The sequence below is a fragment of the Mustelus asterias genome, chromosome 25, assembly GCF_964213995.1.
Source record: "Mustelus asterias chromosome 25, sMusAst1.hap1.1, whole genome shotgun sequence".
NCBI classification, from domain to species: domain Eukaryota; kingdom Metazoa; phylum Chordata; class Chondrichthyes; order Carcharhiniformes; family Triakidae; genus Mustelus; species Mustelus asterias.
Window position 1 is genome coordinate 30,520,847 of NC_135825.1, and position 72,089 is coordinate 30,592,935.

Below are 72,089 nucleotides of genomic sequence, written 5' to 3' on the forward strand. Positions count from 1 at the left end.
CGAGTGGCTAAGAGGTAACGAGCGTGTATTTCGTTGGGCGGTTTGATATAACGCTTCTTCAGAAGCTCGAGGGCCTTTGTGTAATCGGTGGCCGCACGGATCGCGAGGTAGACAGTGTCGCTTACCCTCGCATGGAGGACCCGGAGTCTGTCATCATCTGTGGTGACCGCTGCGGAGGCTGCCAGGTAGTCCTCGAAACACTTCAGCTAGTGGTCGAAGGTGTTAGAGGTGCCCACCGCACGTGGATCTAGTGTAAGGCGTTCAGGCTTCAGTATCTGCTCCATACTCTCTTTTTTTTTTCTTCTTCGACGAGGGTTTATTTACAGCAAATAAAATTGATGCGCATTATCATACACGAGGCTTGATGCTCAGGAAATAAAGGCTTTTATTTGCTGTAACAAGGCAGCTACCAATTATATACACGATCCCAGACTGAGAGGTCCCAGCCAGAGCAGGGACCTTTATACCTCTCCCAGGAGGCGGAGCCCGACTGGGATGTACCACAACACTACAATACAAAGGTGTAACAACCCCACCCTAACCCCAACATCAACAAGTAGAACAACCCATCCCTAACCCAACAGCAACATATATACATACTTGTAGTACTGGCCAGACCCTGGCTCAGTACTATCTAGTGGGAACCAACGATGGTTCACCACACTTGTCCATGCCAGCCTTTTTTTTAAACCCTTAAGCTAATCCCAATTGCCCGCATTTGGCCCATATCCCTCTATACCCATCGTACCTATGTAACTATCTAAATGCTTTTTAAAAGACAAAATTGTACCCGCCTCTACTATTACCTCTGGCAGCTTGTTCCAGACACTCACCACCCTCTGTGCAAAAAAAATTGCCCCTCTGGACACTTTTGTATCTCTCCCCTCTCACCTTAAACCTATGCCCTCCAGTTTTAGACCCCCCTGCCTTTGGGAAAAGATATTAACTGTCTAGCTGATCTGTGCCCCTCATTATTTTATAGACCTCTATAAGATCACCCCTCAGCCTCCTACGCTCCAGAGAAAAAAGTCCCGGTCTATCCAGCCTCTCCTTATAACTCAATCCATCAAGTCCCGGTAGCATCCTAGTAACTGTTTTCTGCACTCTTTCTAGTTTAATAATATCCTTTCTATAATAGGGTGACCAGAATTGCACATAGTATTCCAAGTGTGGCCTTACCAATGTCTTGTACAACTTCAACAAGACATTCCAACTCCTGTATTCAATGTTCTGACCGATGAAACCAAGCATGCCGAATGCCTTCTTCACCACTCTGTCCACCTGTGACTCCACTTTCAAGGAGCTATGAACATGTACCCCTAGATCTCTTTGTTCTGTAACTCTCTCCAACGCCCTACCATTAACTGAGTAAGTCCTGCCCTGGTTCAATCTACCAAAATGCATCACCTCGCATTTGTCTAAATTAAACTCCATCTGCCATTCGTCAGCCCACTGGCCCAATTGATCAAGGTCCCATTGCAATTGGAGATAACTTTCTTCACTGTCCACTATGCCACCAATCTTAGTGTCATCTGCGAACTTACTAACCATGCCTCCTATATTCTCATCCAAATCATTAATATAAATGACAAATAACAGTGCACCCAGCACTGATCCCTGAGGCACACCGCTGGTCACAGGCCTCCAGTTTGAAAAAAGATTCTCTACAACCACCCTCTGAGAGAAGGACAGAACAGCACACAGCTTCAAAACAGCCTGTGTTCAGAATTGCATTGTCATTTGGTCTTGCTCTTCTGCTGGGGAAGGAGCCCTTAAAGTATCTTGCTGGCACTATATTCCAGAGAAATTCTTTTAGTTCATGTCTGCTGCTGTTAGTGTTTTGGAAAGGGTAATTGAATTTTGATGTTCCCTGGAAAGCCCAAGTTTGCATGAGATTTGATTTAATAAAACATGATTTTTGTACAAATATTTTTCACGGGTTAGTGGACACTCCTCTTATCCCTGCAACCAGCGCAATGTGATTTATTTGACCATGCTATCTCCGCCTCAGAGGGTCACTCACGTTCTTGGTCAACCAATGTGGGATTTTTGTTTTCATCTACTTGTTTATGGCACTCACAAGAACACAAAATGCCAAACAGTTGCGGTAATGTTCTTGACGCAGCAATTTGAAAGAAGTCCTGTTTTCTTGGTTGAGTAACCATGCTCTTGAATCACCTCTTAACATTCACCAATAGGTATTATCACATTGTGTCCTCTTAACCAGCATTTCTATCATTTGTGGCTGAAAGTCTTGCTGCCAACTGGAAAGTAGGAACCATCCAGTGGGACCAGAGCTGGCATTTTGCCAGTGGCAGCCAATTAACAAGTCACCACTGGGAACATCTTTCAATAGAAGATGGTGACCCACCTCCGAGAGTGGCATGTCCCATCAGAGGGCCTGCCACTCTGCAACATCATTGCTAGCAATGGCCTCAACCGCTGAGGTTGGAGCAGAATGAAAGAGTCTTTCAACGCTGAGGCATTCTTGACGAGTAGGTAATTTTTTTTGTGTACCTTTTAGTACGTTATTGCAACCAAAAACCCAATTCAAATTGAATCCAATTCATGGTCCCCGGATGGGGGCCAAACAATATCCAAGCTGACAAGATGAGGCATTGCACCCCTTCCCGGGCTTGTTCGAATGCTTCATCTTAGCCAAAAGGCCAAGATGGCTTTTAAAAATTGCATTGAAGAGTGGGTAAGTATTCTTTCCACAAGGGGCAGCCAACCAGGCAGTCCTGACAACCGGGGTTGGTGGGTGGGGGAGAGGGATGGTGGGGTCACATTTTGGTGATGGTAACTTAGCCATGGGGCAACATAATGGAGGTACCCCCCCCCCCCCCCACCTCCCGACACACACACATACACACACACCACCTCCCCATCCTGCCAGAACCCACTGGAAGGTCGCCAAAGTTCATCTGAGTTCACCTGGCTTTAGCCTATTGGCAGCAGCCCCTCTCGATGTGGCTAAAATGCCATGGGAATGTGAAGTGGCCCTTAATTGGGTCCTCAAGTGATTCAGTTGACTGCTTGGCGAATATCTATGCTGTTGAGCTTCCTGCTGCAGTTAATGTGCCACGGCAGTGAGAAGATGCAAGCTAAAGTCTTCCTCTGTCATATTACCAAACCTCCAGTCTTCCAACCAATCTTCAAAGGTCTTTAAATTTACATCAATACCTCTCTGACATGAACTCAAAAGCAATGAGAATTACTTATTTTACTTAGTCATAATCTGCACTGTGCATTGCATTGCCACATGAGAATGAACTGATCACTGGGGCAGGGGGGGCTGTGGGATGGTGAGCATGGTGGAACAGGTTGACACCGACAGCACAGGGTTTGATTTCTCATTCTGGTTGAGGTAGACGAGGCTGACTTCGCACCCTGTCCATTGTTAAAAAAACTCACAGCACTTTGCTATGGTTTAGCAAATAATCTCAAAACCTCAAATAATCTCAAATAAGACTCAAAACCTGATCACTAAGTGACAGTACCAGCCTGGTTAACCTTAAACTTTTTTTCTGCCTTTCCTAATTGCATGCCAACAACTCAAGTGCCCTTCAAAATCCATCTTAGCAATTCCTTAAAGTTAGGTTTTGCAGTATTATGGGTCAAATCATGTGGCGCCTCATTCATTATGCTTATAGTCATGAAGGCACTCCCAGCTAATTTGATAGTACAGTGGTTGTGTTTGTGCTTTTGCTGCTTGCATTCTGTGTTTTAGGCTTCTTTTAGTTCAGCATCAGAGATAGATAGCAGAGATAGATAACAGAGGTAGATAGGTTCTTGATTAATAAGGGGATCAGGGGTTATGGGGAAAAGGCAGTAGAATGGGGATGAAAGAATATCAGCCATGATTGAATGGCGGAGCAAACTCGATGGGCCGAGTGGCCTAATTCTGCTCCTATGTCTTATGGTCTTATCAGTTGTCCCTTTGGTTCAGCATCACCTCTCGACCTTTAGGCTAAGATCAAGGCCGGAACTCTCCCACTTCGCTCGCCTCGGAAATGGTGCGGGCGAGGGTCCAACAATGGAACTCTCCATTGACCTTGGGCGGGAATTTCCGGTCTTGCCTGAGCGAGGCCATAAAATCCTGCTGTTTGTGATAGATCAGGCCCAAGATGGGGTGCAATGCCTTATCTAATCAGCTTGGATCTTGTTTTAATCTCTTATGGGGACCACAACTTGGATTCAATTGGAATTTGAATTTGATTTTTGAAGAAAGCAAGGAATGGATTTGGGTCTGCCTAATCCACTCTGAGCATTGGCTTTGTAATTTTAAGGATGGAGTAAAAAGTTTTTTAAAATCATACCTGCGATGTGCAGATATATATGCATTTCAGTTTCATATCAGCATTGCTTTCCTCTGGTAGTGGATAAACCATTTCAAACTCCCTATTCACTTTCTTGTGTTGGTGACATTTGTTTCCAAGTAATTTGGGTTAAGTTAAGCATTAAACAGTCTGTTTGATCATTGGGTGATAATGATCCCTCTTTCATCGGCACAATCGGAGTCACTTCCACCCCTTCACCAAGCTTAGTGGTCACAGCCAGATGTTAATTTCCATAAATCCCTTTTGAGCTGAAACTTGCATCTTTATTCAATGCAGTGTTATTGTACCCAGGTTTAACAATTAATGGTATGTTATTCTCTGGGCAATGGCTACTCTGCTACAACCTCAGAACATGAAAAATAACATACCAATGTATACAGGATAAATTTATTTACTGGGCAGGTAATACACAGAACAGAGAAGACACTTGAATTCTAATGCAGAACAAAACAAACATGCATAATATATTTCCAAGATGGCGCCCGAGCGAGGCGGCTTCTTGCAAGCTGTGCCCAGCATACCTTCTAATTCTATCTTTTACTCTCGTTCTATCCTTCAAATCAAATATTTAAAAGTAAGTGGAAAAAACAAGCTGAGTCATTGAAGTTCTTTTCAGGAAGTAGTCTCTGATGGTTATTGTAAGAAACCTTTTTGGAGCTCCCATCTACATTCCAAATAGAAATACAAATGGTGTCAATACTAAAGGATGCAGAACTATTCCTGGTTATTTCTTACTAAGATGCAAAAGCAGTCTCTTTGAATATCTGAACGACACCACAACAAACAGTGTATTGATGCCTCAGGGAATGGGTTCACTCAGGGATATTCACACCTCCCCAGTTATAATGGTTCTTAACACTTGACAGGAAATGACATTTTACATTTGCTCCATCACTCTGGGAGGGATAGGTCAAGATGTGGAGATGCCGACGTTGGACTGGGGTAAACACAGTAAGAAGTTTAACAACACCAGGTTAAAGTCCAACAGGTTTATTTGGTAGCAAATGCCAAAGCAGTAAGTGAACTCTCTAGCTGTCAGCCACATGCAATAAACATTTGAAACAAGAGCTACAGAACAAGAGGTTCACTCACAAGATCGTTTCAATCCAAATTTGCCCCATCAGTGTGGAGAATACAATGTGGGAAAATGTGAGGTTATACACTTTGGTAGGAAGAATAGAGGCATAGATTATTTTCTAAATGGGGAAAGGCTTCGGAAATCTGAAGCACAAAAGGACTTGAGTGTCCTGGTTCAGGACTCTCTTAAGGTTAACATGCAGTTCAGTTGGCAGTTTGGAAGACAAATTCAGTGTTAGCATTCATTTATTGAGGGCTAGAATACAAGAGCAGGGATGTACTGCTGAGGCTATGTAAGGCTGTGGTCAGACCCCATTTGGAATATTGTGAGCAGTATTGCCCCCACACCTAAGGAAGGATGCGCTGGCTTTAAGGGAGTCCAGAGGAGGTTCACAAGAATGATCCTTGGAATGAAAAGTTTGTCATATGCGGGGCGGTTGAGGAGTCTGGTTCTGTACTCGATGGAGTTTAGAAGGATGAGGGGGGATCTAATTGAAACTTACAGAATACTGAGAGGCCTAGATAGAGTGGACATGGAGAGGATGTTTCCACTAGTGGGAGAGACTAGAACTCGAGGGCACAACCTTGGAGTGAAGAGATGCTCCCATAAAACTGAGATGAGGAGGAATTTCTTCAGCCAGAGGGTGGTGAATCGATGGAACTCATTGCCACAGGAGGCTGTGGAGGCCAAGTTTTTGAGTGTCTTTAAGACAGAGATCGATAGGTTCTTGATCAATAAGGGGATCAAGGGTTACGAGGAGAAGGCAGGAGAATGGGGATGAGAATCATATCAGCCATGATTGAATGGCGCAGCAGCCTCGATGGGCCGAATGGCCTAATTCTGCGCCTATATCTTATGGTCTTAAAATCAAAAATCACAAGTAAAATCAAAAGTCTCTGTTTCCGGAGCGTGGGCCATTGATCATCTTCGGAGTTTCATATACTGAGGTCCAGCCTAAGAACATTGTCAGATTTCTTTTAAACTGAAAAGTTTCTCTTCCAGGTCAATTAGCATTTACCCTTTTACTAACATAGATATTTTATTCTAATTTCTGCAACTCTATTCGTTCAGAATACTTTATATGCAAATCTGTAGGGACAAATGAGTTACGATGATTTGGAGTTTTGCTGTTTTTTTGTCTGGGAAGTTGATGCTTCTTTGAACCTCATGGACAGACTATTCTGAGAAATGGTACACTGCAGGTGGACAAATAACTCGTTCACTTCAATACGTGATTCCCAACATCTGACTGATGAAAAATAACAATCTGACAGACAATATTTCTCAGACAATAGTTATAAGTCAAGTTACGAAGAATTAAAATCAGCAGAATCAAAAATCCAGTCAGAGTGTATCAATAAATCACAGTGATTCACTTCACGTGCAATTTGTTGCAGTCAGGAAGATTTGGCAGTTCTCTGCAGTAAAATTTGCATTCTTGAGCAGCTTTTAATGCGAGAGAAACAAGTTTACAGAATCCTCCATTTGTCTTTGGCCCTGTGGCAGCGACAACTGGTGGACTAACAAAATACCCTTATACCCAGTCTAACACCTTCCTGTTCTGGAATTGTCAATCAAAATGGACTTCAAAAGGGCTTTGAACAGGGCTGCCCTTATTTAGCCATCAGCCATCGCTGGTGGTCAGCCTTCCAAGACCTGGCACAACAGCTATTGGCACAGTGGCACAGTGGTTAGCACTGCTGCCTCACAGGTTCCCAGCAGGTTCCCAGCTTGGGTCACTGTCTGTGTGGAGTTTGATGTGGAGGTGCTGGCGTTGGACTGCGGTAAGCACAGTATGAAGCCTCACAACACCAGTTTAAAGTCCAACAGGTTTATTTGGTAGCACAAGCCACAAGCTTTCGGAGCGCTGCCCTTTCATCAGAACTTCCACTCACCTGACGAAGGGGCCGCGCTCCGAACGTTTGTGGCTAGTGCTGCCAAATAAACCTGTTGGACTTTAACCTGGTGTTGTGAGACTTCGTACTGTGTGGAGTTTGCTCATTCTCCCCGTGTCTGCGTGGGTTTCCTTCGGGTGCTCCGGTTTCCTCCCGCACTCCAAAGACATGCTGGATAGGTGCATTGGCCATGTTAAATTCTTCCTCAGTGTACCCGAACAGGTGCCAGAGTGTGGCGACTACGGGATTTTCACAGTAACTTCATTGCAGTATTAATGTTAGCATATTTGTGACAATAATAAAAAATAAAATATTGACTGCAAATCTGGGGAGATCCCATCCCAATGACCCATATTTAAATGCTTCTGTCAACTAAGTGGGCTGTTGGTCTCATCTGTTTAATAGGAAAAATGAATGTCTGTTCCTCATAGTTGCTCCTAATCCTTTAAAAATCATCACATTGAATGTAATTAAAGACATCATGAAGAGAAAAACACAAATAGAAATATAGAGACAAATATATACATAGATTTATATATTTATAGCTTTATAGAACCTTAGTTAGGTCGCACTTGGAATATAGTGTTCAATTCTGGTCGCCACACTACCAGAAGGATGTGGAGGCTTTAGAGAGGGTACAGAAAAGATTTACCAGGATGTTGCCTGGTATGGAGGGCATTAGCTATGAGGAGAGGTTGGAGAAACTTGGTTTGTTCTCACTGGAACGACGGAGGTTGAGGGGCGACCTGATAGAAATCTACAAGATTATGAGAGGCATGGACAGAGTGGATAGTCAGAAGCTTTTCCCAGGGTGGAAGAGTCAATTACTAGGGGGCATAGGTTTAAGGTGCAAGGGGTAAGGTTTAAAGGAGATGTACGAAGCAGATTTTTTACATTGAGGGTGGTGGCTGCCTGAAACTCGTTGTCGGGGGAGGTAGTGGAAGCGGATACAGTCGTGACTTTTAAGGGGTGTCTTGACAATAACATGAATAAGATGGGAATAGAAGGATATGATCCGCGGAAGGGTAGGTGGTTTTAGTTAAGTTGGGTAGCATAGTCGGTGCAGACTTGGAGGGCTGAAGGGCCTGTTCCTGTGCTGTAATTTTTCTTTGTTCTTCGTTCTTTGTTCTGGATGCGAATCATAAATGGAATCTTTAGTTTTGATAATGTGTGTACTCCATTTAGTTTAACTGTTCCCAGAAAGCAGTTATTAATTTGAAATGGTTACGAAGCTGATCAGCCACACATTTACAGTGCAGTTGTTTCAGTGTGTCATACAGTACAGAAGACGCCATTCGGCCCATCGAGTCCACACCAACAAAGCAGCACTAAATCTACATTAATCCCACTTTCCAGCATTTGGCCCATGTGCATAGACCCTGGTACGCAAGCACCAAGGGTGGGATTTTCTGGTCCCATTGAATTCGACCCCCACCATGGATTCCCTGGCAGCAGGATGGGCGAGCCATACAAATTGCAATTGACTTCAGCGGTACTGGAAGATCTCACTGGCAGCCAAGGGTGAACTGCCAGTGTGTAAAATTCTGGCCCAAGTGTTGCTATGTGCTGAGTTTGTATCTGTTCCTGTTGTTGCAAAGGATGGGTCTGACAACATTTCTATATTCTTTCATGGGATGTGGGTATTGCTGGAAAAGCCAGCATTTGCTGCTGACCCCTAATTGCCCTTGAACTGAACACTTCAACACTTAAGAGTCAGCCACATTGCTATGCATCTGGAGTCACATGTAGGCCAGGCTGGGTAAGGATGACAGATTTCCTTCCCTAGAGGACATTAGTGAACCAGATGGATCTTTACAACAACCGATGATAGTTTCATGATCATTATTATTGAGACTGGCTTTATATTCCAAATTTATCAACTGAATTTACATTCTACCAGCTGCCATAGTCGGATTTGAACCCATGTCTTGAGAGCATTAGCCTGGGTCTCTGGACTACTACCCCAGAGACATCACCACTATGCCACCATCTCCAAATTGCTTTGGAATGTTACCTTCACTTGGGCAGTGCCACACCACTTCTCCCTTGTGGAGGATTGAAATGTGGATTTCCAGCAATGATGGGCACAGACTCAGGAGGTAAGAGCACATTTAAAAATTTGGAAGAGAAAAGGAAGTGTAGAGATGGGCAGGGAGGTTGTAAGTTCGGAGGAGTCAAGGCTGGGACTTATAAGGTGGCAGGTGATCATGGCAGATTTGAACAAGGCAAGGGACAGTACCCGAGGAGTGAGAATGGTTAACAATATCAGCTAACATGCGGGCCAGGAAGGGAAGTTGGCTGGTTAGCAGTTTGTTGGAAATAGGGGTAAAGGAGTGGGTCACATGGACAAGATGCGTCAGAGAGGGCATGAAATAGAACTTCAAACATATTTAGAGACCTGCAGAAAATAGCAATGGTAAGGCCACACAGATTATCTCTAGGGTGCAGTAACACTAACGTTTCAAAGATAACTAACTTTTGAGATCCCTTAATGAAAAACCTAGGTTAAAAATACAGAAAGTTGAAAGATGTAACATGGGATTGGATTTTATTATCGTGGGAGGCGGTGATGGGAAGGGGTGGGGGTGGGTGGGGTTTTGGTAATGGCAGCGTGAAAGTGATCTCATCAAATGGCTCCCCAGCTGGAAGTCAAGCCGACTGACTAACTGGTGGACATGTGGGAGGCGAGCGGTTTGATGGAGGCTACAGGACAAAATCATTTCAGGGTTGGGGGAAGTTGGGCTGGAGATCAATTCCTGAGGATGGGGGTGGGGTAGCAACTGATGGAATGAAATGGGTTGATGGCAGGGGTAGGGGCTGATCATGTGGCAACCCATTCCTGTTGTCTGGTGTGGAGAAAGGATGGACCCTGTGCCTTGAGGCCTGAGGATCATCAGAGAACTAGTGAATAAGATTGGTCAGCTCAGGAAGGGTCAGAATCAGTAAGGGGTCCTGGGTAGGGTTTCAAAGAACGAATCAAAGGTTTAAGGGCACTTGGAGGCCTGGGTGGAGGGATTTACACTAGGAAATCCATTTTTTAAGTTGACTGTCTAAGTATTTAGATTTACACTGGATACCAAAGACCTAATTTTTAAACAAGTGTAATTCACTCCAACCAACTCACATTCCATTGACACTTTCACATTAGCTGAGGTTTTCAATTGTCTGGCACAACATAATGTGTAAATCCACCCTACAGTGTGCACTGTCCAACCTGGACTTGACAATAAGTGGGAACATTCAGCACTTTATCTTCCTGGAGTCCAATGATGTCCATTGTAGTGTCAATAAAGACAAACAAGATTGCAGTAGCAAGTCATGTTAGAGATTAAAGCAGTGAGAATGCAAAGATTACTCTTATATAATCATGTCATATGCATAAAAATGTTTTGAAAGTCAACTACTATTATTTCAACTGGAAAGGCGGAGGCTGAAGGGAGACCTGATAGAGGTCTACAAAATTGAGAGGCATAGACAGGATGGATAGTCAGTTGCTTTTTCCCAGGGTAGAAGTGTCAATTACAAGGGGGTGATGCACTATCAATACCCAGAGACGGAATCTGGAACAACAGGCTTTTATTAACTACAAATGTGAACTAACTCTGACAGTAACTCTAACCGGATCAGAATGAGGCGAAGGGGAGGAGCAGCCACCTTTATACCCCAGTGAACAGGGGAGGAGCCTCAGGCAGCACCGATAGGGGCGTGTCCAGTCATCAGGACATAACAACATAACAGTGGTTTACCACACTCACCCCCTGTTTAAAAAAAAGAGTAGTAAGAAGTCTCACAACACCAGGTTAAAGTCCAACAGGTTTATTTGGTAGCAAATACCATAAGCTTTCGGAGCTTGCTGCTCCTTCGTCAGATGGAGTGGTCTCTGTTCTCCAACAGTGCACAGACACAGAAATCAAGTTACAGAATACTAATTAGAATGCAAATCTCTACAGCCAGCCAGGTCTTAAAAGGTACAGATAATGTGGTTGGAGGGAACATTAAACACAGGTTAAAGAGATGTGTATTGTCTCCAGACAGAACAGCTGCCCCCACAGCTTGCCCCTGGTCTTGCATAATCTCACCAGCTGTTCTGTCTGGAGACAGGCCTCTGCCGTCAGGGGAAAAGAGGCGGATTTGATCAGCGGACGGGCTTTGTCCGCATAATTGGGGACCCACTGGGCATAGTACGAGAAGAAGCCCAGGCATCTTCTCAGTGCTTTGATGCTAGTGGGGAGGGGAAGTTCCAGGAGGGGACGCATACGTTCGGGATCGGGGCCGATGACCCTGTTTTCCACCACGTACCCGAGGATGGCAAGGTGGTGTGTGCGGAATACACACTTCTCCTTATTATAGGTCAGGTTAAGGAGCTTTGCTGTGTGCAAGAATTTTTGGAGGTTGGCGTCGTGGTCCTGCTGATCGTGGCCGCCGATGGTGACGTTATCCAGGTACGGGAAGGTAGCCCATAGCCCGTTCTGGTCCACCATTCGGTCCATCTCACGCTGGAAGACCGAGACCCCATCAGTGACGCCGAAAGGGACCCTAAGGAAATGGTATAGGCGACCATCCGCCTCAAAGGCCGTATATGGCCTGTCCTCTCGGCGGATGGGGAGCTGGTGGTATGCCGACTTCAAGTCAATGGTGGAGAACACCCGATAATGCGCAATCTGATTGACCATGTCAGATATGCGAGGAAGAGGGTACGCATCCAGCTGCGTGTATCGATTAATGGTCTGACTGTAGTCAATGATCATTCTGTGTTTCTCACCAGACTTTACGACTACCACTTAAGCTCTCTAGGGGCTGGTACTGGCCTGAATGATCCTCTCCTTGAGGAGCCGTTGGACCTCGGACCTGATAAAGGCCCTGTCTCCAGCACTATATCGCCTGCTCTTGGTGGCGATAGGCTTGCAACCAGGGGCAAGATTAGCGAACAGAGAGGGAGGGGCGATTTTAAGAGTCGAGAGGCTGCAGGTTGTGCGCGGTGGGCAATTTTGAAACTGCTGGTTGCAGACGGAGAGCAGGGGAAGAGGCCCATTATAAATCATAGTCACACTCCTCAGGTGGGTCAGGAAATCCAGCCCCAAGGGTACAGCCGCGTAGAGATGAGGCAGCACGAGGAGCCTGAAATTCTCATATACCGTGCCCCTCACCGTCAGGGTCACTACGCAGTATCCGAGGACATTTATGGAGCGGGATTGCGATGCCATGGAGATCGTTTGTTTGACGGGCCGCACAGAAAGGGCATATTGACTCACCGTATCAGGGTGAATAAAGCTCTCTGTGCTCCCACTGTCAAACAAACAATGCTCCACGTGGCCATTTACCTGGATGTCCATTATGGACCTGGCGAGTTGGTGAGGCTGGGACTGGTCCAGGGTAATCGACGCCGCTGTCGAGGCCTGTGAGAAGTCACAGGCTGCTGACGACGTCGGAGATGGCTGCCCCCGCGTGTCGCACGCGGCCGATGTCGTCCAAAATGGCGGCTCTTGCGGGTCGCACGCGGCGCTACTGGACCTTGAGGTGGACTTTGCCCGGCAGACCTTTGCATAGTGGCCCTTCTTCCCACACGCGGAGCAGAACGAATCCTTCGCCGGGCAGCTTCACCGGGGGTGCTTTCCTAGGCCGCAGAAGTAGCATTTCGGACCACTGGGGACTGCCGCGGCGGTAGAGTCGTGGACTGCACGTGGCGTGGTGTGGGTCAGGGACCCGCTCGAGTACTGGGGAGGTAGTGGCAGCGGTGCCCACGATGCGCTCGCGTGGTCGGGGGTGTAAGCTTCAGGATTACGGAAGGCCAGCTCCAGCGATTCGGCTAGCGCCACGGTTTTCTGCAGGTCCAGCCCACCCTGCTCCAGCAGCTGCTGTCGGATATAACTCGACCCGATGCCCGTGATGTAGGCGTCCCGGATTAAGTCCTCCGCGTTTTGGGCGGCTGATACTGCCGTACAGTTGCAGGCCCGGGCGAGTACCCGCAATGCGCGCAGAAATTGGTCGCACGACTCACCCGGCTGTTGTCGGCGTGTAGCCAGTAGATGTCGAGCGTAGACCTCATTAGGCCGTTTGTGGCATTGGCCTTTTAGCAGTTCGATTGCGGCCGTATACGTGTCGGCGTCCTGGATGGTAGCATACATGATGGCGCTTACTCGTGCGTGGAGCCTCAGACTGGACGACAGCGGAGGAGCTGAGGAAAGGCTGGAAGCATTTTAGCCAGTGATCAAAGCTATCAGACGCTCCCACAGCTTGAGGGTCCAATTCGAGTTTGTCTGGCTTCAAGAGTTGTTCCATCACAAGAAAATTTTAATGTAGTTAATAAAATTGATGCACTATCAATACCCAGAGACGGAATCTGGAACAACAGGCTTTTATTAACTACAAATGTGAACTAACTCTTACAGTAACTCTAACCAAGGGACCGGATCAGAATGAGGCGAAGGGGAGGGGCAGCCACCTTTATACCCCAGTGAACAGGGGAGGAGCCTCAGGCAGCACCGGTAGGGGCGTGTCCAGTCATCAGGACATAACAACATAACAGTGGTTTACCACAGGGGGTACAGGTTGAAGGTGAGAGGGGGAAAGTTTAAGGGAGATGTGTGGAGGAAATCTTTCACGCAGAGAGTGGTGGGTGTCTGGGATGCGTTGCCAGAGGAGGTGGTGAAAGCAGGCAACATTTAAGAAGCATCTGGATGGTTACATGAATAGCAAGGGAATAGAGGGATACAGACTGAGTAAGGGCAGTTTTTTTTAGTTTAGTTAGAGCATCATGATTGGCACAGGCTTGGAGGTCCGAAGGGCCTGTTCCTGTGCTGTACTTTTCTTTGTTCTTTGAAATGGATTTCAATGATATTGGATTATAGTGACAGTCGTGGGCCAGACTTTAGGGGCAAGTAGTTTTCCTGATGATAGTATTCATAATAAAAGTTTGCCCTCAATTATTTACCATTCATTTGTTGTATATTATTAGAAAAGTTTTTAAACAAACAGGAACTTGCATATAAACCAAACTTAAGAAAATTGTAAGGTAATAGTTTAGAACTTTGCTGTGGATCTAAGGCATGGCAATGCCAACTTCTGTGAAACTTAGGATCAACATCTCATGAAGAGTCCTTGATGATTTAGAGCTTGGTTCTGGTTGAAAACAGTGCTGAATAGAATTTGTTAATCAAATGAGAAAGCTGTTTTGCAGGCTGAAATTTATTTATAGATCAACAGAAAGTGAATGGTTTCAATAAGGTGCAAATCTGTTGACTATAATTTAAGGTGGAATGTAGTTACACACTCGCTCGAAGCTGATATTGGCAATGTAGGTTTAGTTTTCTGGCAGGAACCTTGCAAAGGGATAATATTATCATCATAAACATTCCACTCGGGCGGAACTTTCCCATCCCGCGCGCCATGAGAATCGTAACAAGCAGCACATGGACCATGCAAAGATCCGTTGATCTCAGGCAGAATTTTTCGACCTTGGGGCGAGTGTGACTGGAAAATCCTGCCCTTCTCAGAAAAACAATTGGCAAGTTGTGCACTTTTCAGGATTTAATAGTTATGATGATAGTAGATGCCTAGGAGTAGGTCCCTAATAAATTGTAGTTATGCCAAACACAAGTATTTGTGTAAATTTGGGGTCTTCTTTCCATACTATATATTTATATTTCTGTGAAGAGAAAATATTTAGAATGATTTGATTCAGATCCGTGTACGAACCTAGGTAGCGTGGAACAGATGAATAATTCTGTGAGCTTGAAATCATGCTCTGGAAGATGTTGAACCTTTTTTTTGGTGATCTTGTACTTTTTAAATGACAGTTTCCGCTCCCCTTTCCCAAATATAGGAACCTCCAATGGTTCCTGATGCTTAGATACCTTCCAGCACCTCCTGCATCTGGTTATCTGTGAATGCTGACAGTGACTGCCAGTATACTACTTACCTATTGGGGTCTAACTGAGGGAACAGCCTTTCGCTATCTACTCTATCAAGACCCCTCATCGTCTTGAAAGCCTCCATTATGTCACTTCTTATTTTCATTTATTCCAAGGCGCTATACCTATGGACATATTGAACTTTTAAAGGAAGACCTGTGTTTTTTTAAGGAAATAAGTAGAGACACCGGCCAAAAGATGGCTGACACTGCAAAGTGAACACTTTCTGGAATATTCCTATGTGGGTTATACTGACTGACCTTCCCGCGAGGACATAGGATTTTGCACCTAAAGAGTTGCCAAGGACCACTTCAAACTGACATTTGAAAGAAAGTTATGGAAAATGCAAAAGGCAGGACTAATCTCTTGGGTTTGTGAGGACAATGGAGGCTGTTTCATACATCTCACCAGACATCGAAAAACACCGATCTCAATACATGACTATTTCCCCTCCCAGGAATACAAAGGGCAAATGGGTTCAAAACTGACTAACGACCTGTGAGAAGCAGAAGAACAAAGAAACAAGAACAACAAAAACAGGCCATCTCTCTCTCTCTCTCTCTCGCAGGAGACATAGTAGGCACAAGCAGAAAGGAACAGAACAAACTCTTCAGATAACTCTGCATAGCCTAAGCCATCTCTCCATCTGGGACAAGCCCAACAAATGTTTTCAATAGACTGCAAATCTGCCAAAGTCAACTCCAATGAAATCAACCAGCTTAATGGCTGCAACGTATCACCATTTACACCTCATGGACAAGCCAAAAACTAATTTCTATAGAATTTTAAAGCTTTTATTTGGAATCGAAGGTTCTCATTTCTGATTTTTATGTGTGTGTACATGTATTCATGCGTGTGTGTGTTGTGTCTTTATTACATTTCCTTAGGTTTCAGTAACTAATAAACGTACTCTTCCTTTGACTCAAGAAAGCTTGGTCAAATTGGCACCTGATAAAAAAAAATAGACTTGGATTGGGAAAAGGTGTCCACAGGGAAATAGTTTTAAACAAATGTTTGTTGCAACCAACTGAGGAGGTAGGAAAAAAGGGGAGTCAGTTTATTCCTTCTCATCTGGTCATAACAAAACTGGGGGGTCATCTGGGATTTTTCCCAAAGGAGAAAGGATTTAGAATGGGGAAAGCAAATTGTTCCTTCGAATTGTTCCTAAGAAGGCATGTCACTCATTAGAATTTAGAAGTTCTCTCATTCTAAGATTTAAAGGAGCACTTAGAATTAAACCTAGATCTTAGAATTAGACAGTGCTAACTTTTACAGTCTCTCTCCACAACTGAAGTTTCAGCCATCACCAAGGTAAACCTCCTCTGCACTCTTTCCAAGGTATTTAGAAGTATCCTTAAGTGTTATATCAGAATTATTCCCATACTCCTCTTAATACTGATTTATAAAGTTCTAGAAATACCTCTTTGAGTGAACAGAGCGAGAATACTATTTTTATTTACCTCTCCCCTTCTTCCAAACCAGGGACTTTCATTCTTATTAAAGATATTCTAATATTGACCTCTGAACCCTGTTCACTCAACAAAGTATCATGGTTAAATTTAGAGGATCGATTGGTCAGGCAAGCTGGTAAGACCGCAAGAGAGGTGAAAAATTGAGTTAATCTGCATGGTGCATTGCCTGTGACAGTACACCATCTACAGATTGAAGGAATAGAATGTCTTTAGGTTGATGATATTAGCTGAGTTCATACAAAGTACACACGAGGCAATGCACATGCTGTGAATGCCACCCATGGGAAACTTGAATCCTGTGTAAATCCCTGTGTTTGCTCTACTGCTTGGTTCTGTCAAAACGGAATGAGAATAAATAGTTTTTCTGTATAAAGAGTGTCTCTGTGATGTCAGTAAACTGTAGACTGCTAACATTGCTTATATCTCCAGCAGCAGCCAGGAAGGAGCATGCATAAAAGTTAAAATCCAGTCACCTTGACAGTCACAGGCAATGCCGTCCATCTCCTATTTTGAGATTGCAATGTGCCTGTGACAGAAGAATTTAGGCACAACCTATTTTCTGAACTGGAGATATCTCTTGCATTGGTCCTTGCCAAAATTGATTTTTAAAAATTGTTTCCTAAAGACCCTTGGCAGATATTGCCTCCTACTGAGAGCTTTCCTTCCCCCTCCTCCTCCCTCTTCTAGCAGCTTGTGCAACCACTTTCTCCTAGTAATGCTCAACTCCCAGAGGAAACACTACCAGGTCACCATGTCTGAAAACCATTTGTTTCAGCATGGGTGGGGTGGAGAGGGATGCTGATGTCACTTTGACTGCCTGCTATTGGCCTTTGCTGATATTCGGGAAAATTTGTGTGTTTGCTGTGTGCATGTATGTTAGCACATGTGTGTGCACGTGTGTTAGCACATGTGTGTGCATGTGTGTTGTTTTCCCTTTCTCACTCCTTTGTTCTGGCTCTTCTTAAATGCCAGTCATCAGTAATATATTTCAATTTAGACAAAAAGTCCACATCTAAAATGTTAACTTTCTTCTCCAGATATTGCTGCCCCGTTAAGTGTATCTACGATATTCATTCATTGTTTCAGATTTCCAGCATCTGCAGTTTCTTTGCTTTCTATAGGTCAATTCTTCTTTGTGTGAGTTGAAAGTTCTGTCTTTCATCATGACAGAGCTTGTGACTACAATTATAGAGAGTTGAGTACATATCCTAGGGTGACTCCTCAATGCTGTCAGCATGGTGAGGTGATGCCTTTTGGAATAAGGTCCCTTATTCCTGTTCAGGTGAAAAGAGATTCTCCCAAAAATGTTCTAAGTGCTGAATTTGTGGGAAAACTGGTGTAAATCACAATTGTTAATTTGGTGTGACTTCCCACACTCTCTGCAATGCAGAGGTCACAATCGTGAATATAATTAAAAGCTCGGGGGACAGGGCCTATTTATGCTGGAGAGTGACAGTTCCGGAACTCTGTGCATGCACAGTGGCCCCAAACTGTCAGCCTGCAGTTTGCTGGCCAGCCCGGGACCCCTACAGTGCTGCCCCCTCCACCCTCCCCATGATCCAATCGTGGCTTCCACGAACATTCTCGGGCCAGCCCCGACTCCCCTACCATCCTGGAGCACCCCGATCTCCAGCACCACCCCACCCCACCCCAGCAATGACAATCCCCGCCCCCCGGCAAATTCCCCCTCTCGGGAGTCAGACCACCCCCCCCGCACACACCCCCACCCCCTGGTAGACCGTCTCACCCCCCCCCCCCCCCCCCCCCCCGCCCCCCCCCCCCCCCCCCCCCCACCCCCCCCCCCCCCCCCCCCCCACGGGAGGAAGACACTCCCAGCAGACCACCCCCCAGCTTGCCCTGATCACTGGCCTCCCTCCAGTCCCGACTGGATCCCAATGCAGAGTGGCAGCACGACCCCCACCCCCACCGATCGCCCCCTAAGCCTCGCCCCTAGGCCCCACCCCCAGGCCCCTGCCCGGTGGGCAGTGCCAACTTACCCCCTGGGCATGGGCAATTTGCCCCTTGGGCAGTGCCAGGGGGCACAGGCTGGCACTGCCATGATGCCCATGCCCAGGGGGTACCGCCCCCCCCCACCCCCGAGCCCCTGGGGGAGCCCCGATTACCCCCCCTTCACTCCAGTGGGGTCTCCCGCTAATTTCCCGAAAGTGTGGAGCTAGTCTGAACCTCGCCAGGGTGAAATTGTACTGGCGGAGTGGGAGATGCTAGCGGGCCCAGAGACTTCCGTTCCGAGCCCCCTAATGACATGGAAATAAGATTAAAAATAGATTAAAATCACTTACCTGCTCTTCCCGCAGTTTCCAGCGTGGTCCCAGCCACGTGGATATCCGGTGCTTGCAGATGTGCTCATGTCAGGAACGCATGTGCGAATACCACGAATTGGCCCACACGCGATTCTCCCGGCCTGCCGCACTAAAAAATTAACATGTCGCGATGAGAGAATCACCCCCTCTATGTCGCTGTTTGAAGAAGAGCAGGATGGTTCTCCTGGTGCCCTGACCACTATTTATCCTTCAACTATCACCATCAAAAAGATCATTTACTTTATTTCATTTAGGGGTCTTTCATGAGTTAGTGGGCTGTGGTCGACTATCTAACAGTGGCTGCCCTTCAAGTGTAATTCATTATCTGAGGATGTAAAAAACACTACAAGCAAATTCTTCTTTCCTGATGCATTTTTATTTTTGTGTTTGTAAATTTTCTCAAAATCTTCTCATGAGAGCTCCCCTTCTGAAGCTCTTTGGTTAGATAATGTTTATTAATTCCTTCTGTGACACTAAATAAATAATTTTCATTTTTAATTTTGTCACAAAGATGTGCTTTATGTCAAATAATGATTTTTAATCTACTGGCTGGAAACATAAATTGAACTTTTAAAAGCAGACTCTTTAAAAAGCACAGACTAAGGGTGACTTGTGATTACGGTCAATGATGGCTGCCCCATTTTGAATACATTCCATATTCCAATTCATGGGAATGGGGACCGTCTGTCTGCAAAACTGATCAAAGGGGTGTTTTTTTTTATTCATTCATTGGAAATGGGCGTTGCTGGCTGGCCAGCATTTATTGCCCATCTCTATTTGCCTGAGGTAGTTGAGAGTCAACCACATTGCTGTGGTTCTGAAGTCACATGTAGGCCAGACCAGGTAAGGACAGTAGATTTCCTTCCTTAAAGGACATTGGTGAACCAGATGGGTTTTTCCAACAATCATTTCATGGTCATCAGTAGATTCTTAATTCCAGATTTTAAAAAAAAATTCAAATTCCATCATTTGCCATGGTGGGTTTCGAACCTGAGTCCCCAGAACATTAGCAGAGTTTCTGGATTAATAGTCTAGCGATAATACCACTTGGTCATAGCCTTCCCTATAGGATGGATTCTCATTAACAAGGCATCTTTGGTAATCACCTAAGGTATTCAACTATTGGAGATGGACTATTAACACTAATCACTTGGACAACAGGATCCTGACTAAAATAGCTTTCCAGATTTGAGCTAATCAAGTAATCTATTAATCCAGAAACTCAGCTAAGGTTCCGGGAACCCAGGTTCAAATCCTGCCATGGCAGATGGTGGAATTTGAATTCAATAAAAAAAATTATGAATTATGAATCTAGTGGTGACCATAAAACCATTGGCAGAAAAACCCATCTGGTTCACTAATGTCTTTTAGGGAAGGAAATTTGCCGTCCTTTCCTGGTCTGGCGTATATGTGACTCCAGAGCCACAGCAATGTGGTTGACTCTCAATTGCCTTTGGGCAACCAGGGATGGGCAATAAAATGCGGGCCAGCCAGCAATGCCCATGGATGAATTAAAGAAAGCTTGTTGCAGTCAAATAAAGAGAGGGTTATGATGGGAGCCACTTGATCCCTCCTCATCTGATTGTAACAATATTTACCAATGCACTCAAATCAAGTGTGATAAAATAATTTTCATACACGCACTGTAACAGTTTCACGATGATTCCTATTGAGACATCCATCATATTTAATGATTTTAGCAAAATACATAACATCCAATGTTCAATAGTAAATGCTTTTAATGTTTACATTAAAGTGGCTTTCTATTGCAGGATATGCCCGGGCTGGTAACAAGGAGGTGTTAAAGAAATGTGATGTGACTCAGCAAGATGGCAATAATGAGCTCATTACACCCAAAAAGTTAATTAATCCTGTGAAAGATTCTAAGAGTTATCGCGATCTCCACCATGAATTAGTATTAAACCACAAAAGGTGAGTTACAGCGTACAGAATGATTTTCAAAACATACCTCCTTGTGGAAGATGTAAACTTTACTTTTGTTCTAAGGTTTTTTTTCCTCAATTAATCAGAGCCAACAGCGTCAATTACTACAAATTCTACACCATTACCAGTGATTTCTACTTCATCTCATTCTCCGGTTATTGTTACAAATTGAACCAGACTTATCACACCCTGAGCCCAGATCTATTGGTCGTCCAAGGGTCTTATACTTAAGGATGTGCTGGGGGACCACCCCTGAAATCTCAACAGGGAGGGCTCCATGGGAATTTACTGGGAAGGTTCAACTTCTGTTGGACAATTACACTGCATCTGGAACTCCACAAATCTCTGAGATGGGAAGTTTGGATGATTCTGACTCACTTATCGGAATAGTTACCAAAGAAAGGTTAAAATCAGTATTAGTAGAGAAATAGTTTTGAGGAAATTGATGGGATTGAAGGCATGCACAAGGACACCCAGATTGTTCTCCGCTGATGCACTTTGAATCTGTCCCATGTAAATAATAGTTTGCACTTTTATTTTTCCAGCCAAAATGAATAACCGCGCACTTATCCACATTAAACTCCATCTGCCAGATTCTGGACAATTCTCCTAGCCTATCAATATCCATCTGTAAACTCTTTATCTTCTCATCATAGCCTGCTTTCCCACTTATTTTGGTATCATCCACGACTTTTGCTGTTACACTCTGTCCTTTCTTGCAGATCATTTATATAGATTGTAAATAGTTGAGGCCTGAGAACTGAACTTTGTGGCACCCCACTAGTTACAGTTCGCCACCCACAGAAGGACCCATTAATCCCGACCCTCTGCTTTCTGTCAGTCAGCCAATCCTCTATCCAAGCCAATACTCTACCCCCAACCCCCTGTGATCTAACCTCCTGGATCAGTCTTTTATGTGGCACCATGTTAGATGTCTTCTGGAAGTTGAGAAATACCACATCCATAGGTTTTCCATTATCCATCTTGCTGGTTACATCCTCAAAGAACTCAAGCAAGTTTGTCAAGCATGATAGGCCCTTCATGAAACCATTCTGACACTGATGAATTGAGTTTTGTTTTTCCAAGTATTCAGTTATCTCCTCCTTAATAATTGACTCTACCAACTTCCCTACTAGAGGTCAAACTAACTGGTCTATAGTTTCCCATTTTTTGCCTCTCTCCTTTTTTGAATAAGGATGTTACATTAGCGTATAACAATCAACTGGTACCTTTCCAAATTCCAAGGAATTTTTCCACTATCTCTGCAGCCACCTCCTTCAATATCCTAGGGTGTAGGCCATCAGGCCTTTACTTAATAACTTCTCCCTGGTTATACTAATTTCGATGTGGAGATGCCGGCGTTGGACTGGGGTAAACACAGTAAGAAGTTTAACAACATCAGGTTAAAGTCCAACAGGTTTATTTGGTAGCAAAAGCCACACAAGCTTTCGGAGCTCTAAGCCCCTTCTTCAGGTGAGTGGGAATTCTGTTCACAAACAGAGCTTATAAAGACACAGACTCAATTTACATGAATAATGGTTGGAAATAATGGTTCCAACCATTATTCATGTAAATTGAGTCTGTGTCTTTATATGCTCTGTTTGTGAACAGAATTCCCACTCACCTGAAGAAGGGGCTTAGAGCTCCGAAAGCTTGTGTGGCTTTTGCTACCAAATAAACCTGTTGGACTTTAACCTGGTGTTGTTAAACTTCTTACAATACTAATTTCGCCAACTTCCTCTGCAGTAACTGCAGTTTTAGGGAAAAAATTATTACCTTCCACTGTGAAAACAAAGACCCTGGACGGATTCTCTGGCCACGCTCGCCCCAGAATTGGAGAATCCCGTCCAAGGTCAATGGACCTTTGCATGGTCTGCACCCCACCCACTACAATTCCCGTGGCGGGGCGCGACGGGAGAATTCCAGCCAAAATATTGGTTTAGTGCCTCTACCATTCCTTAGTTTCCCATTATTACCTCGTCATTATCCTCCTCTAAAGGGCCAATATTTACTTTCATTATTCTCTTCCTTTTTAGATACTTATAGAAGCTTTTGGTATCTGTGCTATGTTTTCTGCTAGTTTGCTTTCATAGTTCATCTTAGCTGTTATGATTTTGCTTTTAGTAACCCTTTGCTGACATTTAAAGTTCTCCCAATCCTCCAGAGTGCATGGTATGTCCTAGTTTTTGCCTTTATGTTATGCTTAACTTCCTTGTTAAGTCATGGATGATTTTTCACCATAATAAAGTCAGGCATTATTCATTTATAGATGGATGGAATTGGACAGCAGGGAAGTCAGGTTAGAATCTTGTAAAGTTTTCCATAAAACCTTTAGTTAGATCATAATTCGAATGCAGCATGATGCTGGCCTCCATATTATAACAAGGAAATAGAGGCAATGAAGAAAGTCCAAAATCACCCGAACTGAGAGGTTATAAGCAGTAGAGAAGGTAGAATAAGATGGAGCTCTTTCTTCTCATAAAGAAAAGGCTGAAGGGGTGACATGATAAGAGATCTTTATTATGAATGGATTTGATATGGTAGACGAGGAACAATGTTTCATTTGTGGGGTGAATTCAAGAGAACTTTCTTTACCCATCGAACAGTAAAAATATGAACTCGCCATCACAGGGAATAATTGAAGCAAATAATATAGCTGCATATAAGGGTGACAAGTGAGATGAAGGAAAAAATAATATCATATTCTAATCAGATTGATGAATAGGGGTGGGAAGAGGCTCATACAGAACATAGACACCGCATAAACTGGGAGGTCAAATTGCTTGTGTCTGTCCAATTTAATATATCATCTTCCTTTAAAAATATTGCTCATTTGTAACATTGCCCACCTGTAACACTGTCCAACTTTGCTTTGCGTCAGCCCATTTGCTGCTCAAACCTTCATCCATTATCTTTGTCACCTCCAGACTCAGCTATCCCAATGGTCTCCTGGTCAGCTTCCATTCTCCACACTGTAAACGTCTGCTCATCCAAAGCAACTTGCTCAGCATCCTGTCCTCAAGAATGCTCATTTGCTCTCTGTCCCCCCAACAGACTTCCAATTTAAAATTTTCATCCTTGTGTTTAATTTTCTTCTTGAGAGAATTAATCCTGTCTTGTCTACCTCCAACATCTTCCAATCCTACAAAGCCACCAGATACCTTACGCAACAATTCCCCCCCTTGATCTCTTCACTGATGCCCATTCCTTCAGCCACCCAGATCCCATAGTCTGACCATGTTTCAGTCAACTCTAATATCTCCCTTTGTTTAATGTGCAGCACTTAGATCATTTCACGTTTGTTAAAGGGTTTAGATAAAGGCAAACTACTGTCAAGAAGTGCTTATTTAAAAGTTTTCACTGAATTCCATGAAAGATGCTCATTGAGTTGAGAAGGTTGGAGAACATTTTGGAGAAGAAATGGGTTTTAGAGATTGGGAGGTTCTCATAGTTTGCCCTTTCTTCATTCACTCAAGTCCCAGGGATCAGATTCTGGCACACAACTGGTTCAGCCATCCATCATGAGACTTGTAGGGTTGGATAACAACAAGAATGGTTAGGCCTGATTCTCTTCTGCCTAAACTAGAATCATATATGAACATATAAGTAGAGAATTAATTGCAGTTGGCAGCAGCTTAGTGGCTCCCAGACCAATAACAGATCCTGTGACCTTCAAGCAATGGCAAATTTCTTCATTTGTAACTAATCCCCAACTTCCCCATTACTCTCTACTGATCTGGCTACAGTTGAAATCTCTCAGGAAATTGGCTACCAGGGATCGGCGAATTAAATTGAGTGCATGGGTCGAAGTTGTAACTGTGTCTCAAATGGAATCGAAGAAACAGCAGAGCTGCTATTATGTATTAGACAGAGATTTGCATCCAAATCATCTAATTTGAATATTAGCTCAATATCAGGATATAGGACAATAACCAAGCAATGATTTTAATATAATGCACAATATCCAGGATGGAGCCTCGAATGTAAATATTAGTTATTGCAATATTATACTCCAAACAACTTCAAAAATGGCCACTAATCTGTAATTGTCACTGTAGTTCAGACAGCTGCAGTAACATATAGCAAAACAGTTAAGATGAACCATCGGTTTGGGTTTTTTTCCATACAAAATTTAACGTGCTTTTTAAAAGTCCGATTGTTCATGTGAAGGTTCAAAAGCAAACAACTGCTGAAGTAGGCAGTTAGATAAAGATCAAATGTTGGCGCAATTCAACAGGAAGAACCCATCGCCATGGTAACATGATGGTTTGCTTGGGCATTTATTGCTGTTTCTTGCCTGTCAAAAGTGTTAACAACCACCATTGATCTATATAAATAATATAATTCTTGCAAAATGAAGTTGGTAATCAAGAATAAAAATTGAATTACTGTAAAAGTTGCCCTTGGGGAAAGATGATGACACTGGTGTAATAGAATGATTAACTGAATGACAACAATCATCCGGTACAACTGGGTGCGGCTCTCCCTTTGCATTGGTGAATCATCCATGAGGGGTAAAATAAATTTATAAATGTGCAAGAGCTTTATTAATGCACTGTGCTGCTAGGTGAGCATGAAACATGTATTCATTCCATATTATTGCTTGACAAATGGGGACGGCACGGTGTTACAGTGGTTAGCACTGCAGCCTCACAGCACCAGGGATCTGGGTTAGATTCCCAGCTTGGGTCACTGTCTGTGCGGAGTCTGCACGTTCTCCCCGTGTCTGCATGGGTTTCCTCCGGGTGCTCCAGTTTCCTCCCACAGTCTGAAAGACGTAGCCGTGCTAAATTCTCCCTCAGTGTACCCGAACAGGTGCCAGAATGTGACGACTAGGGGATTTTTACAGTAACTTCATTGCAGTGTGAATGTAAGCCTTCTTGTGACACTAATAAATAAGCTTTAAAATGTTAAATGTCCTTCTTAACGAAATAAAGAGAACTTAGCAGCTGTAGCATCTTTAACTTCAGCTCGAATTAACAAATTCAACTTTGACTTTTAAGGAGCCATTGGCTTAGTAAACTGCAAAAGACAGTCCTGAATTAGACAATCTCTTCCTTTACCTTCTCTTAGAGGTTTTGTGTTGCAGAATAAGCCTGAACTTCAACGGGTGATGGAACAAAGAAAATTCGACTTACTAAGACAACAGGACAAAGCTGAACAACCGATATCAGATTTTGAAGAGGAGCTTCAGAAAAGATACCAGAAACTGCAAAAGGTTTGCTTTGGCCCTATTGTACCATTTCACAAAATCTGATCTCATTAATCCAACATCAACCAGCACAGTATCTACAACAGTGTTGCCCAATAGAAATCACTGACTACCACTGTGGCTAGGGTGACACAGTTTAAGGTACATACTTTGGTGGAAAACCGACTTCGCATGTAGTTCAGTTACTTAACTAACAACAACCATCATTCACTAACCAAGCGAGTAAACAATTGGAGAAATAAAATGCTCATTCTCTGCTTTATGTCTCGCCATTTTACCAACAAATACACAATGAAGTTTAGGTACACAGGGTCAAGACTCTTCTTGCCTCTATTCATTATTTCACTGCAGAATCAGTTGGATCAGCATCATGGAAATCATAGAAACCCTACAGTGCAGGAGGAGGCCATTCGGCCCATCGGGTCTGCACCGACAACAATTCCACCTAGGCCCTATCCCCATAGATTTACCCCGCTGATCCCTCTAACCTACACATCCCAGGACACTAAGGGGCAATTTATCATGGCCAATGCACCTAACCTGCACATCTTTGGACTATGGGAGGAAACCGGAGAAAGCCATGCAGACACGAGAATTCTGTGCAAACTCCACACAGACAGTGACCCAAGCTGGGAATCGAACCCAGGTCCCTGTAGCTGTGAGGCAGCAGTGCTAACCATTGTGCCACGGTGCCGCACAATAGATTGGGGAATTTCAAATGCGAGTTATATCCAAAATCACTTCTCATATTTTCTACAGGTTGGTTCAAAAATCAATCGCCTGAATCAGGCTCCATCCATATTACTAACTGGCCCTGCCGCAGTCACAATGACAAGATTCCACCAATTATGCTGTTTAGGAAGACTCATCAAATTATGCTTGTTCTTATGGGAGCAAAGGCACGAGCAGGCACACTATAAAAGTCTTTTTTTCACAACAAACAATATTTAATTTACTATAGATGTGTTGTAAAATTTTGTATTTGCTGTTATGAAAATGATTTTTAATGGAAATTTGAGCATAAGCACAACTTAAAGCCTCCATTCCTGATGGTGCTCAAAGCCAAAACTCTACCCTCACATTCCTATATTAGGCAAATATAGGGGCCAATGGTCTGGATTTTTACCAATTCGGCTTGACTTGGGAGTCTGTGAAAAAGGGCAAGGGGGATCTGATGCTGCAATTCCTGCCCCCATTCCTGTTTCCAGTTCACTGGGGTAGAATAAAGGTGTGGGTATCCAGCCTGCACAGACCCCCTGTGCTGTTTGGCAGCTCCATTGTGAGGTTGGCATTGCAATACCCCCTGAATCTTTTATGGAGCTGGGTTCTTTTGGTAAATATTCTTGGCCTCTCTGAGGAGGCATGAATCATAGGGGAACTCCAGTCCCAAATGGGGAACCAAAACAAAACGGCCACCTGCTCCTGGAATTCCTTCATTGGTGGGCTTTGAAATACAAAAGAAAATTCAGTTTCATTAGTTAGATGCTGTGTTGTAAGGTGAATGTGTTTTCACTGCACTGATGTATAGAACGTTGGTTCGGCCGCATCTGGAATACTGCGTCCAGTTCTGGTCGCCACACTACCAGAAGGACGTGGAGGCTTTGGAGAGAGTACAGAGGAGGTTTACCAGGATGCTACCTGGTATGGAGGGGCTTAGTTATGAGGAGAGATTGGGTAAACTGGGGTTGTTCTCCCTGGAAAGACGGAGGATGAGGGGAGACTTAATAGAGGTGTATAAAATTATGAAAGGCATAGATAGGGTGAACGGTGGGAAGCTTTTCCCCAGGTCGGTGGTGATGTTCACGAGGGGTCATAGGTTCAAGGTGAAGGGGGGGGAGGTTTAACACAGATATCAGACGGACATATTTTACACAGAGGGTGGTGGGGTCTGGAATGCGCTGTCGGGCAAGGTGGTGGAGGCGGACACACTGGGAACGTTTAAGACTTATCTAGACAGCCATATGAACGGAGTGGGAATGGAGGGATACAAAAGAATGGTCTAGTTTGGACCAGGGAGCGGTACGGGCTTGGAGGGCCGAAGGGCCTGTTCCTGTGCTGTATTGTTCTTTGTTCTTTGTTCTGATTGATTTTAAGGCTGTAAGGTAAGGTAAGTTAACCATTACACAGATCAACTTTGTGTTAGTGTTAGTGTTGAGATGCAGTAGACTCCTTTCCCCAATTGGAAATGGATTCAATTCTGTAGAAAACACTGCTTGGTGTCTCCATTATAATAATCTGAAGTGATTTAAATGCCCAGATCCATATCAAAAGTGGAAAAGAAATATTAGTAGCTGTCAGTTAGACAGCCCATCTGATGTAGCTTAGGAAAAACTTAGACAACTATTTTTGCAATTTCAATAGGCTCTGTTAGCTGGAATGGCTTGTTATTACAGCTGAGCCCACTGTGAATGCTTGGCTGAAAGTGGCAAGGGGAGGGTGAGGGCAGTGAGGGTTTGAGGGGGAGGGGGGAAGGGGGATCAGGATATTGAATTCGATGATCAGCCATGATCAAAGTGAATGGTGGAGCGGGCTCAAAGGGCTGAATGGCCTTCTCCTCCTTCTAGTTTCTATGTTTCATCATTAAAATGGGACCAATCTCCCAGTAAATGGCTGGGGGGGGGGGGGGGGTGGGGGGTTGGTTGTAGCCTGCCAGCCTGGTCATCTGTCTGCCTCCATTGCCATATTGAGACTGCCTCTAGAGGCAATGGGCCCGATTCCATCTCATAAGTTCATAATGTATAGGAGCAGAATTAGGCCATTCGGCCCATCAAGTCTGCCCTATCATTCGATCATGGCTGATATGCTCCTCATCCCCATTTTCCTGCCTTCTCCCCATAACCCTTCAACCCATTACCAATTAAAAATCTGTCTAACTCCTCCTTAAATTTATTCACTGTCTCAGCATCTACCGCACTTTGGGATAAAGAATTCCACAGATTCACAACCCTTTGGGAGAAGTAGTTTAACTTTGCTACCCCCTACCCTATCTCATCCTTGATTTTCCCAGAATGACAATATGGCCCATGTCTCCTTTTAAAGGAGAAAGGTCAGTTGGGTCAGGAAGTTTTCCAATTCGATCATCAGCTCTTCCACGAAAATCCAGTCCAACATGTTCAAGGAGGGTGTGTCCATTACTCATTTTCTTTTATTAATGCAATAAGTACACCTGGGTTCCCAACCAGTCATGCGTGCATTTGACATGAGTGATCTATAAGATCTCTTATAAAAAGTTCTCTGTCTGTATCATCATTTCTCATTGCCTGCAACGTTGCTCACTGAATCCATGCCATGTGACCATGTAGACACCGTAAGACCACGAGCCCCACTTCCCCAAACAAATAATGTATTTTCTTAAGCATTCCTTTGTTTTAAATTGGTTTTAGCATTCCTTTGATCATTTTCTCCCACCTGGTCAGGCCCAAGCATGTTCCCTGTCTGCCTGACTCAAATCTCATCTTTCCTCCTGCCCCAAGTGCAGCTGCACAGCTTTGTTTCCTGGCCAAATCCGCACACCCCGTTCCACCCTTTCAAGAGTGATTTAGTGTTGATTGGGAAACATGAACATTACTGCCGTTTAATTCGGCTCTTTCAATATTAGCTGATTTGCTTATGTGAATTTTTTGCTGTTATTTTAATGGAGGCATGAAATTAAGGACAAGGAAAATTCATGCACATCTATGAGTCTCGTCATATAGTAGCCAGAGCTTAATTTCAAGTCAAAAGTTTGCACTAATTGTGAAAGGGAAGTGGATTTACAGGATAATGGAGAGCATGGAGAAAGAGGGCCAAAACTTAGGGGATAAATAGAAGAATGATGAACTTGTGAACTGGTGCACAAAAAGGATTTAAACAGTGATGGATAAAATACATGGTATTGCAGCTGTGAGACATATGGGTGAGGAGGAAAGACCTATAGTTGGAGACATTCAAATATAGGAATGATAAGAAATTGACTTTGTACCATGGCAACAGAAACATGGGGACCAAAAATGAAAAGCAAAATAATAAAAGCAGGTGGAAGATGCAAAGAATTGGAAAGCACAAGACAGTCAAAATAGGAAAGAGGGAGTTGGGCAGTGGAAAATCAATTTTAATATTGAAAGGCAAGCAAAGAGGAAGGTGCAGAACACATACACTGTGTTTACACAGACGCACACTTTTCTTTCTCCATGTTGATGGGGCTTCCTCTCGAGCCTATGTATAGTTACTGAAGCTAATACAAAGACTCAAAATACAGTGTACTGATGTTGAAGATGTGACTTTATTTAATCAAACGATCGAATGGGAGAATGATATGAGGAAGCCCTGCATTCAAGGTATACAATGCAGGCAGCCGGATATCAGTCTGAAGAACAATGCCCCTTTGAAGGCAATTATACATTCCCAAAATCATATTGCCCACCTTTCCGGTGGGCATTATCCAGTAAACATTAATATAAATCAGTCAATAGCTATCCTATCATTAACTCCAGCCAATAACAATACACATCATGACCTAACGGGATTTCATTTGTTATTAATTTACGGATGTTACCTCCCTTCTGTTGCCCAGCAATACGGGACGCTGGACAGTGAAATGATTCCCGTCCGACCCTGAAAAATTCTTAGAAACATAGAAAAACTACAGCACAAAACAGGCCCTTCAGCCCCACAAGTTGTGCCGAACATATCCCTACCTTTTAGGCCTACCTAATAGAAACTTCATCTCTGCTCACCACCTGCGTTATCTCTCAGAGTTGTATGACCCTATTCATAAGGCTAGTATTGGTAGCCATCTTGTTCCTGACCACTGCAGGTAGCATTATTGCTTTCAGTGAGTCTATTGTTCCTTCCTTCTCCCTGTATTTTGTCACTGACTGAAGTTTCAGAAAATGTAACCAAAAGCAAACACATCCATCTTGTAATTCAAAATACATGTTTTAAATGAGAAATATTTGTTAATTATGCAGAGCTGTCTTCTATGGCAACAGCCCTGGCTGGCTTACGTTCCCATAATCCAAGATCATTCATTCTAAAGTTAGTGTCGTGTTAGTGCTCCTAAACCTATGGTTATGTGTTTATTAGCCTAATTAGCCCCCCTACATCAGTCCCCCCTTTTGGCCGTTGGCCAAGGACCAACTAAGGCCACTAAATGGATGTATCTAAGTAACTAATCTTTGCCCTTACTAAGTATTTTGATTTTCATATTCTCTTCTTCTTTACCCGACCTGCCGTCACTGATGCTGTTCCTCCTGTGAACTTAGAAAGTTGTGCACTTCCACATTTGATCAGGTATACAATTACCACTAACACTAGGATCACAATGAAAGTAATATAATCCCTTCCAGGGTTGATGTTCCCAGAGAGCCTATCCAGCCTGAGAGCCAACCACCCAAGGTAAATGGCTCAGGGTCTTTGAGTTTCTCCACCTCCTTCTTGCTGTGTACATCTAGATTAGTTATGTTTACTGAACTGTCTGGTATGTAAGTGCAACACGCTGATCCAATTACTGCACATGTCCCTCCACTTGCTGCCAAGACGCTATCCAATGCCATTATAATCCCTCTGTATGCATGGCAACCATCTCACCATTGATCATCACGAGGGCAGTTTCTGTATTGGCAACTTGTTCCCAATGGAGCACACAATTATTTCTCACATTGTTCTAACCACTCCATATTGGGTAAATATTATGCCGAAAACTGTTCTCCTTCTGTCATAGCTCGCCGGTGTCTTGGCAGACGAGGGAGTTTATATATGTGCGGAAATTTCTTTAGGGTAACAAGATCCCTTCCATCTAACAGGGAGCCAAGCCTAGGCTCTATCTCCACGAATCCAATGTACCACTTTTTAAAGTTGGATATTATGGTTCACTGAAGCAATACGATGTATTACATGACTGGTCATACTGGGTGGGTTCAGGCATAGCATACTGCTTGGGTTTACTGTACAATCACTTTCGCTTACCCCTAAGTTTTCCCAGAACCTCACAACTTCTCTGTACAATAGATTTTGCTCGGTGTAGGTGCTGCTTTAAATCTAGACTAGGAGCTGATCCTATTAAATTATAAACAAGTGTGTACCTCTACGTACAGTTAGCCTTCCTGCATAGGCCTCAATGGTGTGAAACTACTCCCTTACCTCCTAACTTAAAAATCCTAATATGTAGTGTCTTCATGTGTGCCAAGGATAAGTATTAACCCGTGTTTCCTGATGAAGATGCTGAATGATCTTAGATACTGGTCCTGTTTGAGCCAATATCTGCATACTCAGTTCTAGAAAAAATGGAAACACATACATTCATTATAAAAATTGCCATGATTCTCTCTTTACACAAGTTTCAACCGTTAGTCACTGTTAAATGAGCAAACTTCAATTATATCTCGCGTTACATCACGGTATACTTGATGTGGTCTTCTTGTCATCAATGTTGGGTGTAGTCCCGTTGTCCTGCCGCTGGGATGTGGACTTGGGCTTGGTTTGTCCTCTTTTTTCAAGAGCTCTCACAACTCTATAAAACATTTATCTGTTGGCTCGCAGCATTAAGTTAGCTCCTTATCAATTCAATCATTCCTATCTCTTACCCTCTAATACCTCCTAGATTATTTTGTGCTATTATCCGACTTAACCTAATTGCTAATCTACAAATTCAAATTACTCCAGCGAAGTTCTCAAGCTACTACAAGAACCATTATTACCCCCTGTTCAGTAGGGCTATAAATCCACTGGGGCAATCTACTGATACTCACCACTTCAGGATTACTCATTGAGATAAGATTGGGTGGCACGGTAGCACAGTGGTTAGCACTGCTGCTTCACAGCTCCAGGGACCTGGGTTCGATTCCCGGCTTGGGTCACTGTCTGTGTGGAGTTTGCACATTCTCCTCGTGTCTGCGTGGGTTTCCCCCAGGTGCTCCGGTTTCCTCCCACAGTCCAAAGATGTGCGGGTTAGGTTGATTGGCCATGCTAATATTGTCCCTTAGCATCCTGAGATGCATAGGTTAGAGGGTAAAATATGTAGGGATATGTGGGTACAGACTGGGTGGGAGTGTGGTTGGTGCAGACTCGATGGGCCGAATGGCCTCTTTCTGTACTGTCGGGTTTCTATGATTTCTATGATTTAACTGTCACCACCGCAGCCTGGGTTTCTCATCAATGAGGGCACATGTTTGTCCTGCAATGATTACATTGAGGACCTCCCCACTTGATCCCTCGCCCTTTCCTGTCTGTCATAAGTTTCACCATTACCTTATCCCCTGGTGTAAGTAACTTAGGAGTGTTCTCCTCTGCTAGTTTCGTCCAATCTCTGCGCTGCTGTAGGGTAACCACCTGTATTTTAAGAGAATGTAAACAATCAATTAATTCTCTCACTTGCTGAAACACTGCACTTCGGCTAATTTCAAGTTCTCCTCCATTCGATATTGCATCCTCTGGGAGGCGCATTGCCCTTCCTATCATCAGTTCAAAGGGGATTAAGCCTGTTCCTTGAGAAGGAGTAGCTCTTTGTCGTAACAATATTGCAGGCAAAGCCTGCACCCAATTGTTTCCTTCCTGTAGAATAGCCTTAGCTAGACTGTTCTTTAACGTCCTGTTCATCCACTCTACCATTCCTGAACTCTGGGGGTGGTATGGTATGTGAAATATTTCCTTTATTCCCAATATAATTCTGATCTGAATCTAACTGAAGAGGCATACCTCACTGGGTATTACCTAATTTACTAATATCAAAGCCACTGTTTTGACTGTAACATCTCTGCATGGGAATGCTTCTACCCACCGAGTAATCTGATCAGTAATTACCAGGTAACAGGTCTTTTCTTGCACTCTGGGTAAGGGCGCTGTAAAATCCATCTGTAGCTTTTCCCATTGTCCTTTAGGCTGTAGTTAATTACCCATCTTGACTTTGCAGGGACAACCTGATTCCACTAGGGTGCACTGCAGGCACCTTTAACAAGATTGTACATGCGGTCCCTGCCTGTGTGTGCTAATCTATGATATGCCTCCAATAAGGTCTGTTGAATTACTTCTAGGGCTATTCTGTCTTCCCTTCTCCATATGTCATCCCGACTTCTCTGTCCTCAATGTTATTCCCATTCCTGTTTGTCTTCCTCTGACGCCTGTTCCTGTATCTGTTTCACATCAATGTCTATGACTTCTCTAGCTTGTGCTGCTGCCGCACTTGCTGTTTGGATTCCTTTCAAATTCTGTTGTAACAGGTTTTTAGCTGCCTTATTTGCTCGGCCTATTGTTTTCTTCTTGGGCCTGGGTGGAAATCATCTGATGGGCCTGTACTTTTATTACTGCAGCTTCTAAGGAACTGTGAGCTGCCTGAAGTACATTCCTGATTAGATGTTCATGCTGGGTATGTCCTCGCTAAATGGTACAAATCCCCTTCTTCCCCAAGCTGTCATGTAGTCATGGACTATGCCAAAGGCGTATTAGCTGTCTGTGAACACATTTACTCCTTTTCCTTTACCCCATTCTAAAGCATTGGTCAAAGTTAACAACTCTGCTACTTGTGCTGAATTGCTCCCTAGGATTTGTTCTTCTGCAATCACTGTTCCTTCATCATTCACTACCGCGCATGCCATGTGGGGTTGGCCATTGACAAACTCCTTGGTTCCACCTACTTACAGATTAATCACTCCCTCCCCGGTGAATGGTTCTTTTGCTAACCCCCTTCGCTCGCTCCTTCTGTCACTTCTGCTATACATTCATGCTCTGTTCCTTGCACTGTTAACTCTCCTTACATCTCTGCTGATCTCTACATGTTTGTCTCCTGGCAAAAGATATTCTTCCCACTTTAAACGTCTTCCATCAGAAACTCTTTTTAACCTCCCTGCTTCTAAAAGCTGAATGATTGTGTGTGGGCTGTAGAAAATTATTTTTCCCCTCAAGCTAAGTGGCTTGGACACTCTCACAGCCCAGGAGACACATGCTAAAGCCATTATTAATCGATGCATTCCCCTGGCTACTGAATCTATCTATCCCCATGCCATTGGGTTACTACTCCAGCTTGCGCTCCATCACTCTCCTGACAAAAAATGTGAAATAGCTTGGTGAGATCCAGTAGACCCAGGGCTGGGGCTCTTGCCATGGCTTGTTTTAAATCTGAAAAGGCTTGTGCTTCCGTGTCTCCCCATATTACTTCCTCACTACTAGCCTTTTCTCCCTTAACCAAGTTCTGTAAAGGTTTGGCAAGTACAGCATAATCCTCCACAAAATTCCTGCAAGTTAAAAGACTCCAATATTTGTCTCATCCCTTCCTGATGAGAAGTCTTTGCACATAAAATATAACCTTCTTGCGATCCTCTGGAATTCCTCTTTTCCTTACCGACTTCTACAACATAATAACATCTTTGAAACAGAAATCAACCTTTCAATTTGATTCTGGGCAGTAACTTATTTTGGTTGCTCATTCATTTTCTTAAACAACAACATCATTTGTGAAAAATTATCCCAAAGTCAGAAAACAGTGCTGTGAGCTTTCAACTGTCCATTAGTGTCTATTTTATCTCTTTTTTAAAAAGCTTGTTCCTTCCCCCATAGCTTTCACCGAGCTGTGTTTTACTTCCTAGAATCCCTCTAAATATCTCTTTTTATTACCATTATTGTTCTCTGTATTCACCAAATGAATCCCACCTTTAATCCTGTCGTACTCTGTCTACTATCATCTCTTCCATAATGTCTCTTTTATTACCCTGTTCACTTCCCACATCTCATCTGTACCTCGCTTACCTGATCCTTTTCTTTAAGTGTTCATTTATTCCACTGGATCATTTCTCTCACCTCTTTCTTATTACTAATCTACCAATCATTAAACTCACACTCCTATTCTACCTTATGTAACTCTTCACTAAATGCCTGAATGCTCTCTCTCCCCTCTGCTATGTTTTGATTTAAGCTAATCATTTTACTATTTGAAATCTACCATAAAATCTTAAAACACAAAGATCCATTCTGTGTGGGACAGAATGGGTTAATTCTCTACTTGTTTCAAAATAGGGCATAGTACATTTTCTCAAATGAATGTCATCACATCAAAACCCCGTACTTCTCAATAGAAGATTAATCCCTATCTTTCCATTGTTAAGATTAAACCAAAACAAGGTTTATCATCACTTTTAAATATTCCGATTCTCAACCATACCTGCTAAAGACTATCGCACTCTCTTCACCTACTTACAACTTTTCAGTTGCAACATTTTGCCATTTTTAGACCAATGCAGACACAAAGAGCCCAAATCTCTGTCAAATTCTTACCCTCTTTTTAAAAGAATGACCTTGGCCATTGATCACCCCCACAACCCCTCACAGGGATTCAGGTGAGCCAACCTATGGTCCTTACAGCCTGACAGGGGCTCCTCTAATTAATTAGGGTGGTCAATATAAAAACATACTCACCCCCACTTAGGAGTCCTGTCCTGCCGTCTGAAGCCAGTGACATCACCCTGCTCTGCAGCACCAAATTGTTTCCAAATTGGCTTCCTCTTGAGGCTATGTACAGCTACTAAAGCTAATACAAAGACTCAAAATACAATATACTGATGTTGAAGATGTGACTTTATGTAACCAAATGATTGAATGGGAGAATGATATGAGGGAGCCCTGCACTCAAGGTATAGAATGCGGGTAGCCGGATATCAGTCTGAAGAACAATGCCCCTTTGAAGGCAATTATACATTCCCAAAATCATATTGCCTACCTTTCCGGTGGGCATTATCCAGTAAACAATACAAATCAGTCAATAGTCATCCTGACATTAACTTCAGCCAATAACAATACACATCATGACCTAATGGGATTTCATTTGTTATTAATTTATGGACATTACCTCCCTTCTGTTGCCCAGCAATATGGGACGCTGGACAGTGAAATTATTCCCACCGAATTGAACCCATGTGGCTTTCATCCGACCCTGAGAAATTCTTCATGTCTGCTCGCCACCTGCGTTATCCCTCAGAGTTGTATGACCCTATTCATAAGGCTAGCATTGGTAGCCATCTTGTTCCTGACCACTGCAGGTAGCATTATTGCTTTCAGTGAGTCTATTGTTCCTTCCCTCTCCCTGTATTTTGTCACTGACTGAAGTTTCAGAAAATGTAACCAAAAGCAAACACATCCATCTTGTAGATTCAAAATACATGTTTTAAATGAGAAATATTTGATAATTATGCAGAGCTGTCTTTTATGGCAACAGCCCTGGCTGGATTACGTTCCCATAATCCAAGATCATTCATTCTAAAGTTAGTGTTGTGTTAGTGCTCTTAAATCTATGGTTATGTGTTATTAGCCTAATTAGCCCCCTACATCACCACGTGAGCATTACCACAAGAGAAAAATGTCAGAGCCTACATGGACATACTGAATTAATGGGATTTTCACTCTGTTATTCTGCTTTTGTAATTGAAAGTGTGAAAACCAATGAAGTAGAATACATCTCTGAATAAACGTTTCACGTAGACCATTAAAGGAAAGGACGGGATGGGCTAAATGAACTTTTCTTCTTCTGTACTTTGTTCATTAACTTACATGGGATTTGCAAAAAACAGTTGAAAGAATATTTTTGGACGCCCTCAGATGAAAGTAATTAAGAAATTGCTCTAATACTTATACATCTTTAAATAAAACCAGAAAGTGCTGGAAATACTTTGACCTTGAGCTGAAAGTTTCTAGAAGGATAAATGTCATACTAATGCAATGTCACATTTTCCCAACCAACCAGTCAGATACACAAATTTTATGGTTTATCACATTTCAAGACCTTGGACTTTTGGCACTGGAGGGATTGTAGGTTGCCTTCTGTATGATTCTGCTTTAAATTAAATCCCACACACAAGAGGTGAACGCATACAAAGCACCAGTTATCTGGAATTCAACCCAACACTCAGGACTAGAAAGTGGTGAATCTATGGAACTCTGCCGCAGAAGGATGTGGAGGCCAGGTCATTGAGTGTCTTTAAGACAGAGATAGATAGGTTCTTGTTTAATAAGGGGATCAGGGGTTATGGGGAAAAGGCAGGAAAATAGGGATGAAAAAAATATCAGCCATGATTGAATGGCAGAGCAGAGTCGATGGGCTGAGTGGCCTAATTCTGCTCCTATGTCGTATGATCTTATGGACTAGACAAAGTGATTGGTAGAGTTGTGATTCTTGCAGACCACATTAATTCACATGTTGTTGTAATGACCTCAATCATCTGAGTCCCATGAGAGGTGGTATCACTGAGCAGATGGTGAATGTTCCAGGAGAACAATGGTAGTTTAGATTGGCAATTCAGATCTCCAATTTCTGAGCAGACTGGAGAAGGGACAGACATTAAAGTTTTGGCTTCCTGGTGAGTGGGGCTGGGGCGGGGCGGGGCGGGGCTGGGGCGGGGATGGGGGGGCGGGGAAGAAAGGGAGTCTGCAAGAATTTGGAGTTTCCACCAATCAGGGAAGCAGAGAACTCCCCTTTTAAAATTGGAGCCAGTAAATTTGTTGAAGATTGACTTGTAAAGTGAGGTTTGGCATTCAGGGTCTAGGTTTGAATCCTTTGTTTTTGGTGTTTCTGGAAGCAATAGGGAACAGATTGAATTTCCCTGAAAGCTGTATTCTCTTCATTGCATGTAAAATTATTCAGCCGCTTAGTTTACAATGGGTCTCATTAAAAAGTTAGCAGATTACTATTTGGGAGACAGAAGCAATGCACTTGGGGGATATTGAATAAAATTTTATGAATAGGAATTAAAATAGCTTCTCATAAAAGTATGGAAAGCGGTAGAGTACCCTCAGCATGTTTAATCTGGAATAAAAAATATATATACATAATACATATACAAATATAATTGTTTTTCGCTATAAGGTTTGTTTCAATCAACATAAAAGACTCATATGAAAGCAACCAATTATCCTCTGTAGAATCTTACAGAAGGAAGTCATTCACCTCACCCTAACACCTCTGACTGAGCCACGGTCACGCTCTCCTGCTCTTTTTCCATAGCCCTTTTTTTTCCTTTATCTGATCTTTGAAAATTTGCAAAAACACCTGCAATTCGTGCAGATTGTTTGTTTTACACTTGAGGTTCAATTCCTTTTTTGAAAATTACACCTTCCTGTTATTTGCACATAGTTCCTCTTCAATAGGTAGTGTTTTATTTGGCAGCCTTCAAGACTTCTAACCTGCACCTCATTCTAATCCATTTACAAAAGGGCAGAGTTTAATGCCCTCCCCCATGGTAAGTTTGGTGCCAGGGGAGGACATCATCAGGCAGGAATGTTGCAGGTCTTTCCACAACTGACCCAATTAAGTCCGTGGTGGCAAAACCCATGAACAGCGTTTCTGCGCAACCCCAATTAAGGTCTTTAAGAGAGCAATAACTGTCTACTTAAATGGTTCAGGCTGCACGACTGGTATTCACCCAGCAGCGGAGAGGGGACCCGCAATAGAGGAAGCCTGAAAAGGCTCCGTGTGCACCATCCAGTCTTCGATGAGCTGCAACTCCTTCCAGCAAAACATAAGGAAGACTAGAAGATTGAAGCCGGGACCTTTAGTCCCTGTTACAAGTTCTGTACCCTTTCCACGAACTCCATTCTCTCTGGCTTGATCCAGACTGTTTGCATTCTTAGCATCCCACTTAACATTGAAGTGAACTTCTGATTCCATATTCCTTTATCACTAATGTAGTTTACTTCCATTACCATAACATCACCTGCCTGCACCCTCACCGTAGCCTGAAATATTCATACTTCTTTGTTACATCTAGATACAATAACTTGAACGCTCTCCTAGTCCAACCAACCCTCTTCCATAAATGTCACCTTACTCAAAACTCTACTGTTTGTATCCTCTCCTAAATCATTCCTTACTTGCAAAAACCCCAACCCTTGAGAACCTACGTTGGCTTCAATTCCACCCAAAAGCCTCAAATTTTTAAAATTTGCATTGTTTTTAAATCCCTCCGCAGCATCACTTCTCTCTTTAACTGTAACCGCCTACAGTCCACCTCTCACTCCAGGAGGGACATTTTACCGTCCCGCGTGCCACGGGAATTGTAGCGGGCAAGGGGCGGACCATGGAAAAGTCCACTGACCTCGGGTGGGATTTTCCAGTTTCAGGGTGAGCGAGATCGGAAAACCCGACCCCCATGTCTGGATTTCCTTGGGATATTTTCTCAGTTAAAAGCACTTTTTAACTCAACACAAATACATTTTGTTGGAGATACTGTTAAACTAACCTAATTGTTAGGTTAACCTAACATATTTTCAGTCATCATGGTTTGATGATTGAAACACCAAACCACGCACTAAGTTGTTTTGTTCTGTGGTAAATGAGTATTAACATTGTGCCTTATTTTAGCTACAGAAAGTAATGTAAAAGATGAAGTGAAATTTTAAACGCTTTGTTTTTAAGCTCCGCACCAAAGACTATTCCCCATTAATTACATTCTACAAAATTAAATGTTATTTGTTTATGCACTACCTCAATTTGTTACTCGCCCAAGCGTTGAACATAAACTGGTGTACTTGCTGATTTATTTGTAAGCCATGTACCGATATTTCTGAGTCCTATGGTGATGTAGACTTTGGTACAGGGAACTTAGACAGTAACTATAGGATAACCACGCCTGAGATAAACAAGCAGTATTAAAGACAAATATCGGATTCATGATAATATTCATAACATAACTATTATCCTTGAATGTGGAAAATGTTCCACATTGTCCTAAAACTCGTTAAAACTTAGGTATATTTGCTTGACAACTTCAAGATTTGAAGCCTACAGATCAATCTGCATCTTTCTTTCCTTACTCTTTCTCTTTCTCACTCTCTCTCATATCCCCAGAAGGGATAAACAATTTGACCAGGAACAATGGAAGTCAAAAAAAAGTATTTTTCAGATTTCAATAAAACGGACCGAGTACAAACAACAGGAAACTTTGGGAACACAGAGCAGGACAATCAGCCTCTGTGAAGATAATACAAATATTGCGTTGGTCCAAAATTGTCTATTTTTCTGTCAGCTTTCTCCATCTGCATTTTTGCTTTTATCATTGACCTGAAATATTAACGCTGTTTCTTTCCACAGATGCTGCCTGACCTGCTGAGTATTTCCAGTACTGCCTGTTTTACTTTCAAATTTCCAGCATCTGCCGCCGCATTTTATTTTTGTTTTGAATACTCAAATATATAAACAGTCAAATGGTAATAAAAGGAAGGGTGGGGCCAACAGAGAACCAAGGAGGAAATATTTCTGGAACAGAGGACCAAGGAGGAAATATTTCTGAACTTCTAAATGAATATTATGCACCAATCTCCATTAGAGAAGAGGATGTTGCCATTGAGCTGACAAGGAGGGGTTAGTAGGATTATTGGATAGGCTAAAATTAAAGAGGAGGTACTTAAAAGTAAGGCAGTCCAGATAGGATGAATCTTAGATGACTGAAGGAAGTCAAGGTTGAGACTGGGAGGCTCTGACCATCATCTTCTAATTCTTATTGGTGTCGAAGGGTTAGAGGATTAAACCTGGTTAAAAAATGGGGGAGGGATAAAGTAGTCAACTTAATGTCAGTGGTGGATAAACATTTAGAGATAATAATGAATTGGCACTTGGAAAAGCATTGGTTAATAAATTAAAGTCAGCGTGCTTTTAATAAAGGCCAATTGTATTTGAATAACTTAACTGAGCTCTTTGAAGAAGCAACAGTGAGGGTTGATGAGGATAATGTGATTGATAGAGTAAATGAATTAAACATGCATATCAAAATTGTTGCAGTATTTAGGAAAGTATTAAATGCAATGGGTGATTTGTGACTGCATAATTCTAAAGTAGAAAAATCTGCAAAGTCAAGAGATCACTGAAATTGAGAAAATTTGTCCAAATTAAATGGAACAATAGCAGGAACTGAATGGTGTCCTTTTACATTTGCTCATGGACACTTTTCCCCCACCACCTGCCTGCCCCCTCCCCATTTCTGTAAAATAACTAAGTCAAATGTATCAAAAAAATGTTTTGATCATTGCACTACATTTGCCTAACTGCTTTACGTCTCCCACCTGGAGACTATAACCTCACACTAAAAAAATGGAAGTACACAGTGTTGGAAATTGGCGAGTGACATGAACCTGTAATTGGGTAGGAGATAGGAGGAGCCCCCCATCCATTGACTCTGTCTACACGTCCTTTGGAAAATCAGCCAGCATAATCAAGGACCACATGCACTCCGGACATACTCTCTTCCACTTTCTGCCGTCAGGAAAAAGATACAAAAGTCTGAGGTCATGTATCAAATGATTCAAGTACAGCTTCTTCCCTGCTGCCATCAGACTTTTGAATGGACCTATCTCATATGAAGTTGATCTTTCTCTACACCCTAGATATGACTGTAACACTACATTCTGCACCCTCTCCTTTCCTTCTCTATGTACCGTATGCTTTCTCTGTACAACGCGCAAGAAACAATACTTTTCACTGTATTCTAGTACATGTGACAATAATGAATCAAATCAAATCAGGGGAGCACAGGTAGAGATTAAGGAAACATTCCCTGATTGGCAGGATGTGACAAGTGGTGTTTCTCAGGTTTTATACTGGGATCTCAACCCTTTGCCTTATATATTAATGATTTAGGCAAGGAATAGAAAACTTTATTTTTAAGTTTGATGATAACACCATGTTAAAATGCATAGTAAGCTGTTTCGGGTGACTTCTCATTTTTAGTCATTTCAATCTCCATCCCAATTTATCATGCTCTCTCTCCTCTGAGTTCTATCCTCCCTTAATCTTTCCTACATATGAACTCTCCAACTCATATTCATTACTCATGGCCCTTTGACCATGCTATTTCCCATGGCCTCACTCCTCCCATTGTTTTAATCACAGGATGGATGACATCTGATCACTTTCTTATATTGGTCTCCAGCCGTATCAACATTTCTTTGATAATGATCCTTGGAAGCATCTTGAGACATTTTAAATGCCTTTCATAAAAGCAAATGGGTGTTGTAGCTGGGAGTCAGAAGGTTATAAAGGAACATAGATTAAATGAGTGGACAAAACAATGGAAGATGGAATCTAATGTGTAGAAGTGTGCTGAGAAAAACAAATCAAAATATATTATTAATGGGGAGAGACTAGGGGCGGGACTTTCCGGCTGTGCTCGCCCCTAGACCGGAAAATCCTCCCCAAGGTCAATGGACCTTTGCGTGGTAGGTGGGACGGGAAAATTCCACCCTAGGAGCTGTAGAGGAGCAAAGGGATTTGAGTGTCCAAAACACAACTCGTGCACAGGTAGAAAAAGTAACCACAGAGGCTCATGGAATGTTGATCTTTATCTTAAGGAGATTGGAATGCAAAAGTGAAGAAGTGATGCTTCAGTTGTATAACACACTGGACTAGGCCCACTTGAACTTGTGTTCAAGTTTGTGTACATATGAGCCATGATCTAATAGCATGGCAAAACATGCTCAGACAGCTGAAATGCCTACACCTGTTCCTATCTTTGGCCAAGATTGCATACTAGTTTCATTTCACTGCAACAAGTAGAGCTTTATGACAAGTTCCACCTTGCCCCTGGGGTAAGGGAAGAAGGAGGCCAAGGTTTGACCAGCTGACCATGTATATCCTAATTGTTTCCCAATAATTCCAAGGTTCAGAAAAATTATAACTTGTGTTCTGGCTTTAGGTTAGATATGTGATGGTTTTTTTTCACATGCACAGCAAGTCTATAACATAAGTTAGGTAAATAATCTAAGCTGAAAGCAACGGTTCAGGTGAGACAACAGCCATCTGGTTCTGGTATTCATTTATCTGGCATCTTTAATGTGTGAATAAGACAAATCTGGCCAATGATGCAAGTAGTACTTGTTACATCCCAACAACATTCATTTATGTAGGACTTTTACCATAGTGAAGTATCCCAAGGCTCTTCACAGGAGCCCTTAATAAAACAAAATTTGCCACCAAGTCACATGGAGTGATATTCAGACAGGTTATGAACATTCGATCAAAGGTTGTAAAGGGTGACTTAAAGGAGAAAAGAGAGGTAGCAAAATTAAGGGAAATTCTACAGGAAAGTGGGGAGTGAAATAAATCAGGGACATGTAATTAGCTAGAATTCGATGAGCGCAGGGATCTTGGCCAGATCTCTGTAATCTGTTCTGGCTATGTATATAGCCAGAACAGATTACAGAGATAGGGAAAAGCAGGGCCACGGAAGAGTTTATAAATGTGGATGAGAATTTTAAAATCAATGCATTGCTGGACCAGGAGCCAATATAGGGCAACAAGCACAGGAGTAATAACGATTTAGTTAGAATGCGGGCAGCAGAGATTTGGACGAGCTCAAGTTTACGCACACCTTTAATGCATATTAATGTTTTTTAATATGTTTTATAATTTAGTTTTATGGATGTATGAGATAACATTTCTCATAAAAATGGTTTCACTTTTCTTCAAAAGTATGAACAGGAACAGCAAAAATTGGAAGAATGGGAGAGTGTGCCAGAGTTCATCAAAGTCAAGGAATCTTTGAGAAGAACAAAGGTAGCAGTTGCTGCAGAAGACGGTCTGATGTCTTAGCCAAGAATTATTGTGATTATCAATTTGAACTGTGCCTCTTCAGAAATTGTACCAGCCAATATAACAATTAAAAAGGGGGAATTTGTAGATTTCAATAATGAATTGATTGATTTATATCAAAGATCAGCCCTTTTTTTAATTGAAAACACTATATTGCTCCCTCAATTGTACAGTAATCATTTTGCCACATCTTCATTTCTGCCAATACTTTCATCATTTTGGCTATTTGTGACTTTCTAATAGATATGTTCAATCACAAAGAAAATACAATCCTGCAATTCCTTTAGTCAATTTAATTGGGTATTAACCAGGTCATAATCTAATATGGTCAGATGTGACAGCCGCTAAACCAACTGGTTAAGATTAAATCTACATTTATTTCCAGTCCTAATATCCCAGTGATTTCCTGGCTAATTTTAATGATTGTTTGCCAAACTTGGGTTTACCTGAACAACACAGTGGATGGGACTTTCCAGTCCCGCTTCTGGGCTGTCAACGGGTTTCCCATTGTTCACAGTCTTCACGGCCGGGGAACCGATGGTGGTGGGGGAAGGGGGGAGGGTGGGGGAAGGGGGGTGGTCAGGGGTTGCTGTCCACAAGAACGGAAGATTTCAGCCAGTGTCTTTGGATTTAGATTAAACGCTACTTGAGTTTTTCAAAATTGTAAAATGCCTTTCACAAGTTAGAATAAAGTGTTTATTAGCTTGTTTCCAGTATTATTTCCAATGTCTCATAATTGTAATCATGTACAATATTACATTATGGGAGTCTGTGGGTAAGAGCTGGATGAGCAACAGTGTAATAGAATTGGGATTTTAAAAATCTTCTCTGAAATGTGTTTGATTAGTTTTAACTCCATTTGCAGTGGCACAAAATTAATTGGTTCTAAATTGCCAATCTTGTTCATAAAGGCGCGGTGGCACAGTGGTTAGCACTGCTGCCTCACTGCGCAAGGGATCCCTGTTTGATTCCCAGCTTGGGTCACTGTCTGTGCAGAGTCTGCATGTTCTCCCCGTGTCTGTGTGGGTTTCCTCCGGGTGCTCCGGTTTCCTCCCACATTCTGAAAGACGTGCTGGTTAGGCGCATTGGCCATGCTAAATTCTCCCTCAGTGTACCCAAACAGGTGCCGGCATGTGGCGACTAGGGGATTTTCACAGTGACTTCATTGCAGTGTTAATGTAAGCCTACTTGTGACACTAATAAATAAATAGGCCAGAGAAGATTTTTAAAATCCCAATTCTATTACACTGTTGTTCATCCAGCTCTTACCCACAGACTCCCATAATTTAATATTGTACATGATTACAATTATGAGACATTGGAAATAATTCCTGCATGCAGAAATTTTCTATATGCAAAATAACCTGATATGGAACGTTTTTAGATGTGTTTTACTTATTTTGTATTGTAATTTAACTACTTCTTATGTTAAAGAAATTAAACGTTCATATGTTCATTACACCGTGGGATTTATTTGATTCTGGATTCCATGAGGGAGTCTGCGTTTTGAATTCAGGGCTCTGGGGGGGCATGCTCAATGTCCAGGATTTCTGTAGTTTTAGGGCTCAGCTATCCTGACAGCAGTGGGCCTGCATGGTGGTGTGGCATGAAAATGACAACCAGGGGACAGTACGAAACGTGAGCCCACACGTCAGGGTATCAGGACAGTCAGCTCCTTGAAGCTGAAGCGCTGCTATAAACTCCATGCTGCTAAGAGGACATGGGCTCAGAAAAGCTCCAGGAGCTGTTGGTAGCTCTGTTCTGTTAAGGCTTAAGGGCTGAGGGAAGCGCAAGAGCAGCATTGGCTCCACGCAGCTGTGGCTGAGGGAAGCAAATGAGCTGGGATTACTCCATACTGTTGAGAAGTTTGGGAATTCCTGGAGCAGTCGTTGGTAGCAGCTCAGCTGCATTGTTGGGGGGCAACAAAAAAAAACCTGAGGACAAGGTCAACCTTGTAAAGTTAAAGCACAGTTGGCTTATCCGTGAAGGACAGTTGTTGGCAGCACCATGGCTGTGGAGCTTGAACTGTGTCTTGTTTGGACACTTGAAGGTAAAAGTAAAAAGTTTATTTATTAGTCACAAGTAAGCTTACATTAACTCTGCAATGAAGTTATAGTGAAAATCCCCTAGCTGCCGTACTCCAATGCCTGTTTGGGTATACTGAGAGAGAATTTAGCATGGCCAATGCACCTAACCAGCATGACTTTCGGAATGTGGGAGGAAACCGGAGCACCTGAAGGAAATCCACACAGACACGGGGAGAACATCCAAACTCCACACAGGCAGTGACCTAAGCCAGGAATTGAGCCAGGGTCCCTGGTGCTGTGAGCAGCAGTGCTAACCACTGTGCCACCCTGGCAACACATGAGGACACGATCTTGTAGTAGATCTGCTCAGCTGGGAAGTTACCTGGGAGCAAATCTGAGAGAGATCTGGAGTAGTGTCCCTTTGGTCGAGGATTGTACCATGGATCTACCGTGGAGTAAAGCTGCTGTCAGCAAGTGAGACTAGCTCTCTCGAGCACAAGAGCTGAAATTCTTCAAGAGGAAGATGGTGTTTTAAAGAATTTTTGTGACTCAGCAGAGAGATGTAAGAATGTCAATGGTTGCATGCGAAACAAGGGTCGACTCAGAAGAAAAATGTTCAATTTATAGAACCAACTTTCATGCTCAAAAGGTAGGTTAGATAATGAAAAACAGGAACTGGTGAAAACACTTGAGTGGTTACAGGAAGTAGAATGTTTGAATGAAGACTTGAAACATCGAAATGATAAACTTAAAGAAGTAAATTTAACAAAAATAGGTCTTCAATTAAAATTTGATGAACTTTAAATATCAAAAGTCTTTACGGCAAATGCCTTGAACAGGGAAATAAATTACTTATGAGCAGAACATTTGGTTGAATATCAAGTAAAAAATCAAGGCACATGAACTATTGGAACTTCATCGTGCAAAGAGCAATGACATTTTTGAATTTCAATGCAATCTGGAAAACAGGAAGTATGAGACATGTGGCATGGAAAAGCAGATTCAGAGTTTAAAAGTGGTTAAGAAAAATTCTGAGAAACATATGAAAATCTAACAAGTAAATTGAAAGAGTCTAAGGAGCAATCAGCAATCATGAAAGAAAGAGTCTGAAGTTAGCTGAAGTTATCAAACTTGTGTAAGGATTCCACAGATCACTGTGAAAGTAAGGCAACTGAACTCACACAAAGAGTTGTAGAGCTAAATGTAAAGATTAATAAACTTGGAAAAGAATTGGAATGTAAGGGAGTAAACAAATATTTGAATGAAATTGTGAAAGAAGCGGAGAGGAAGGCTCTTTTTTTTTGAAGGAGCAATGAGAAGTTAATTGCTGATGCTCTGTCCTGAGTTTAAAGAAAGGGCGTGGGATTTTCTGACTGGGTCATCCCAAAAACGGAAAATCCCGCCTGAGGTCAATGGACCTTTGCATGGCCCACAACCGCCCCCTCCGCCCCTCTCCCCGGCCCCCCGCTACGATTCCTGCGGCAGGTAGGATAAGAAAGGTGCAGGAGACAAAGCAAGACCTGAGTTCTGAAAGTTCTATGATGTTTAAATACTGATAATTCTGCTTGCTACATGTACTTAATTTTGTTTTGGTTAAGCTCTTATAACTCTGTAAATACAATATGTCTTATTGTGAAAAAATGATGATCTGTATAGTATGTAACAATAGTGTACACATGAAACCTAAGTGCAGTAGAGCTGCTGTCAGCTGTGGATCAGACTAGTTCTTTGAAGGAGAGGAGGTAAAATTCCTCGTGAGGAAAACTGAGTTTTAAAGATTTTTTCTTTCTCATTTTGATCACTGACATCTGGGTAGGTTGCTGAGAAATTTGAGGTATCTCTCTTGGTTGTGTCTGCTGTTTAAGATGCAATTTATTGTCCATTCAACAATAGCTTGCCTGTTAATTCATGTTTATCTCATGTTAATTTTATATGTTAAAGTGAAAGATGGATAATATTGCCTGTCTGCTTTGTTGATTCTTATATAGGAACAATTCTTCTACTTGTTTGAATCTGTGGAATCTTCTGATTTGATTCTCTTAGTAATTAACTGGGATTGCAAATTTTGTCGACTTGAAGCAAAATGTTATTGGTCCCCAACCGGATAGTGACAAAATTTAGTGGTCAACCCTAGGATTTTAACAGAATTTACAAAGTGACAATCCTTCAGAGGGAAAATTTCTGGATTTTTTTTAGTAGGAAATGAGGATTTTTTCTGGGGTCATGGAGAAATGCAAAGATGAGTCAAAGCTATATAACTGAGCAAAGGCAATAACAGAACTTGCATCTATACCGTCTGTCATGATCTCAGAACATCTCAAAACTCTTCATAAACAATTAATTGTCTTGAAATATGGTCACTACAGTAATGTAGAAAATTTTGGCATTCAATGTATGCAAAAAGGCAATTAAATAAGGGATGTTTCGATTCACTTGAGAAGTCAAATGGGGCCTTTGTGTAGCATCTTCATTGAAAAGTGCAATTCTGACAGTTCAGCGGTTCTTCAGAATTGTGCTTAAGGTGTCTGAATAGATTACATGCTGAAGTCTATGGTTAGTGCTTGAATTCATGACAGTCTGACTCTGAAGTGAAAGCTCTACCATGAACATTAGTTAGTGATGACACTAATAAGACCATAAGAAATAAGAGCAGGGGTAGGCAGTTCAGCCCCGCTCCACCATTCAATAGAATCATGGCTGATCAGGCCTTCCTTGGCCACTTTCTTGCTCTTTCCTTATAACCCTTACTGATCAAAATCTTATCTATCTCAGCTTTAAATATACACAAGGACTCTTTCTCCACAGCTCTCTCTGGTAAGGAGTTCCAAAGATTCATAAGACTCTGAAAGAAGAAATTCCTCCTCATCTTAGTCTTAAATTAGTGCCCTTTAGTCTGAGACTATGCTCTCTGCTCCTAGACTCTCCTATAAGGGGAAACATCCTCTCAGCATTTACCCTGTCAAGCTCTTTAGAATCCTCTATGTTTCAATGAGATCATCTCTCATTATTTTAAATTCCAATGAGTAGAGTCTCATTCTGTTTAACCTTTCCTCATAAGACAAGCCCTCCATCCTAGTGAACTTTCTCTGAACTGCTTCCAATACAATATCTCTCCTTAAATAAGGGGACCAAACTGTTCACAGTACTCCAGATGTGGTCTCATCAGTACCTTGTACACTTACAGCAAGACTTCCCTATGCTTCCACTTCAACCCCCTTGAAATAAGGGCCAACATTCCATTAGCCTTCCCAGTTACTGCTGCACCTGTGTGCTAGCTTTGTGTTTCTTGCACTAGTCCCCCAAGTCCCTTTGTGTTGTAGCTTTTTGCAGTTTTTCTCCATTTAAATAATACTCTGTTCTTTAGTTCTCCCTTCCAAAATGAACAACTTCACATTTTCCCACATTATACTCTGTTTGCCAGCTTTTTGCCCAATTATTAACCTATCAATATCTCTTAAACTGCATGTATTCCTTTTGCAACTTGCCTTTCCACCTATTTTTGTGTTGTCTGCAAATTTGGCTACAGTTCGCTTCCTTCTGCCAAGTCATTAATATGCATAAGGGCGGCACGGTAGCACAGTGGTTAGCACTGCAGCTTCACAGCTCCAGGGACCTGGGTTCAACTCCCGGCTTGGGTCACTGTCTGTGTGGAGTTTGCACATTCTCCTCGTGTCTGCGTGGGTTTCCTCCGGGTGCTCCGGTTTCCTCCCACAGTCCAAAGATGTGTGGGTTAGGTTGATTGGCTATGCTAAAATTGCCCCTTAGTGTCTTGAGATGTGTAGGTCAGAGGGACTAGTGGGTAAATGTGTAGGGATATGGGGGTAGGGCCTGGGTGGGATTGTGGTCGGTGCAGACTCGATGGGCCGAATGGCCTGTTTCTGCACTGTAGGGTTTCTATGATTTCTATGATTTCATTGTAAACAGTTGTGGTCCCAGGACTGATGCCTGTGGAACCACACTGAAATACATGTCACCAACCTGAAAAAGAATATCTTATCCCCACTCACTGTTTCCTGCCCATTAGCCGGTTCTCTATCCATGTCAATATACCACCTCCAACACCATGGGCCCTTATCTTATGACTTAACTTTTTGTGAGGTACCTTGTTGAACACCTTCTGGAAACCCATGTAATGTAAGGGAATAGCTATCTTTATATTTACTGCTTCAAATTTGTATAATCTTCTCGTTTGATCTTAATACTCTACTCATTCTCACCTGACTAAATGTTCTACATGAAACAACACAGTGCACATCTGCTTCAGCGACTGAGCTGACATTTCCCTCAGGCTTTTTCCGTGCCCCTGCATCCCAGTTCAGCTTCTATCAACAATTTCTCCAGATACTTTTTTGAGTTCCAACTTCTAAACATTGTGGAGAAATCTCAGCCCCAGGGCTTCCCTAGTTAAAGGGGCTAAGTATGTTCCAGGGCTTCCCTGAGCCAGAACTCATAATAGAACAGACCCACCAATGGCACCTGGGGATTTTATGAGTCCCAGTCCCTTCAGCAGCGTGTTCCTAACAGCAGCGTTTCAACTGCAGATCCAATTTTACTCTATCTATTCCCAACTTCTCATCACATGTTCAAAAGGGCCAGAGGCTTGGGTCATGTGACCTTCCTCCACCAAAATGACCTCAAAAGGGACGTTTATCCAGCATCTGGAATCAGTTTTTCATTTCGAAATGATAATGTCGAGGGTCTGCTATTTGGGGAACCATTGTCTCAGTAGAATCACTGACTCCGCTAGCAACATTGGCTTATCAAATACAGATGACATTCCTGTAGCTCCTTTTGAAATTGGTCTGAACTGTCCCAGGTTAGTAGCTCCGTAGGCATAAGGAGGTGTGACATTCCAGAAGTTAAGTGAGTTATTTTGCCTGGAGAAAAGGTCCAGTTTAAAAATAAAAAAATAGCAATAAGGATAAAGTTTTAAAATATATATAGTGTTGGGTTTCTTTTCCATGTTGGAGGAGCCCAACACTACGTGTAAATCATATGCTAGTTATATTGCAGTATAGTAGTTAGTTTCCTACTGATTTTTTAAAAATATCAACAGTTTTAAATATGTGTCTATTAGTGTCCTTGTGCCCAAAAAATCCAGTGTAACTTTTGGAGCTTCAAATAAAAGGCCTGCAAATAATAGCAATTAATGGTGATTGCGACATGGCTAATTTGGTGAACAGGGCCTGTTTCTAATATCGGGTGGGATTTTCCGGCTGCATTCACCCCAAAACCGGAAAATCCTGCTCAAGGTCAATGGACCTTTGCATGGTCCACCCCCTGTCTGATACGATTCCCGTGGCATCCAGGAAAGTTCCCCCTATGATATTTTTCAAACTAGTCCAAAAGGTCACAGAAAATCCATTTGCACAAAACACAATTTGTGCTTAAACTTCCACAATCATTTGCACCAGTTTTACGGATTTCACCTGAATTATGCCAAAGAAATCAATGCAATGAAGGAGAAAGTCCAGATCAGTAGGTTTGGCCAATTATTTGCATTGGTTAGCAATGCCACAGGAGCTGATAGTTTCCCTAATGGATTCAGGTAGCTGAAGTTTCTGTTTAGCACTGGTTTGTTTAGTACTATCTGAAATTACATGAGTGCAAAGTCTATTTTATCTTAAAGATATCTAATTTCTCCCTTTGGTCTGCCTAATCCAGGCACCTTCTGCAGCTTGGGATGTGTGCTTCTTCCAGGCTCTGCTTAAACTGGCTGCAAAGTTGTGAATATCCTTTCCTCTTTCAGGAGATATGCCTGACCTTCATTAAGTGCCTATGCACGGCTCACATTGGGACTCAGTTGCAGGTTCAAACCTGAAGCCTACCATTAGGTGGAGGATTGCATTTATTTCCCAATACACCTCATCACAAGTTAAGAAAGCCTGTTTCAGCACAGCATTTAACTTGAACAATCTCGATCTTTTAAAAAGAACAGTTTAACGATATTAGATTAATTTAATTATACTACAGCTTAGAGGTGACTACAAATAGCTTCTTACAAAAAGATCGCAATCGTGGATCTTTTCATTTTCAATGAATTTCCCAGGGGGGCAGTATTTCTAACATACTGTAATCAGTTTGCTTTTTTTTAAAAAGTGGGAAAATGGTGCCTCCTCCATTTATTGCAAACATCACTTTTTTTTGTCTATGTTTTCTTTCTCTGCTTTTGGCCTACTTCCTATTAAGTTTGTTGCTGAATGTCTTCCATGGAAAGTGTACATCTCCAATTCTAATTGTGACCTATTTGTCACAACTGGGGTGGCATGGCAGTATCGTAGTTAGCACTGCTGCCTCACAGTGCCAAGGACTCGAGTTCTATTCCTGTCTTGGGTCATTGTCTGTGCAGACTCTGCACATCCTTCTCATGTCTTCATGGGCTTCCTTCGGGTGTTCCGGTTTCCTCCCACAGTCAGAAAGATGTGCTGGTTAGGTGCATTGGCCATGCTAAATTCTCCCTCATAGCAGTGTTAATGTAAACCTACTTGTGACACTAATAAATAAACTTAAATATTGAGCAAACTCCAGTGTACTTTGAGCAGAGGAATTCCAAAAAATATATGACAGAATGCAAAATGAACGAGTAACAGCGTATTATTTGCTACTTTCACCATTTCAATATTTTTGTCTCCCCAAACTATTGCACTCTAATATTTCTTTCTCTAAAGCACACAGATCTTATAACAGTTTTTTAAAAAAGTTTATTTATTATTGTCACAAGTAGGCTTATATGAACACTGCAATGAAGTTACTGTGAAAATCCCCTAGTCGCCACACTCCGGTGCCTGTTCGGGTACACTGAAGGAGAATTTAGCATGGCCAATGCACCAACCAACACATCTTTTGGACTGCGGGAAGAAACTGGAGCACCCGGTGGAAACCCACGCAGAATGGGGAGAACGTGCAGACTTTGCACAGACAGTGATCCAAACCAGGAATCAAACTTAGGTCCCTGGCTCTGTGAGGCAGCAGTGCTAACCACTGTGCCAACAGGAGGTGCAGAAATAGATTCTAGATGCAAGCTGCTGACCACAGACAGTAGCTACACATGCAACACTGACTTAAACTGCCATATCTTTTTTGTCAGCTTCACATTTTCAAATAACATTTTTCATTAAAACTTGCCAAGTTTAGAAAATCATTGCCTGGCATATATGTGCTTCATTATCTTCATATCCTAAAAATTGAACTCAAGAAATCACAGTTCCCTGAACATAAGAACATAAGAACTAGGAGCACGAGTAGGCCATCTGGCCCCTCGGGCCTACTCCGCCATTCAATAAGATCATGGCTGATCTTTTTGTGGACTCAGCTCCACTTACCTGCCCACTCACCGTAACCCTTAATTCCTTTACTGTTCAAAAATGTATCTATCCTTGCCTTAAAAACATTCAATGAGATACCTCAACAGCTTCACTAGGCAGGGAATTCCACAGATTCACAACCCTTTATGTGAAGAAGTTCCTCCTCAACTCAGTCCTAAATCGGCTTCCTCTTATTTTGAGGCTATGCCCCCTCGTTCTACTTTCACCCGCCAGTGGAAACAACTTCCCTGCTTCTATCTTATCTATTCCCTTCATAATCTTATATGTTTCTATAAGATCTCCCCTCATTCTTCTGAATTCCAATAAGTCAAGCCCCAGTCTACTCAGTCTCTCCTCATAAGCCAACCCTCTCAACTCCGGAATCAACCTAGTGAATCTCCTCTGCACCCCCTCCAGTGCCAGTATATCCTTTCTCAAGTAAGGAGACCAAAACTGTACACAATACTCCAGGTGTGGCCTCACCAGCATCTCATACAGCTGCAACATAATCTCGCTGTTTTTAAACTCCATTCCTCTAGCAATGAAGGACAAAGTTCCATTTGCCTTCTTAATTACCTGCTGCACCTGCAAACCAACTCCTTGAGATTCCTGCACAAGGACACCCAGGTCCCTCTGCACAGCAGCATGCTGCAATTTTTTATCATTTAAATAATAGTCCATTTTGCTGTTATTACTACCAAAATGGGTGAAAATACAGTGAAGTCATAATCAGCAAAATGTGGTATGTTTAATGCCAAATGGCTTATTTTAATCACTTCTTCCAGGAAAACCTACCTTCATCAACCTGAAATTAAATGCATATCTAAGATGAAGTGTTAAATCAAGCCCAGAGGTGTGTGTAATGCCTGATTCCGTCAGCTTGGATCTTATTTGGGCACTCTGATTGGACTTAATTGGCTTTTTTGATTAGGAATAAAGTACCAAAGAAAGGGAGCACATCTGTATCTTATATATAAATCCATATTAGTTGCTATGTATACCATTTTTACTGTAAACGGTTTGCAACTGACTACTCAACCAATTGATTAATCAGTAAAGGGAGACTTAAGTATATATATAAATATTATATATGTAAGTTGGCATGGTGCATGTTGTTGTATTAGAGTTTTTATATTGTAAAGACTCATGAAGACATTAATGTACGTATTTAAAGGAAGGTTAGATAAACATGAGGGAGAAAAGAACAGATTATGCTGCTAGGGTGAGATGAGGCAGATATGTAAGAAGCATGTAAGAAGTACCAATGCTGGCAAGGACTAGTTGGGCCAATTAGCTTTGTTTTGATGCTGTGCTTTCCACGTAACCCATGTCTATCATTTGCTGTATCCAATAACCTGACAGCAGAATGCCAGTGAAGCAATTGGTCACAGCTATAGGAGTGCCAGAATGCATCCAGAATGTTATGCTTGTAACTTTAAAAAAGTGGTTTGACTTTGGGTGTGACCTGTGATTTGTCAGCCACTAATCACAAGCTATTTCTCAATTGCCGAGCTGAGTCGGCACTGTTCCTTGAGTTGAACATTCCTCAAGAAGAACATCTAATTTACTAGCCTTATTATGTACCAGCTCATAATTTATCTTTTAACTCTTCAAGCATCTGGGGCATAAAGTGAATTTTTCTACATGGTTTTCTGTTTTTATGCTCAAAATAGACACTGCAACTTCATTAAAAGACAGCATAGCTTTTTGGAGGGTAAAAAATATTTTTCTGTGCAAATGCTTTGTGCAAAGTTAATAAGAGATTATTCAGCATACCAAATGAACACTCCCTGTAATTTTTGTAGATTAGATTGTGGTAAGAAGGCTGTTTGCTTTTGATCTGTCCATTTGTGCCACGTTTGACTTCGAATGTCAATTGTAGTTGGAGGTGTTGTTCATTCAAAAAGGAAGCAACATATTGTGCATATTAGCAAAGTGGTTTGTCTAACTGTGGAGCATGGGCTTGAATTCAGGAACTCAAAGATATTCAGTTGCTTTGATTATCCTCTTGGATTGTACAGTGCTGTGTTTGTGCTTATTTGTGGGCTGCACACCCAGTTTCATAGGATCATTGAATCCTTACAGTGCAGAAGGAGGCCATTTGGCTCAATGAGTCTGCACTAACTTTCTGACAGAGCATCTTACCCAGGATCTCTGTAACCCCACACATTAACCATGGCTAACCCATCTAACCTACACATCTTGGGACACAAAGGGGCAATTTATCATGGCCAATACACCTAACCTGCTAATCTTTGAATTGTTTGTTGTCTTACCATCTGATTGATGGGCAATCCATTCAGAAACTGGTACTGTCCAGACAGGCCAACTGGCCCATCTAATCTGACTTTGCTGGAAGATTTTGTATCACCATCTACAGAACAGACTCAATCTCATGGCCACTCTTGGGACACCAACACCACCTGAAAAGCAAACCTGACAACGCAGGTCTCCAGCCAGTCAAACTCAAAGTTTTAAAGTTTAAAGTATATTTATTAGTGTCACAAGTAGGCTTACATTAACACTGCAATGAAGTTACTGTGAAAATCCCCTAGTCGCCACACTCCGGCACCTGTTCGGGTACACTGAGGGAGAATTTAGCATGGCTAATGCACCTAACCAGCACGTAAATGCCCACATGAAAGAATCCCTCATTGGCTTCTGACTTTGGAACTCTGGGACTCACATGAACCAATATTCAGTGTTTGTGTGGCCCTTGTATGAAAAACCCCTGTTTTTCAACTCCCCTCTTTACTGTGTGAATGTGGAGTGGGGAGATGCAGACACTCCTTTATTGGCTTTTGAATGTGTGAAAAAAAACTAACTTTCTGAGTTAATCCCAACTGGGGATTGTAGCAGGATTATTAATAATCCAGCAATGTGGTCGATTCTCAAGTGCTCTGCAAGGGTAACTAGGGATGGGCAATAAATGCTAGTTTATTGGCCAGCCAGTGATACCTATGTCCCAAGAATGGACTAAATAAATAAATAAATTCTATTTGCATAAAAATCAAGAGGCTGGGAAAAATACATCACCATTTATTCCTTCAAACAAACAAATTCAAAACACCGACTGTTTACGGACAGGTGGTAAAAGGAAAACAGTGCAGCTTGAACTGACTCCCTCCTGTCCATAAAATAGCTTTTAAAAGTCATCAATCATTTAGAACTGGGTTACTTAAAGGTAGTGGACTGACGCAATTGTTTAAAAACGCTTATTTTTTGTGATATTTTTGAAGCTTTTTCTTAATATTATGTTTTAAAACACTGCTTGATTGCACAGGTTCATGGCAAATTTTGCATTCAGTGATACTGAAATGAATTTGAGGAGAAACTCAAAAATAAAGTTTCAAAACGGTCCAATTTTGGGCACTATTTAAGAACATAAGAACTAGGAGCACGAGTAGGCCATCTGGCCCCTCACGCCTGCTCCGCCATTCATTAAGATCATGGCTGATCTGTTTGTGGACTCAACTCCACTTACCTGCCCGCTCACCATAACCCTTAATTCCTTTACTGTTCAAAAATGTATCTATCCTTGCCTTAAAAACATTCAATGAGGTAGCCTCAACTGCTTCACTGGGCAGGGAATTCCACAGATTCACAACCCTTTGTGTGAAGAAGTTCCTCCTCAACTCAGTCCTAAATCGGCTTCCTCTTATTTTGAGGCTGTGCCCCCTAGTTCTAATTTCACCCGCCAGTGGAAACAACTTCCCCGCTTCTATCTTATCTATTCCCTTCATAATCTTATATGTTTCTATAAGATCTCCCCTCATTCTTCTGAATTCCAATAAGTCAAGCCCCAGTCTGCCCAGTCTCTCCTCATAAGCCAACCCTCTCAACTCCGGAATCAACCTAGTGAATCTCCTTTGCACCCCTCCAGTGCCAGTATATCCTTTCTCAAGTAAGGAGACCAAAACTGTACACAATACTCCAGGTGTGGCCTCACCAGGACCCTATACAGCTGCAACATAACCTCGCTGTTTTTAAACTCCATCCCTCTAGCAATGAAGGACAAAGTTCCATTTGCCTTCTTAATTACCTGCTGCACTTGCAAACCAACTCCTTGAGATTCCTGCACAAGGACACCCAGGTCCCTCTGCACAGCAGCATGCTGCAATTTTTTACCATTTAAATAATAGTCCATTTTGCTGTTATGTCTACCAAAATGGATGACCTCACATTTACCAACATTGTACTCTATCTGCCAGAACCTCGCCCACTCACTTAGATTATCTATATCCCTTTGCAGACTTTCAGCATCCTCCGCACACTTTGCTCTGCCACCCATCTTAGTGTCATCTACGAATTTTGACACACTACACTTGGTCCCCAATTCCAACACTGATCCCTGAGGCACACCACTAGTCACTGATCGCCAACCAGAAAAACACCCATTTACCCCCACTCTTTGCTTTCTGTTAGTTAACCAATCCTCTATCCATGCTAATACATTACCCGTAACACCATGCACCTTTATCTTATGTAGCAGTCTTTGCTGCGGCACCTTGTCAAATGCCTTCTGGAAATCCAGATACACCGCATTCACAGGTTCCCCATTGTCCACTGCACATGTAATATTCTCAAAGAATTCCACCAAATTAGTCAAACATGACCTTCCCTTCATGAACCCATACTGCGTCTTACCAATGGGACAATTTATATCCAGATGTCTCGCTATTTCTTCCTTGATGATAGATTGAAGCATTTGTGCTCATTTTGTCAATTGTGCCCAAAGCGGAATCTCTACCCTTTTTTATTCAGTAAGGAGTATGATCATGGATTTTTATTTTGTGTTTATCCTTTTGTTCAGGAATCACCAACAGCAACAATTTGCATTTATATAGCATTTCTTTATTAAATCGTGGGACATGGGCATCGCTGGCTGACCAGCGTTTATTGTCCATTCCTAGTTGCCCTTGAGAAAGTGGTGGTGAGCTGCCTTCTTGAAACGTCCACATGCTGTGTGTTGACCCACAGTGCCATCAGGGAGTGAATTTGAGGATTTTGACCCGACGACTGCAAAGGAACGGCGGTATATTTACAAGTCAGGATGGTGAGTGGTTTGGAGGGGAACTTGCAAGTGATGTTCCCCTGTATCTGTTGCCCTCGTCTTTCTAAATGAAAGTGGTTGTGGGTTTGGAAGGTGTAGTCTAAGAATCTTTGGTGAATTTCTGCTGTGCATCTTATGGACAGTCTACATACTGCATAGAATCATAGAATCCCTACAGTGAAAGAAGAGGCCATTGGCCCATCGAGTCTATCCTGACTCTCTGAAAGAACATCCCACCCAGGCTCTTTGTCCTATCGCTATAATGCCACACATGGCTAATCCACCTATCCTGACATCTTTGAACGGAAGCATTTTAAATTTGGTGTGTTAGGCCATCAAGAACTAGTTTAGAAACTAAGGAAGGAGTGATGGTGAAAGAGACTTGGGACTGAATTTTTGCTCCCACCTGTGTGTGCAGATTCAGGAGAGTTCCCAACATCCATAAAAGTGTATGGCCACAACTTCCAATTTTAGGTGTGGTGGTGGGGCAGGCTTTAATAAGGGTCACGGCAGGTAACTCCAGAAATAGTGTGGAGGCAGGCCAAGGTTAGGTTGGGCGACTCAGACAGACAAGAAAAGTGGGCCTTCACAAGGCCCATTTGTGAGGTAGGAAATCCACAGTGCTTCAGAGGAAATGTCACTATCAGCTGTCAGGTGAGTGGAAATTCTGTAAATGTTGTCCGACTGCTTGCTGACCCTGGAAGGGATGTCCCATCATGGGCTTTCCCTGGGAAAAAAATATAATTGTTGCTGCTTATTCACAGTGGGCTGCACTGAAGCATTTAAAGAAAGGAGTGGTTTCACAAGACACAGCCATGGAGATGGCATCATATTGGTACCACTACCTGGTAGAGATATTCTGCAGTAATGTAGTCAATTATCATGCCTCAGTAGATGTATGATGAACAATGCCAGGGTCCTTAAGCTATCTACTTACCCTTTTGCTAACAGGATGTACCTACCCAGTTGACCCTTTATCATGCCCCTCACATCTGCACACTGTCAGGGCGTATCAGTGTGATTAAGGCAGAGTAAACTAGTAGGACAGTTCGTGGTCAGGAGCAAGCATGCTATCTGTGAGTGACTGCTATAACAGCTAATGCACCATACATTTATTTAGGACCATTTCCTCCACTGCGCCTCAACAGTACTCATTAGTGACATAGTGAAAATGGTTAGTATATGTAAGCACACAAATGTGGTTGAGAGCATTGTAAGCTGCATGGCTCACAATCCTTTTCATGTTACATTGGTATTGATCGGATGTCACACAGACACTGAGGAAGGGACGGGTCTAACTGCCTCAAGGTTCAGCGATCAGGACCTTTAGTGGACAAGGTGTGGAAGAGGAGAGAAGTACTGCCTCTTGGTGCCACAACCCTCCAGTCACCATGAAGGAAGCTTGGCATGAAAGTTCTGCTGTACAGAAAGGCACCAAATATCCTGGATCTGGTGCTGGCAAATGTTCCATGACTTGTTGCGTTTCAGAATAACAGGGTTCTTTGACACAGAATAGCAAGTAAAAACTCACATTTGCATGCTTCAGCCCTGGCACCAGACCCAGCACATCTCTGCTATAGCACTGAGGCTTGTGTGTCTAAGCTGCTCATGTAGGTTTAAACTGAACAGATGTAACTGAGCCACAGACACATGAAAGAGAATTCTCCCCGCATGCACCACACATCTGGCTAAAATAAATTTACGTTGTCTTTGCCGTCAAAGAGTGCGCAGAATGCCAAGGAAATGGCCTGGACTGGAGACGGCTCAGCCACAGTGCAAACCTTTGGGTCTGTTGAACATGTGCCAATGGAAATAGCCAGGGCACCTTTGCAGCTGGCTATCAATGATGGTGAATCACAGGTGACAAAGGTGGTGGTAAATACACTTTGGAACTTGGTGGTAAAAGTGGAGGTCACGCTGTCAGGTCACTGAGCACAAAGGAACTCAACCCGTGAGAAGGAGTGTAAGGATGGGGTTACATCCTAAGGACAGTGTGAGCATGGTTAAAGATAAGGGCATGCATCAGAGCATGCTTTCAAAATGTGAAGGGCAATAAAGAAGTAATTTATTTTGTGTCTGACACAGGTCTATTCCCTCATCGCCCCACAGCTCCCCACCCCTGCAGGGCCAAATCAATCATCGGCCATCAAGAGATATGAAGAGATATCCGAGGAGACAGCATCATATCAGACTAGCCCACACTTCGCCAACTCAGATACCAGCACTTTGGAGGGATGTTGAGCACGTGCAGAGTCAGTGGCACAGGTGACAGATACCAGCGCATAGAGTGCAAGAAACTTAAAAAGTCAGAGCCATCTCTGCAAAGTCCTCCGCAGAGGAGGGAAGAAAGCCACGATGATGCTCCAGTGAGAAGGAACATGGAGCCTTAGGAGTCAATTTGTGAGGAAAATTACTTTGATGCAGATGTGTGGACATCTGGCCTGAGACAGTGGTAGCTCCCAGGACGTGAATGAAGGAATTTGTTGCCATCATGAGCTTCACAATGTCCCAGGGCCCCACCGTGTGCGTTCTGACCATGGGAAATTGGCTAATAACATGGAGCGACACATGTAGCAACACTTGGAGTAGATGCAAGTGGTGTCTCAGCCAGGAAAGGGTGGAAGCCTCCTCAGCAGTCTGGATTGATCAGTTCAGAGCATGGGTGTGTGAGCTGTGTACCATCAACAAGATGAATGCACTGTTGCAACAGCAGTTGATGGACTGGATGGCTGCTCCACACCAGCAGCCAGTCCCATCAAAATCTCCTGAAGGCCAACCCAGGCCTGTGCCGGTCACTGAGAAGGGTAAAGTGTCCGGGAGCTTCTCAGCTCTTCTCACCCTCATCTCCTTCCACCTTCCTATCCCCTCTGCCACAGGTTTCATCTGTGCTACATGTGGCAGTGACTGCAGCTGCCCATGCAGAGACTGCAGCCTGAAAGAGGTCCTCATGGGTTCCTACTCAAAGAGGCTGCCCACCCTGCTCCTCATTGCCATATCAGTTAAGAAGTGAATGACCTGCCTCTACCTCCTGTGAGGCAATACAGTGGCACTTAATAGGAGAGTGCATGAACATGCAGCACCAATAATAGAACAGTCTGTAAAAAGCATTTAGATAGTTACATGGGTACGATGGGTATAGAAGGATATGGGCCAAATGCGGGCAATTGGGATTAGCTTAGGGGTTTTAAAAAAAAAGGGCGGCATGGACAAGTTGGGCCGAAGGGCCTGTTTCCATGCTGTAAACCTCTCTGACTCTATGACTCTATAAAATAAATCTTGCACAAGAAACACGTATAAATACATTTCTTAAAGACACAGTATCATCACGAGACACACTTGAAGCATGTGCCACTACCTTGGAGCCTTTTGCACTTCAGGTGGCAGAGGCTGAGGTCTGCGAGGAAGCTGAGATTTACCGGGGCTTTGCAAGTGTCATATGTTGCCCACTCCTGAAACTGGACCATAGGTATGAACGAATGTTGTGCAAGCTGATTCAATGAGCTGTTGTTGTATAGTCATGGCCTGAACCTGTGCAATATGCATTATCTATATGTGCGTTAACACATGAAATCAAGGTGGACAAGGTGTGGAAGAGGAGAGAAGTATTGCCTCCTGCTGCCACAACCCTCCAGCCACCATGAAGGAAGCTTGGCATGAAAGTTCTGCTGTACAGAAAGGCACCAACTATCCTGGATCCGGTGCTGGCAAATGTTCCATGACTTGTTGCGTTTCAGAATAACAGGGTTCTTTGACACAGAATATATGAAATCATATTTGTATGTATTGTGCATGAAGGCATGATTCTGCTGGCACTTTAGCATTTTGGATGTGGTTTGGATAGGCACAAGGTAGCAGCCATGGTATCTCATTGATAGCCACTGGCGGTTATCTGAGGCGGCCAGGTTGTGCGGGACCTTTCACAGTGCGTGCTTACAATATTTTGGGCCCAATGGTTAAGATGGTGACGGTGGCAGCCATAATTACGTGACTGAGTCAAATGCTTTGATCTCACTTTTCTAACTTGTTGGGAATGGGCATTTTCCTCAATAAATGGAGTAAATGGTTCTGTAGGTGGAATTTGCTCATCAGGTACTGGCTAATGACCTGTTTGATCTAAGGGTCCAATGTGAATCTATTTTGCACAAGGACTGGTGATGAGTCCCTCCTGCATAGAAGCAGCATTGGCTACATGGCCATGTTTCACAGCTGCCCTGGCATTGCTACTCTTCTCTGTGGCAGATTCCTGAGGTTGCAAAGGGGCTTCCTCCTCCTCACATTCCTCATCATCCTCCTCCTCAGAGATTTGAGCTCTGGCCATGGCACTATTATCTTTGAGTTGTGAGCCCTTAAGCTGCGTGACGATATGCAGCATGCAACACACCACACAATTCTAGATACTGCAGAGCTCCACTGAGTGATCAAGAAGTACATTCTGAGGAAGCCACTGGCTTACTCTTATCATACTGCTTGCCACCATGTGGCTGCTGTTGTATCTGCTCTCAGGCTCAGTGTGTGGGTATCTAAAGGGGGTCATTAGCCAAGCGCTTAAGGGACTTCCCCCCCCCACCTCCCCCCCCCACCACCCCCTTGTGCCCCAGAGACCAACCACACATCTTTGAATGTTGATGAAATGCTGAGGCAGTTGGGAATTCTTCAATATGAAGGAGTCGTGGCAGCCACCCAGAAACCTTGCACACACACACACACTTGAAGGAAAATCTTCCAGCTGTCACAAACCTGATTGCATATTGATGGAACGGAAGGACATTTGATTTGTGAAGGTATCTATTTTCTGATTTGGAGCCTTTACGCTGACGGGGGTGTAATGGATGACACCCAGCACCTTAGGAAAGCCTGCACGCAGCTTGCCTGGAATTCCAAATCAACAGGGAAATTATCCTTCTTCCCCAGTGAGCAAGTGGGGCATCAGTGACTGACTTGATGCAGCTGTCTGCTGCTGACTGAGGCATTCCTGATGGGTCTCCTACAGAGCCCTGGAAGGAGCCAGATGCATAAAAATCTAGAACCACAGTCACCTTTACCACCATTGGCCAGGCATGGGGGTCGATAGTGTGTGCTTCAAGATGTTGCTGCACCATCCAAAAAGATATGACATATGTCACTGATCATTTACCGATTTAAGCTCAGGTACCTTTGGCACTGGTTCTCCATCATGTTCAGCTGTGACCTCCAATGTTGGTACACCCTTCCCACAGAGTAAAACTGGTCAGGGAATTTCTCCTCCGCCTTCCTGGTGCTAGTAGTTTTACTTTAGCCTCCTGGCCTGGTGCTATCCCTCAGGCCTCTGGTTGTTTACATTGATTTGCTTTCATGGTGACTATGTGCAAGAATGCCACACTCATTTTGTCACTCCCCTGGCACAAAGAACAATGTGCCCTTTTTACGCACACTGTCTTTCTTGCCACCAATGTTACATCAACAGTTACTCTGGAAGAGTTAGAAGAAACAAAACTGCTTCTAACTTCAGCATAATTATTTTAAGCACTCAGACTGAATCCAGCTTGGGACATCCCACCTCCCCAACACTTGCACCCCCCCTCCCACCCATACACTCGTATGCTGCCCACCTCAACTAATCACACCCCAGGGTGAAGTTATCTTTGAGGGAATCTTACGTAATTCCTGCTATCCAACTCCAGCTATCTGAACTCATCTAAAGACTTCCTTCTTCTCCACAAAGACTGTTTTCCTACAACGGGCTGGACACATGAACTATGAACTATTCTTTTGTTTACAACTTGTAAAAGTAAACCATTTTGTTTAACTTTATTGTGTGTGTGGGAGTGATTGATATAGCATGTAGACTTTTGAGTTCATTATTTAAACCCATAATATTCAAACCCACAAATGCTTGCTGCTACCAAAAGAGAAAATACTGGAAAATCTCAGCAGGTCTGGCAGCATCTGTAGGAAGAGAAAAGAGCTGACGTTTCAAGTCCAGATGACCCTTTGTCAAAGCTAAAAGGCATAGAAAGTAGGCAATATTTATACTGCAGGGCGAGGGAATGAAAGATGAGTCATAGCCACAGAAACAAGGGGAAAGGTTGCTAATGGCAGTCCATAGGGAGAATAAAAGGTGTAAATGGCCAAATGGCCGAGAAGCTGAAATCAGAGGGTAAACTGTGACAGATGAAGATGTGGGGGGAGCGGGGGGATATGTGGGAGAGAGGTAAAACGGAGAAAAAGGGTGAAAGGGGAAGCAAAGGGGGAGAAAAGATAAGGAAGGGGGGAAAAAATAGGGGGAAAGAGTGGGGGTGGGGGAAAAGAAAAATAAAGAAAGACAATAATGAAGTAAAAGGTCGAGAACAATTAAAAATAAAATTAAATGAAAACAAAGGGGTCGAGGTGGGTTAGAGCTTGCTGCTAAAATAAAAGCAAATAACTACGGATGCTGGAACCTGAAATCAAAAGAGAAAATGCTGGAAAATCTCAGCAGGCCTGGCAGCGTCTATAAAGAGAGAGTCCAGAAGACCCTTTGTCAAAGTCTATGGAGATGACAAATGCATAGATGAGCTTAAGTCGTAGATGAGCCAAGGTAGAGGTGAAGACAGGTGTGGAGTTGAAGTAGGTATGCTTTATCTAAAGTGGTCAGCTGCTTTGACAAAGGATCCTCTGGACTCAAAACATCAGCTCTTTTCTCGCCTTACAGCTGCTGCCAGACCTGCTGAGATTTTCCAATATCCGTATCCACAGTAATTTGCTTTTATATAGGTATGGTCAGGATGTGGCATCAGAAGCCCTGCTCAGGATTAAATGAGATGCCCAGACAATGAAGATTCTTCTTCAACCTGAGAGGGAAATAGAATTGGTGACAAAGAAAAGCATTTGTGAGAGAGGACAAAGACATTAGTTTCCTCATTACCAAAATTCAATGTGGCTCATCAAGACTGATTCGTTTTTCTTTATTCCTTTATGGGATGTGGGTGTTGTTAGCAATAACAGTATTTGTTGCCAATCCCAATTACCCTTGAAATAAATGGCTTGTGATGCCACTTCAGTGGTATTTAAGAGTCAACCGCATTGTTGTGGGTCTGGATTCAATTATAGACCAGACCAGATAAAGATGGCAGATTTCCTTCCCTAAAGAGGATCAGTGAATCACATGGGTTTAGATAACAACCAGTGATAGTTTCATAGTTACCATTACTGAGGTTAGATTTTAATTCTAGATTTACTAATTGAATTTAAATTCAACCAGTGGGGTTTGAACTCATGCATCCAGAGCATTAGGCCGCCTGGATTACTAGTCCAGTGACAGTACCATTATGCCACTGTTTTCTCATTAAGAAGTCTGAAAATAAAGGTCACAAGAGATGGCGAGGACATAGAGGTGATGTTGTCAGCATATGTCTGGACGCTGCTTCCATTTCTATCAATACGGAACCAAGAGGAAAAAAGATAAATGAAGAAGAGGAGGAGGCCAAGGATTGATCCTTGAGAGACATCCAAGATAGCAGGAGGCAAAAGGGCGACATTTTTTTGAGGATGGTATTGTCAACTATGTTGTGGGAAGCTGACAGATTAAGAAGGACTAGAAAGGATAATTGTTATGATGATGTATTTTATGCATGGACACACACTCACACATGCGCAAGCACTCATGCATGCAGACACTCACACAAGCACACTGAGGTGGAGGCAAGGAGCATGAAATTGTACAGGCAAGATTCCCTCTGAGTTCTCTCGTTGCAATTTTACACTGGGACGGGCAGGGCCTCAGACAGGAAACCCACTTAATGGCCATTTAAGTTACAGCAGCTACCAGGCTGCATTTGTAAAGGTCACAAGCAGTTTATGGAGACATGCTGGACCCGATTTTACTATTTTGATTCTAAGTGCTGGGCGGACTTGAATCTGGGAGTGTTTCAGATCCGGCTTTTAGACCCGTTCTCCGGCACCCCCATACGCACTCTGCCCGAAAACATATCAGCAATTCCGAATCACGCTGCCCAGCCTGTGGATGGGGCTTATCACGCCTGAAACCCTGCTGCTCCGATCGGCACCTCCAACTGCGCATGCTCACAAAAAGAGATAGAAAGTTGCTCCCCTGCCACATCGCGCCTGGGCTGGATAATGCTTCCCCCGGCCCCCACAGACATTGTCCCACCCCCACAAAATTACTGAGCCCTTTATCCCCTCACCCACCCACCACCCAGACCGATCATGGCCCCCTCCTCCCCTTCCCCCCAACGATCTCAGGCAAATTGGCAGTGGACCCCGTTCCCCCTCACGCTTCTCAAGCAGAGTGGCAGCAGACCTCCTGTGCCCCTCACTCATCACAGGCAGAGAGATCCACCTTCCCCCCACCCTTCATCAGGCAGGGTGATCCCCTTCACCCCCTCCCCCGCATCCTCCTGCACAAGGCCCCATCTCCTCCGGACACCTCCCTCTCTCTCTCCCCTATCCCCAATCATTGAGGCACTCATCCACCACCCGCGCCCCCTACAAGGACCTGTTCGTGTGATGTCATTTTGTTGGTGCTTTGTTCTATGTTCAATGGAGAAATGTGAATCATGTGTTTGGCATCCCAAATTCCTCTCCCTCCCTTGCGCTTAACCTTGTATCCTGTGTTGCAGGGACAGATCCGGACACCCCGGGGCTTCTGGACTACAGGCCCCGGCTGCAGCTCCCACCCATCCTGGTCAAGACCGCTCGGAGGAATCCTCGGAGGATATGGGTGAAGGGACCTCCGAGGGTGGCACCGTTTTGGCGTCAGCTTCCACCTCACAACTCACCATCCCAAATACTGACACGTCGGTGGGTCCAGTTAGTGTTGAAGCTTCTGGGTCACTCTCTGGTGAGCACAGCACATCTAGTAATACACATCGGGTGGAGGAGGGAATATCCAAGGCCTCTGGCATGCAGGGGCCTACTGGAGGCGAGGACTCAGCTGGCCCCAGGCTACATGCTGGTCCTCTGAGATCACTTCTCCCTCAGCTGCTGGAGATGCAGCAACAGAGCCAGGGAATGCAGGAGGGGCAGACGGCCACACTGGATCAATTGCAAAGCTGTTGGGAGGAGTCCCAAAGCTCTCAGGCGGACCAATTATTGCCTGTCCTGTGTGCTTCCCAGGCCAACACTGCAAGGGTGGTGTCTGCAGTGAAAAACCTGGGGCAGGGGATCCTCACCATGAGTGGCAGGCTCCAAGCGAGCCGAGTCACAGTGGGCCACAGCAGAGGGCCGCGGCCAAGTCACAGTGGGCCACAGCTGAGGGACTGAACAGGCTTCTCGAGATTCTGCGGCCCACGGCTGAGACGCTCGAGAGCTTGCAGGAGACCCAGCAGGACAGCGCTGAGACAGCGGGCTATGGCAGCAGCTGTTGAGAATGTGGCCCAGTCTCAGAGGGCCACGGCTACGGGGTTGCAGAGTGTGGTCCAGTCTCAAAGGGCACTTGCTGTGACCATTGAGAGGTGGCCCCCGACTCAAGTGGCCATCACAGAGGGCTCGACCACCATGGGTAGGACGCAGGTGGTCCTCCAGGACTGGCAGTGTCAGGTGACACCGGAGCTTTTGGAGCTCACTGCAGAAGCAGCACTTCCCATAGAGTGACCCAGGGGCCCACAGGAACCCCAAGGGAGGAGGAAGGGCTCAAACCCATGCCGGGGCCTTCCAGCCAGGAGACTGTGGCTGTGGCTACACCTTCTGACTCCCCCCTTCCTGACACTGGGGCATCTCAGGGGCAGCGGAATGAAGAGGGTGTCATGGAAACATCCCAGACACCTGGAAGCAGGCCAGGGCCCTCAAGGTCCAGGGCCTCCAGAGGACACCCGCCACACGCATCATAGGCCACGGGGCGAAGTAGGCAGCTTGCCCCCTCCACGTCCAATGTACATTTCTGGGGAGTCACTGAAATGTAGTGGTAGGCCACTACATTTGCAGTTGTACTGAGATAGCACGGGTGAAGGGCTGAACTAGTTAGAAAGATATTTAAGCATGTTAACGTTTTCTGTTCACAAGTTTTTATGCTAGAACGTCTTATTTAATCACCTTTATTGCAATTAAATGTTTTTTCACCACCCACCTATGACTAATTTGTCTCGAATATGAATCCTCTTCCATTGATGATCGCCGGAGGGATGCTTCATGTTGATGTCAATTGGGGAGGCCCCTCAATACTGTGTCACTGAGAAAAGGAAGACATTGGTTCCCCAGACCCCACGAGCGATTCCCTCCCGTCCCCCACCCCACATGCCCCAGGGCCCTGACTGGGGGTTTCAGATCCTTTACCCACTACACTGACGTGGACCCAGGTGCCAGCGTGCATTCAGAGCTCAGGTAGGAGTCAGACTAGTTTGCACTAGGGCATCATCATAATGGTGCTTAGCGAGTCACCATCACCCTCCTGCCTGCCAAAAAACTCACTAACACAGAGTACCCAGGCCCACCACTCTCATGTGACAATGTTGCAGGATACAGAAGGAATTTTGGGGGGAGGGGGGGGTTGGAACCCACAGACACAAACCTCTAGCGAGTGAACCACCTGGTGATCAGGCCTCCCTTGCCGCCCTCGCATGCCTCATTTGAGCTGCCAGTCCTCCAGCGCCTGGGTGGTGTTCCAAGGCGTGCTCTTCCTCATCTTCCTCCTCCTCCTCTTCCTCCTCCTCCTGCTGGTCATCCTCCTCAGCAACGCCCGGCTGGTCAGCCTCCACGTCTTCCTCCTCCTCCATTAGATCACCTTTCTGTAGAGCTAGATTGTGCAAGGCACTATGTGGGAACAGATCAGGGGGCTGTATTGGAGGGCCCCGCCCCAGGCACCGGAATCGCATTTTGAGGAGCCCAATGCACCTCTCCACTATCGCGTGGGTGACTACATGGGCCTCATTATAGTGGGTCTCTGCCTCAGACACAGGCCTCCCCACAGGCGTCATCAGCCATGTCTGAAGCGGGCAACCCATATCGCCCACAAGTCACCCCGGCAGCCTCGGCTCCTTCTCAAATGCCTCCAGGATGTCCAAGTACCTGACAATGAAGCTGTCATGCACGCTGCCTGGATGTCTTGCGCAGACATGCATAATGTTCATGTTATGGTCACACACTCGTTGAACGTTCAGGTAATGGAACCTTTTTCTGTTGATGAATCTCCACGGATTCGATAGGGGGGCCTTGAGGGCAACATGTGTGCGGTCGGTGGCCCCCTGAACATTAGGCATCCCTGCAATGGCTGCGAACCCTGCAGCCCAGGCTTCCTGATGGGCCTGTTCCAGGTTAAATTTGATGTACTGCCCAGCCTGGGTGTACAGGGCTTCTGTGACTTGCTTGACACAGGTGTGCACGGTTGATTGGGAAATGCCACAGACATCTCCGCTGGGGGTCTGGAAAGAGCCAGTCACATAAAACTTCAGAGCGGCTGTCAATTTGACAGCCACCGAGAGTGGGTGCCCCCCCCTCCCCGCTCCACCATCCCACTTTCTCTTGGTTCCAGGTCCTGCGACAAGTTGCACAGGTGTTGCACTGTCTCCTTTCGGAGGCGGAGACATCGGTGGCACAAGGTGTCCAACATCTGTTCAAATGACACTCATGCACGGAACTGCCGGGGTCTCTACTCCCTCCTTCTCCCATGCGCCCTCGTCTCACCCTCTGGGTGAATGGTCGTCTCATTCTACTCCTGCAAGTGGTAAGGCCTGGGCCTCCTGTGCCCGCAATTCTTCCTCCAGCTCCTCCTCCTCAGCTCCAGCAGCAACCAAAAGAACAGCAAGATCAATTAGTTGCATCGCAAAAGCCAATTTGTCACTCTGAAGGGAGCCGGGGGGGGCGCGGGGGAGGAGGGGGGGTGATGAAGAGGAACACATGTAGAGGTTAAGGAATGTTGCTTGCCCCAAGCAACAGTCACAGCCCTCGCCCGCCCCAATTCCCCCAGCCACATGCTTCCCACAATCACAGCCCCCAATTCCCCCAGCCACATGCTCTCCACAATCACAGCTCCTTGCAAAGCTGAGAGGCTGTAGCAGTGTTATTATGCACATCCTTCAGATAGCAGTGAGATGAGTGCGCTAGGACCCAGCAGCACGGCAAGACCCGAGGTCAGTGCTGAGGCCTGGGTCCGTGCTGCAAGTTGGACATCGAGACCCTGCTGAGCAACAGCCCCCCCACTCCCCCACACACTCGCAGAACTGCCACCGACCCGAGACAGAAAATGGCCACAACAACAGGACACCTGTGAGTAGCAGAGAACTGTTGGACGCCGTGCACTTACCTCCTCACTAACCCTCACTGATGGGGCGCTCGAATCAGCCTTTTATTGAGCATGTCTGATATGCGCCGATTCCTGACTGGAGGTAAAGGAGGAAGTGCGGGTAAAGTTGGGCGTCCAGACCATTAATTCAATTTAAATGCATTAAATTGCCGTCGCGCCCGTTTTGGGTGCGGTCCCGATCACGGCAATTTTCAGCCATTAATAAAGGGGGAACCGGCGCGGAGGCAGTCACGGATCGTGCTACTCGTCTCACGCCCAACTTTACCAAGTTTTCGCACCCAAAAATGGGCGCAACCTGATGATAAAATTGGGCCCACTGTCTACAGTGGCCACATGATTTAGCTCTTCAGTGTAAAATATAGAGATGGACTGCCACAGGGATAGAAGGTGTGACAGCCTCACACCCTCCCCTCTTGCCCTTTCTTCTGAAACCTCTTTCATTAAAGCTGAACTATTTATGGTTTGAAAACTCATCAGAATACTTCATTGCTGCAACTAAGCATTCTTAAAGGAAGATTCCACCACTATCTCCAAGAGAAAAGAGAATCAATCAGCCCGTACTGCAGAGTGACTGCTCCAGTGGAAAATCCCAGTACCAGCAGTGGCCCTCCAGCTGTAAACAAGCATCTGGACAATTGTGATTATTTTCTTTTTGACTTCACTTTTTACTAGGTCAAGTTTTAAGTTCTGGTACTCTGTCAAGTTACATCTCTTTTTGTGCATGGCTAAGTGTGTGTTTCTTTTTCATCAGTGGGAAGTCAGATTTATTTTTACATTTTAA

At 43.7% G+C, this 72,089-nt stretch overlaps 1 protein-coding gene across 1 annotated transcript; it reads left to right on the forward strand.

The window, feature by feature from the left end:
* The first annotated feature begins 13,439 nt into the window (after positions 1-13,439).
* On the forward strand, positions 13,440-44,710 carry LOC144479206 (protein FAM107B-like). Its single transcript, XM_078197867.1, has 4 exons — positions 13,440-13,452; positions 20,789-20,948; positions 26,034-26,178; positions 44,591-44,710. Exons 1-4 carry the CDS (start codon positions 13,440-13,442, stop codon positions 44,708-44,710), a joined length of 438 nt encoding a protein of 145 aa, XP_078053993.1.
* The last annotated feature ends 27,379 nt before the right edge of the window (positions 44,711-72,089 follow it).

What these genes read in the sequence shown, in the direction of transcription:
- LOC144479206 (XM_078197867.1), top strand. An exon ending in TTAGTATTAAACCACAAAAG is followed by an intron (nt 20,949 to 26,033) that starts GTGAGTTACAGC and finishes ACCTTCTCTTAG; the next exon opens with AGGTTTTGTGTTGCAGAATA. An exon ending in GATACCAGAAACTGCAAAAG is followed by an intron (nt 26,179 to 44,590) that starts GTTTGCTTTGGC and finishes TTTCTTCAAAAG; the next exon opens with TATGAACAGGAACAGCAAAA.